The sequence below is a fragment of the Anolis sagrei genome, chromosome 2 (assembly GCF_037176765.1).
Source record: "Anolis sagrei isolate rAnoSag1 chromosome 2, rAnoSag1.mat, whole genome shotgun sequence".
Classification (NCBI taxonomy): Eukaryota; Metazoa; Chordata; class Lepidosauria; order Squamata; family Dactyloidae; genus Anolis; species Anolis sagrei.
The window spans coordinates 22445984-22518072 of record NC_090022.1 but is presented as its reverse complement, the minus strand read 5'-3'; the positions used below and the strand labels follow the sequence as shown (position 1 = coordinate 22518072).

The following is a 72089-nucleotide window of genomic DNA, read 5'->3' as shown; positions in this document are numbered from 1 at the left end:
AATACTCCATAAAATACATATTAAAAAACACAAACCAAAGATTAAAATTAGTCATTAAAATTGTCTGGGTAGACCAGCTAGAAGACATAGGTCTTCACTTGTGTCTTAAATTTAGCTGTTGGAGCGCTTCTGACAGGTCGTTTCACAGTCTTGGGGTAGCTGATAGAAAGGCCCTTTGGGTGGTGGTTGCAGTTGAGTTCTGGCAGGATAGAGCAGACGCCCCACAGAGGACCTCAGTGTTTGAGGCAGATTGTATGGGAGAAAGCAATCCTGTAGGTAACCTGGACCCAAACCATTAGAGCTTTAAAGGTCAGTTTCAACACTACTTCAACAGAGCTCTAAAACCTTTTTATTGTCCTGCATCAGGCCTTTAGCGAATAATAATTTTAATGATACCCTTTGTGAAGGCAAATGATGGCCATGTCATTTTTGCCTCAAGTGACAAGCTGGCTCAGTTTTCATGCCGGGAGGTGACATGGGACTCCCACCAGCTGACCTCATGCTAACTTTCATTCCTTTGTTTAAAAGAGTTTTGTTGCTCTCCAGGCTTCGCACGAATGGGGGGAGAAGATGTGCATACTTGACCCACGGAGTTATTGCCAGTTCTAGCTGCACAAGGGAAGAACATTGGATTTGTAGCAAGGAGATGGCTAAAGTCATTGCCCAGATTGTAGATGTCGATCCCTGATTCCTGCTCTGCATATCCCAAAGGTAATTGACTTCTGCCTTGTTTTCAGCTTCCTGCCGCATGCAGAAGAAAGTCCAGGCACTTGTTGCAGAACTTCCTTCAGAAGGGAGGACACTTGAGATTTCTACAATGATCATTTTTCTAAACTTTGGTCATACTGAGGCATAAAAGCAATGATACTACTCTGTTTCTCCTAAAATAAAACATACTCATAAAATAAGCCGTAGCAGAATTTCTAAGCATTTGCAAAATATAAGCGATACCCCGAAAATAAAACATACTGATAGGCGTAGCTCCCTCTGTCAGGTCCTGGTTGTTCTGTGCGTGCTGTAAAGTGAGGCATAAAGAGAGACATAGAAAGTGAAAGTAAAGGTCTTATTTTCAGGGAAATGTGGTAGAAGAACACAAGAGTGAGCTTTTCAGCTGGCAGGCAGCTTCCCTTTCTCTCTTGGGATTCTTAAACTAGACTTTTCTTTGTTGGTTGTAGGAGAAAGGGAAGACAGATTATTCTGCAAGAGCTGAGTTTAGAATATATGGTAGTAGAAGAGTGACCTCTTTTCCCATTGTTATTTAGGTTTTATTCTGATGAGTACAAAAGAATACCAGCAACGTCAAATAAAATAAATACTTCAGTGTGGTGGTTAAAAATTGGATGGGACGAATCAAACTGCATCTGAAATCAAACAGCAAATCAAGCAAAATAAAATATGGAAATCTTACTCAAACTTGTCCAAGGAAATCAACAGATATGAAAAGAAATCATGGAAATAAAAAGGACTGAATTTAGAATGTGAAAAAATAAATAAATCAAGGTTTTCATGGACATTTTGAGACACCAAAATCTAAACATATCAATACAGCTATGACCAAACCAAGGACATAAGTGCAGAATTATCTCCAAGACTGTGCAGAAATGAAAAAGGTTACTAAAGAGATTCTCATATCTTCAAGCTTTATTGAAATAGACAAAGTTTGTTACAGTTTGTGTATGCCTGCTGGCCAGTGAGCAGACGAGTAGAAAACATAATCCTTTTATATTCAAAAATTGAGCAACACAGAATAAATGAATGAAGAACTTAAAGTTTATTCCAAGTTCAAAAATACTAACAGCAACTTCAACATAAACAGTCACAGTCTTCTTGTAGACCAGTGGTTCTTAACCTGTTGGTCCCCAAGTGTTTTGGCCTACAACTCCCAGAAATCCCAGCCAGTTTACCAGCAGTTAGGATTTCTGGGAGTTGAAGGCCAAAAGAACCCACAGTTTGAGAACCACTGCTGTAGACACTCACGCATAGTGAATTGCATTCCATCATGCAATGCTGTCCATCACAAAAAGTACATCTTCTTCCTTGGTACAATTCTTCTTTATGTAGACAAGCAGACAAGGCAACACTTGCAGTATCAAATGAGTTGCAAGTCAAGAGCTTCCACTCAGGAGCAAACAATGAATAAGGCCAGTGTTACATTGCAAACATTCTGCAGTTATACCTCTTAGGGAGTGGCCCAAACTCGTTGGTCTTAACTAGTCCAATTACACAACCTGAGGATTGTGATTAACCAAGGTGAGTATTTTTATTTTTCAACACACACATGGTAGTGATCCCGTAGAAAGTTAGCCCGTGTACCTTAATAATGTTAAACATAACTTGTATGCAGAGCTATAGCCAGAGGGAGTAAACCTGGTTTACTCAAGAATTGTAACTGGTTAACCAAGTTATGAGTAAACCAGGTTTCAGGGCAGGGTTGAACTTTTACCCCCCCCCCCCCCCCCGGCTATGTCCCTGCTTGTATGAGATCCTATTTAGATGAAAGAAACATATTAAACTTAAAAATACCCTTTTCAATATATGAAAATGCTTGGTGAAATAAGAACACCTAGAAAGGGCTGGAATAAATTAATTACATTTTTGGAACAATAAAAGATGATGCTCTTTTATATGGTAGATTGTGAAAAAAGAGGAAGATTGAGAAATGGTTCGTCTTACTTCTGACTGGTATAAAATAATATGTTTTTATGCAGAAAAAAATGTAGCTAGAGGGAAAAGACTGAAATCTAAAGCGATATGCTATATGAGCTGACCTTGAAGGAGCTGGGGGTGGTGACAGCCGACAGGGAGCTCTGGCGCGGGCTGGTCCATGAGGTCATGAAGAGTCGGAAACAACTGAACGAATGAACAACAACATGCTATATGAGATAAAATATGGTTAATTTACTTTACAAGGGGAAAATTGGGAAATATTGAGATAATCAATAAAAGACATGATTGTCAGAATTTGACAGTCCCATCCACTGGGATGGGATTTACCTAAAATTGTTATTTTTTAATGTTAATACTACTTGTGTGATATATATTCATTCTAAATACATCTACTTTCCTTAAAATGCAATAAGCAGAAAAGAAATATAGTAAGAAAGTAGGATACTTGTTTTTCCTTGGGGAGGTGGGAACCCAGTTATGTTTTTAACTGAAGGTTTGTTTGCTTATTTTAGAAAGTATGGATGGAGATGGAAATGGGGAGGAAATGATGTAATATTATGTTTATTTTTTTCTTTCTATTGCCTTTTTCCTGTCTGCCTTTCCCTTTTTTGCTGCATTATTGAACAATTTAATCAAAATATTCTACAAAAAGAGAAACATCAATGGAAATTCAAATTCTTCTATGTGTATTAAGTTAAGTAACTGATAATAATTTGTACTTAATGTCAAAATTAAATGGTTTATTGATTAAGGTAGATAGGCATGTACACGTCAAAAATATTGTAACCTGATTATATTTGCCACGATTTGCTTTTCTGTTATGTTATGTAAATAAACAGTTTTATTATTTTAAAAAAAGAAATTCAAATTTTTGTTTGGTAATGGAATTGTTGTAGTTTGGTTTCTCCAGCTTTGCTGATTCAATTTACATGCTGCAAATTCTAAATCCAGGGAGTGGGATGAACTACCACTGTTAGCTCCAGCTTCTGCTGACCTAGCAGTTTGAAAACATGCAAATGTGAGTAGATCAATAGGTACTGTTTCAGTGGGAAGGTAATGGCACTCCATGCAGTCATGCCGGCCACATGACCTTGGATGCATCTATGGACAACGCCAGCTCTTCGTCTTAGAAAAGGAGATTAGCACTACCCCCTAGAGTCAGACACAACTAGACTCAATGTCAAGGGGAAACTTCTAAATTCTAAATTCCACTGTTTCTTCAAGGAATACTCTCTTGGCATTGACTTAAACAGGGAGCAAAGGAAGATCACCTGCTCTTTAAAAAAAAAAAGCCAAACCACAATGTCAGATTGCCTACAATGTTATATCATATATACCCCAGATTGACTTTTACAGCATGAATCAAAAACACAAAACTCCAACAGGAGAGTGGGCAACATGTGGTCCTCCAAAACACATCTTGTTGTGTTTTTTAATTATGGCCACTTCTTGGTGTGAATCAGACTTACCTTCCTGCACTCCTAATGTAAAGTCAGACATAAATGGGAAGCCTGTTCTATAGAAAATTATTTGACACCCCAGCGGTAAGGGAAATGCATTCTGTTAAATGCATTACTTAACTCACAAACAATTTTAAAGATGGCCAAAACATAAAAGATTCCCTTTTTAAGGTTAGAGAAATGTGCAGATGTTTCCAAAGGGACAAGGAAAGGCAGGAACTGTTTCTCAGACTCCAAGGCGTGCTCTCCCCTTAATCACTGTCAATTCCTCCCAAATCCCTCCCATATTTTCTGTTGGTCATGGGGATTCAGAATGCTCTTCGATTGTAGGCGAACTATAAATCTTAGTAACTTCAATTCCCAAATGACAAAACCAATCACACCCAACCAGTATTCAAATTTGAGTGTATCAGGTATTTGGGCCAAATTTGGTTCAGTGAATGAAAATACATCCCGCATATCAGACATTTACATTACAATTCATAACAGTAGCAAAATTACAGTAATGATGTAGCAATGAAAATAATTTTATGGTTGGGAGTCACCACAACATGATGAATTGTATTAAGGAGTCGTGGCATTAGGAAGGTTGAGTAACACTGTCCTAAACAATGAAACTGTCTGCAAGGCAAGTAAGGAATTCGTTGAACCTGATATTCTTGACAGATTTTTCCTAGTTCCAATAGACCTCACAACCTCCAAGGATGCTTGCCATAGATGCAGGTGAAACGTCAGAAGAGAATGCCTCTAGAACATGGCCATATAGCCCGGAAAAAACCTACAACAACCCATTCTTGAAAGAGTTTGTCAGCCAACAAGTATCAGGATATTTGAAAACTCCCGACATCCTTATAAACATCCGTGATATATATAACACTCCTCCTCATGTCTTGTTTAGTTCATTTCTCAGAAAAAAATTGTTTGCCTTTATTCCAATGATGAGCCTCCTCCCAGCAGGTTTCAATGATACCAGTTGTATCATATTTGCTTTGTTGATAGCATGTTTAAACATTTGAAAAGTTATCACATTGAGGAGAAAGCAAACTTGTTTGCTATTGCTTATGAGATAAAGACGTTGAGCAAAAGATTCAAACAATAGGAAATGAGATTCTACCTAAACATTATGAAAAACTTCCTGATGGTAAGAGCTCTTTGACTATGGAATGTGGTGCCTTGGATTGTAGTGCGATATCCTTAAACAGAGTCTTGGTGGCTGGCTATCTGTGAGGATTGCTTTGATTGTATATTTCTGCACAGCCACGGGTTGCAGTGAATGGCTCTTGGGAATCTCTTTCAACTCTGATTCTGTGACCTCTTCTTGCAAATGTGTTCAAGAGTGTGCCACATTTTGGAGCTGACAAAACCATCAAAGGAAACCAGAAGCCTGAGGATAAGCATTTCATTAAAAGTAACATCCACACATTAATAATGACTGTGCGTTCTATAATCGTGCTCTTCTATTTCTTGTGTAGGCAAGGCATCATTGCCCTTCCACACAGCTATGTAAAATCCATCTTGAACTGGATTATCTGGCAGTATGGACTCAGATAATTCAGTTCAACTAAGATATTGTGGATTATCTGCCTTGTTATTCTGAGTTATAGGGCTATGTGGAAGGGACCTCGGATGCCCTTGCAGCATGCTGTGAGCACTCTCTAAGGCTGGATCTACACTGCCCTATATCCCAGTATCTGATCCCAGATTGGTTTTGAATTGGATTATATGAGTCTACACTGCCAGATAATCTGGATAAATAGATAATTTGGGATCGGATTCTTGGATATAAGTCAGTGTTTATCAATCCTAAGGCTGGATCTACATCCCAGGATCTGATCTGAGATATTCTGTTTTGAAGTAAAATATTTGAGGCCCCTACTACACTGTCATATGAAATTTATTTATTTATTTATTTATTTATTTATTTACAGTATATTCCACCATTCTCACCCCGCAGAGGACTCAGGGCAGATTACAATGTACACATACATGGCAAACATTCAATGCCATAGACACACAACACATATAGACAGACAGTCAGAGGCTATTTAACATTCCAATTTTCTGGCCACCAGGGGAGCTGTCACTTCACTGTCCATTTGCGACACTGATGAAGTACTTTCTGCATTCCCCACATGCTTTTGCTGGAGATTTTTTTATGGCCTTGTAAATTTCGTTTTTAGGGGGTTTTTGCGTTTCGTTATTTAAAAGAATTCCGAAATTTTTCTTTAAAAAAGTTCGATATTTATGAAATTTCGGAAATTACGAAACAATTACGAAACAATTACGAATCGATTCGTTAATGGCGGACGCGATTGCGCAATACGCTAAAAAAACCTCCAAATGGGACAAGGGGAACTTCTGAAGCTTCCCTCTCCCTCTGTTGTTGACTGTTGGTGTAATAATTTATTTTTTATCACTGATAAAACAAACAGCAACTATAAAACTTGCACCAGACATACAGAAATAATAACGAAACAATAACGAAACGATTTCAAAACAATTACAAATCGATTACGAATCAATTACGAAACAATTACGAAACGAATTGAAAAATTCGTTTCGTTTTTTAGTTGCTCCTGAATGGTTCAATATCGCTTCGTTATAAAAAAAATAACGAATTTTTAACGAATTACGAAATTAACGAATGAAACCGCCCAGCCCTAGTAAATTTGTTAAATTAGCCTCCCCACACATAGGTGGTACCTAAATTTCCTACTTGACAGATGCAACTGTCTTTTGGGTTGCAAAGGTTGACAACAAACTACACTATTGGCCAGAAGCTCACTCCGACCTGGGCTGGCTTCGAACTCATTACCTTTCGGTCACTAGTGATCTTAATGCAGCTGACACCCAGCCAGCTGCGCCACAATCCCTGTGCAGATCCAGATTTTTTGCTTTGAACTGGATTATATGGCAGTGTAGACTCATATAATCCAATTCAAATCAGATTATGTGAATTATCTGCTTTGAAGACCCTAAAGGAGAGATAACCTGGTCAGAGCCACACTCCTCCCATTAATTTTTAATTTACTCAAGAAAGCAAAAGGCGAAATCACATGACATGGTGCAAAGCTTCTTAGTTAATTATTACTCTTAGTGGGTCTGCAATTAAGGGAATTTCAGTAACTGTTTGAGTATTGGACTATCCACCTAATCAGACAGCTGGTGGCAGGAGGCGGCACACTCCACTTCTCTGCAGGGCATGGGAATCCGGTGCCCCATGTCTCACATCACCTGGATCCATGGGAGGGCGATCACATGAGGGGAAGCATGAGCTCACATGGTTCACACAGCTTCCCCTATAGATTTAATGGCAACATGGGAGCTCTTGTGTTGCCCTACTGGTGGCATGTGCCAACTCCACCCTCCTTCGCCCACGGAGCCAGCACGATGTCATGTGATGTGAGCCAACCAGCTCTGTGGGTAGTCTGAGCTAAAACTGGTACATGCTGCTGATTTTAGCCTAATGTGATAAAGGTCTAGAACCCATCTCTTGCAGATACTGAAGACTAACTGACTAACAAATTATTTTGGTCCTTGGAACTGTAAATACAATAGCTACACACAACATGATGTTTAACACATTAGTTGAAGTACCGTGGCTTTAAAAAAAAGCAGCAAGAAAAGTGCTATTTCCGCTTTGGAAAAATGAGTTGTTATCAAGAATGTGGAGAAAGAAGATCACTTCTTCCCATTTTACTACAGTCCTGCTTGTGGCTTTGGGATTGCTTTTGAAGAATGTTCAGAAAATTCAATTGGTCCAAAGAACTGCAACCAGATTATTAACTCGACTGGGCTATAGGTAACACACAATCCCCTCATAACAGCTTCGCTGGGTGTTGCTCTGTTTTCAATCATAATTCCAAGCCTACAAAGCCCTTTGCAGCTCAAGTTCAGATTATTTTGAGAATCATATTTCCCTTATGAATCTACTCATGCTTGTATTCTGCTGGGGAGGCCCTTTCTCTGTCGCACCATCCTCACATATTCCCATCTGGTGGGAATATGGGACGGAGTCATCTCTTTCTCTTTCTGGTGGGAATATGAGGGTCTTCTCAGTGGTTGTCCCCAGGCTCTGGAACACCCTTCCTAGGGAGGTTAGATTGGCTTTCTCCCTACTTTATTTTCTGAGCAGGTGAAGACTTTTCTATTGTGACAGGCTTTTAATAAAAGCCACCTTAAGACCTGCCACACCTAAACAATGTACTGGATCTTACCAGTACTCTTTGATTGTAGGTGAACTGTACATCCCAATAACTACAACTCGCATATGTCAAGGTCTATTTTCCCCCAAGAGCCCCACAAGAGCGCCCCTGGGCAAAACTAACTCTACTGCAAAGGCTTACTTTGCGTAATGGCTTGAGCTGCCCCTGCCCATAATGGACGAAAATAGTGACAGTGGATCCCTTACCCTTACGGCCATCCAGCCAAGCTGAACAAGCTGAACAAGCCAGATTGTCTGAAGGGAACCAACCACTTTGCATCTGTGCACAAACCTAGTGATTACCCTTCTCCACCCAGCTTCATCCAACGAGGTCTCTGTAATATTTGCCAGGTTGGTATGTTCATCCAGGATCAATATGCCAGATTGGCAGCTGTTTGATCATTCACTGCTCTGGCATCAAGCAGCAGAAGACTTGCTGCCATGGCTATTCAGCTTATTTTGGATGAAAAACAGCTGTAAACTGTACCCTCAGGATAATACACTCATTTTCCCTTTCATTTAGCAAACTCATAAAGCACTTAGATGGAGGCAAAGCCCTATCCACGCCTTGTTTCTTTCAGCATTATCTTGGTATTATCTGGTCACAAGCTCAGAGGGTGAATGACTCCTGACAGATTGTGTAAACTTTGTGGTGGAGTGGAAGGTTGGTTGCAAAGAAGCCAATGCCTTGAAATATGCAGGTGCCATTTCCTGTACAGCACATATCTCAGCTGCACCTGCAAGGAATACGGATACTTTGGCTGGTTCAGGAGGCAACTGAAAAAATGCAGCTAAGGTGACAAGATAATGATAAGATGGTAATAACAGCACTGTGCAAATTATGCTTGTGGAAGGTTATATTCTGAGCAAAAGGTATATAAGGGCCATGTATTCTTAATAGGCTCCTTTCAGCTTCAGGCTCACTTGCCCTCAGGGTTGGAGGGCTTTGGGCCTTTTAATGAAAAGTTCTGCTGTGGAAGTGTGATGCTCTTCTGACCTGATCCAGCATTTCTTTTTGCAGCTCCATGCTTCATCGCAGAAGGAACGGTAGGACAGGAGTTTGCTAACAGGACTTTACTTCCATCCTGCTTCCATCCTGGGCAGGGACCTCAGCCCTTCTCTGCATGTTATGTTTCTCTTGTCTTAAAGTTTGAGATGCCTTGGATGTTTAGGTTTGGATGTAAATGTTCCATAGCTAGTCCTGCTGCATCCACAGGGTTTGGGCTAAAAGATTTCTGTAGCTAGTGAAGATTAAGTCCTTTCTTTTTAGAGAAAATCCTGGAAGTCAGTGCCTCCCTTGGCTCCTTCAACTAGGTTATCTCATAATATTCCCCCTTTCCTGTCTTACTGGAGTTCAAACTACTAATAAATTGGTGCTGCATCCCCTTATTTAAAGTAGGGGGTGGAGTGAGTTCTCTGCAAATGAAGTTCTGCCATCTGTCATAATAGAACAGGCGCTTCATTTGTCAGATCCAGAAATGAGATGCACTTTGCCATCAGGCATTGTGCAGAAGTCAGGGTTGCTTGGGTAGCCAGATGGCTCAATAATAATAATAATAATAATAATAATAATAATGCATGATGGCCATGTATAAATATGTGAGGGAAAGCCATAGGGAGGAGGGAGCAGGCTTGTTTTCTGCTACCCTAGAGAGTAGGATGCAGAGCAGTGGCTTCAAATTACAGGAAAGGAGATTCCACCTGAACAACAGGAAGAACTTCCTGACTATGAGAGCTGTTCAGCAGTGGAACTCTCTGTCCTGGAATGTGGTGGAGGCTCCTTCTTTGGAGGCTTTTAAAAAAAAGTCTGGATGGCCATCTGTCAGGGATGCTTTGAATGCAATTTTCCTGCTTCTTGGCAGAATGGGATTGGACTGGATGGCCCACAAGGCTGCTTCCAACTTTAGGATTCTATGATTCTATGGGGAGACTTTGACAGGTCCAGGCTTCTTTCTCTCTGTGAATTTGGTCTCTGTACCGCACACTTAAGAGCCCTGATAGAGCAGACCCAATATTCATTTACAGTGTGATCCAATTTAGGAAAACAAAGAATATTTGGATAATGGTTAAGGAACATATATTTCAAATGTTGGAAAACACTGCTGAGATGGTCCAGAATTGAGGAAATATTTGTAGTTAAGGACTTATTCTGTGCCAAATGCACACATGTGTTTAAGCAGAAAGCAGCATGTCCTGTACAGAAAGTGTTGCAATTGGGAATTTATTTTGTACAAAATTCGCAAATAATCGATTTGCATAGAATATGTTGCTTTGTGCTGCTATTCCCTGTGGCATCATATGCTTTGGGAATGGTTTGATCCAAAGAGTCACACAGTTGCATCTGTCAAGTAGGAAAATTAGGTACCACCTTAAAGTGTGGGGAGGCTAAATTAACTAATTTATGAGGCCATAAAAAAGACTCCAGCAAAAAAGCATGCGGGGAATGCGGAAGTACTTCATCAGTGTCGCAGATGGACGATGAAAGCGACAGCTCCCCTGGCGGCCAGAAAAAGTTAAATAGTCTGTATATGTTGTATGTTAAAATTGGCATTGAATGTTTGCCATATATGAGTACACTGTAATCCGCCCTGAGTCCCCTGCAGGGTGAGAAGGGCGGAATATAAATGCTGCAAATAAATACATACTTAGTAAATTTCAAACAATATTCATAACCCACCTTCATTAAGAGAATGATGGCATTTGCAGATTGGATATCTTTTATCCAAAAGGCCAAAATTAAGATAAAAACACAATTAAAATAAATTATATCAATATAAAACAGCAGCATTGGGCACAATCAAAACCATGCTCAGCAAAGCCAGTGACCAGCAGTAAAATGGGCACGACCAGGCTATAAAAGGGTCGGGTGTGGGATAGTGCAAGCAGTGTACCATAGGGCCAGGCTATATGATGAAGTGCAGAGAACAAAATATTATCAGGAAAACTAGAGACTGGGCATTTATAACTAGGGACTACGTGTTCTCAAATGCTAGCTGAATCATCCAGGTTTTCAAATCCCTATGAAAGGAGGACAATGTGGGGGCTTGCCTAATCTCCCTTGGAAGGCTGTTCCAAAGTTTGGGGGGGGGGGGGGGAGCACCACCGAGAAGGCTCTCTCCCTTGTCCCCACCAACCGTGCTTGTGACGGTGGTGGGAGCAAGAGGAGGGCCTCTCCAGCAGATCTTAGAGCCCGTGCAGGTTCATGGGGGAGATGTGGTCTCAAAGATAATCATGACCCAAACATTACACAGCACTTCACACTCTGCTTGCTGTTAGCTGAATGCCCAGCCGTAAGTATCTTGCTTGTATATTTTGGGATGCTAGTTTTGTCTGTGTTAGTTTTCCCTAACACAGAAAATCCTAATAATACCAACAATACAAATGTGCGAGAAACAAAGAATAAATAGAGAAAGCTGTTGCCTTGGCACCTTGATAGCCTGCCTTCAAGAAACAGCTGGGTGGGCATTCTTGGACAGAGAGATAAATCATAATGGAGTTAGTAATCTGTGCATCTTTCTTTCCTTTCTTTCTTGATTAAGGATTTCCTTTTTTATTACAAAAGTCCTGGCACCTTGATAGCCTGCCTTCAGGAAACAGCTGGGTGGGCATTCTTGGACAGAGAGTGTTAATGAACATTGAAAGATCAAAGAGAAGGCCAGAAGAAAGAAAAACTGACAATCCTGTATGAAGAATTTATCTTTCTTAAGCTCCTCATTCACTGATTTTTCTCTTGAATTCTTACACAGGATTGGTAGATTCGCCTTGAGTACAACGTCACCCTTGTTTGTTTGTTTTTTATTACTCTTAAGTGTCTCCCTGGATCAACTGCTGGTGCTACAAGAGCGAAAGAGGAGAGTGGGTCATACCTGTAAAATGTTTTCCAGTAATTATGCTTATTCTTGTTCTGATCTCTACCATTTGGTTCACAGGTGAGTGAAGAACTGCATTAATCCAATTATACTGTACAATCTATCAATTATATTAAACTTTTAAAGAGTGTTAACATATTTGTGAGCGAGAAAGAAGCCTTTATTATCCGGGGCTTGGCGGGGCGGAGCAAGAAAGGTCCCGCTTATTCCTTTTACCCTTACCCACCATTTAGTTTGGCTTTTCTTGTCGCTTGCTCCCTTCCCCCTTTCTGCGTTTCTTATCTCTCCGGGGCCTTGAAAACCGACCTTTCCTTTCGTTTTCACCTGAAAGGTGTGGCTTCGGTCGTGTTGGGACCTTTGGTTTCTGGAACTGGATCTACACTGCCCCCTAATCCAGATCAATGCGGTTAATCCACTTCTCAAACTGAATTATAGGGCAGTGTGGCTCCAGCCTGAAATTCCGAGAGAGAGGAAGAAGAAAGGAAGCAATGGAAGCGCGAGGCGGGGGTGGGAGAGAGGAAATCCGCCAGAAAGCAGCGTTTCAAAGTGCCGGTGGGTCGGAGCTGAAACCGCACCGATCTGTTGATCAGTTAGGGAGGCTTGGTATAATTTCTGAAAGGTTTCACTTAAATTCAATGATTGAGGAAGCTTTTTTGTTTTTCTCCAGATCGTGCTTAGGCCCTTTCCACACAGCTGAATAAAAGCCCACATTTTCTGCTTTGAACTGGGATATATGGCAGTGTGGACTCAGATAAACCAGTTCAAAGGAGATATTGTGGGATTTTTTGCCTTGATATTCTGAGTTATAGGGCTGTGTGGAAGGGCCCTTACCTATTACCTATAGTTTCCTGAAGCAGATGGTGGCAATTGTGCCATTTGTATATTCTCTCTCAGGGCTTTCTTTGGATATCAGTACCCGTAAAGCAAACTCCACCAGGATAGCCTTTGGGCCCTTCTTTATCAGGTGGTGTTCATGGTTGCTTAGATGGGATTTTTCTTTCAGCCTGTGTTTGATTCACTGCTTTAATAATAATGATAATAACAAGGCAGTAAAGGTGGTCCCAGTGGTGATCGGCACACGGAGTGCAGTGCCTAAAGACCTTGGCCTGCACTTAAACACAACTGGCGCTGACAAAATTACGAGCTGCAGAAGGCCACCCTACTGGGATCTGCATGCATTATTTGCCAATACATCACACAGTCCTAGACACTTAGAATCATAGAATCAAAGAGTTGGAAGAGACCTCATGGGCCATCCAGTCCAACCCCCTGCCAAGAAGCAGGAATATTGCATTCAAATCACCCCTGACAGATGGCCATCCAGCCTCTGCTTAAAAGCTTCCAAAGAAGGAGCCTCCACCACACTCCGGGGCAGAGAGTTCCACTGCTGAACGGCTCTCACAGTCAGGAAGTTCTTCCTAATGTTCAGATGGAATCTCCTCTCTTGTAGTTTGAAGCCATTGTTCCGCATCCTAGTCTCCAGGGAAGCAGAAAACAAGCTTACTCCCTCATCCCTGTGGCTTCCTCTCACATATTTATACATGGCTATCGTGTCTCCTCTCAGCCTTCTCTTCTTCAGGCTAAACATGCCCAGCTCCTTAAGCTGCTCCTCATAGGGCTTGTTCTCCAGACCCTTAATCATTTTAGTCGCCCTCCTCTGGACACATTCCAGCTTGTCAATATCTCTTGGGAAGTGTCCTACGTGTGATCCAATACAACAGCCAGTGGAGTGACCTTGTTTGCAGTGTACTAATCTTTTTGTGTTTATAACAACAACAACAACAACAACAACAACAACAACACTTTATTTATATTCTGCCCTTCTCACCCCGAAGGGGACTCAGGGCAGATCACAGTACATATACATGCCAAACATTCAATGCTGCTTTCTATAGACAATACACAGACAGACAGAACAGAAGGAGGTGGTTTGTTTCAGCTGTTTTTGGTGCCATGGAAGGTGGGGCTGGAGTCCAGGGGGTGTTGTTGCTCTATCCTCTATGACAAAGAGCCGTCAGGACTTCCTCCTTCCTTTTGGTCACCCAGCATTTTCTGACCTTCTTTCTTTTTGGCATTGTAAAATGCCTCCAACACTTTTAGCCATGCCTAATTTCTCAATCACAGGTAAAGCTGTTTTCGAATTGCTTAGGTAAACAATGAGCTAGGCTGACAGTTGGCAGCTCATGCCAACCTGGGGCTTTGAACTTGCAACCTTTTAAAGTTGTTCCATCTTATAATAGATCTTATAATTGCTGATGATTTACCAGCTGTGCTAAACCTCCAGTCTTTACTATGATAGGGCTTTTTTTTTAAGGTGTGCAATGGAAGGCAATAGCAAAGCACGTCTGAGTATTCTTTGTACATGATTTGAAGATTAGTTTTCATCAATGCCCTCCCTCCCATTTTCAAAGGGACTGTCAGTAGGAGAAGACTTTTTAGAAAACCAGCAAGAGTTTCTCATACAGGTTCTGCCAGACATCATGCCATTTATTTCCTTTAGTAAAATAAAGCGCCAGTGCACCACGAGATTGTTGGGAATCGGGAGCTGTTAGGCTCAAAAATAACCCTCTCTGGTGGTGATTCCATCAAAAATATAGCTGGATGCACAGTTCATAAACAGCAGAAACTTACATGCAGTGAGCAAGGATTGGCTTCCATTCAACAGGATTGCAGATCCACAACTTCATAGGATCAAAAATAATATGTTTATTAAAGACAAAAGAAATCCATTCTAGATAGAAAGATTCTTGGAGCTAACTAACTTCACTGAGCTAGGAAAAACAATAAAAGTAACTACATCTACTACATCTTGCCTTAGACCATGGCAAGGTGCTTCCTCACTCTAGAGAAGACAAAAAGAGAAGAGGTCAGAAAATGGAGACAGGCCACATGGCCAGCCCGGGGCAATAAAATATCTTTAAAAGAGGAAGTTACTTCCCTGAAGAGATCACATTCCTAGGTATTCAAAGGGGAGGAGACAGCAGCATGCAAAGATGAGTAAGACAACCCCCCCCCCTTTTTAACCCCTTCTCAAAATAAGCTTTCTAGAGGAAATTGGGGAGGAATCCCTCAGTCTATCTAGGCTAACTTCTCATTGAGGGCTGGAGACTTGTGCAGTCAGGGATGAAACCCAACAGAGATGCTGAGACAACCTTAAGAAATGGGGCCACAAAGTGGAGTCCACAACATGCGAGTGTGGAGAATAGCAATCCACAGAGCACCTATTACAGTGCAGCCTGAGTCCTGCCACATGCACCATGGAGGAGCTTCTTATAGTAGCACAGGAGGCACTCCAAGTGGCCAGCTACTAGTCAGAGGACATTTAATAGAATGTCAAGTTTTGAAAACTTTTGTGTTTTAAATACATTACAACTGTACCCTTGGTTCACTTCTGACATGTTCAATAAATAGTAGAATAAAGTGGCAGAATTAGCAAAACACACTCGTTAAAACTTAGTCTCAGAGTGGACAACTTAAAACATCCAAAATGATATTGATTTCCAAGCCCCCTCACCATTTGCTTTGATTATGTTGTGAATTGGAATATAACAACAAATAAGAGGGGAAAACTAGCAGAAAATTGGCTGCATAACTCATAGAAGCATGGCTAAAATGTCTGGCTGAAGGCACTAGATAACAAAACTTATATGCTGCATGTGTAATAAAAACACAGAAAGTTATTAATACATGTGGAAAGAATAAGCAGTTTGTTTGTGTGAGTCTTTTCTTTACAGGTGAATTGTGGAGACAGACTTCAAGGCAGAATATCTGTCTGGAGGGTAGTAGAAATTATGTCTGTCTTGAGGATAATGGAAATTATAATTCATCATCTAAGAACACAAATCAGGAAAAAGCTTTTGTATGCTCTCCATGCCACATTTGCTGCATAGCTGTAGAACACAGTCAAAATAGTCTGGCAAAAGCCATTATGGAACAAAACCTTTGCATATCAAAATAATAAAAAAGATAGAAAGAATTAACTATTTTTATTATGTGTGGTTTTTTTTTTCCTGTACAGGGGAATTAGACAATTATACTGGCCAGAAGAGCAGACAGAAGGACAATTTTATACAGGTCCACAGGAAATAGAATTCATGATGAAAAGTGTTTATGCTGCTGATATCACATGATGATGGGATACTTGTCATAGCTGAATAGATAATTTTTCTCCATCTTTGCTATTTAACTAGTGGGACATTGGCTGCATAACTGTAGAAACGTGGCCAACATTATCTGGCAAAAGGCATTAGATAACAAAAGTTATATACGGCATGTGTAAATAAAAACACAGAAAGTTATTAAGACATTTGGAAAAATAAACTATTTTGTATGTGTCTTTTCTCTACAGGTGTATCATGGAGACAGCATTTGGAATATCTAAATTGGCCAAGAAGGCAAAAGAACATTTTATGCAGGACCAAGGAAGAAAACAAATAATTTAGCTGGGGAAAGACACAAAATACAGTGTGTGATTGAATGGTAGTTGAAAGTTTTCCCCACTGATCAGTCACCATGATGAACTATCTTAACAAGTAAGATCAGTATATCCAAAAAATAAATGGCAGTGTTTACTACAGAAGAGGGCAAACAGTATTTGCCTGTGAAATCTAGTACAGAAGAGAATGAAACCATTAATGGAACAGTCGACATGAGCATCAGATCCTTAGAGTGTGCTACAGATGGTGAGTTGTGATACGACAGACAGGACTTAATATCCAGAAAAGCTGTGAATTTATCACTAGCCTAAATTGGAAGTAAAGGCTTGTTAATCTACATCTAAAAAGGAAAGTTTTTCCCTTTTGTTCATTTTATATGTACTCATCCCATTTTCATTCCTGATAAACTGATTTCCACGTTATTTATTAATTCTCATACTTGTGTGATCATAGAAGACGATAAGACTAATGTGTGTATACCATGTGTATGTTTAGCTCTCATAAAATGATGAAGAAAGGACTCACCACTTTTCTTGAAACCTTTGTACCTTTATCAAGTATATACAATATAGAATCATAGAATCATAGAATCATAGAATCAAAGAGTTGGAAGAGACCTCATGGGCCATCCAGTCCAACCCCCTGCCAAGAAGCAGGAATATTGCATTCAAATCACCCCTGACAAATGGCCATCCAGCCTCTGCTTAAAAGCTTCCAAAGAAGGAGCCTCCACCACACTCCGGGGCAGAGAGTTCCACTGCTGAACGGCTCTCACAGTCAGCAAGTTCTTCCTCGTGTTCAGATGGAATCTCCTCTCTTGTAGTTTGAAGCCATTGTTCCGCATCCTAGTCTCCAAGGAAGCAGAAAACAAGCTTGCTCCCTCCTCCCTGTGGCTTCCTCTCACATATTTATACATGGCTATCATATCTCCTCTCAGCCTTCTCTTCTTCAGGCTAAACATGCCCAGCTCCCCAAGCCGCTCCTCATAGGGCTTGTTCTCCAGACCCTTGAACATTTTAGTCGCCCTCCTCTGGACACATTCCAGCTTGTCAATATCTCTCTTGAATTGTGGTGCCCAGAATTGGACACAATATTCCAGATGTGGTCTAACCAAAGCAGAATAGAGGGGTAGCATTACTTCCTTAGATCTAGACACTATGCTCCTATTGAATCAGGCCAAAATCCCATTGGCTTTTTTTGCCGCCACATCACATTGTTGGCTCATGTTTAACTTGTTGTCCACGAGGACTCCAAGATCTTTTTCACACGTACTGCTCTCGAGCCAGGCATCCCCCAATCTGTATCTTTGCATTTCATTTTTTCTGCCAAAGTGGAGTATCTTGCATTTGTCACTGTTGAACTTCATTTTGTTAGTTTTGGCCCATCACTCTAATCTGTCAAGATCGTTTTGAATCCTGCTCCTGTCCTCTGGACTATTGGCTATCCCTCCCAATTTGGTGTCGTCTGCAAACTTGATGATCATGCCTTCTAGCCCTTCATCTAAGTCATTAATAAAGATGTTGAACAGGACCGGGCCCAGGACGGAACCCTGCGGCACTCCACTTGTCACTTCTTTCCAAGATGAAGAGGAAGCATTGGTGAGCACTCTCTGTGTTCGTCCACTTAACCAATTACAGATCCACCTCACCGTAGTTTTGCCTAGCCCACATAGGACTAGTTTCCTTGCCAGAAGGTCATGGGGGACCTTGTCGAAGGCCTTACTGAAATCCAGGTACGCTACATCCACGGCATTCCCCGCATCTACCCAGCTTGTAGCTCTATCGAAGAAAGAGATCAGATTAGTCTGACATGACTTGTTTTTGATAAATCCATGTTGACTATTAGCGATGACGGCATTTGTTTCTAAATGTTTGCAGACCGCTTCCTTAACAATCTTTTCCAGAATCTTGCCCGGTATCGACGTGAGGCTGACCGGACGGTAGTTGTTTGGGTCATCCTTTTTTCCCTTCTTGAAGATTGGGACCACATTGGCCCTCCTCCAATCTGCTGGAACTTCTCCCGTTCTCCAAGAACTCTCAAAGATGGTTGCCAATGGTTCCAAAATGACTTCCGCTAGTTCCTTCAATACTCTGGGGTGTAGTTGATCTGGCCCTGGGGACTTGAACTCATTAAGAGCGGTCAGGTATTCCTGGAAGACTTCTTTCCCAATTTGGGGTTGGATGTCCTCCAATCCCTCATCCACTCCATCTTGCTGAGGTTGAAGACTCTCTTTCTGTGAGAAGACTGAGGCAAAGAAGGCATTAAGTAGTTCTGCCTTTTCCCTATCCCCTGTCAGCATTGCCCCATCTTCTCCTCGAAGAGGTCCTATCGCCTCCTTGTTTTTCCTTTTTCTACTGACATAAGAATAGAAGCCCTTTTTATTGTTTTTAATGTCCCTGGCAAGTCTGAGCTCGTTTTTTGCTTTAGCCTTGCGGACCTTTTCCCTACAGGTGTTGGCTATTTGTTTGAATTCTTCTTTGGTGATTTCTCCCTTTTTCCACTTCTTGTGCATGTCTCTTTTGTGTCTTAGCACAGTTAGAAGTTCTTTGGACATCCATTGTGGCTTCTTTGCACTTGTCCTATTTTTTCTCTTTGTTGGCACGGTTTGCAATTGCGCCTTGAGTATTTCACTCTTGAGAAATTCCCATCCATCCGTAACTCCCTTGTCTTTTAGTATCTGTGTCCACGGAATGCTGCTCAGCGTTTCCTTCATTTTTTGGAAATCAGCTCTCCTAAAGTCCAAAATGCGGGTTTGACTTGTCTTAGTTTCGGCCTTCCTTTGTACCTCAAATTGCAGGAGCACATGGTCACTTGCCCCTAAGGATCCTACTACTTCGACCGCATCGATCAGGTCCTCCGCATTTGTTAGGATGAGATCAAGAGTAGCCAATCCCCTTGTTGCCTCTTCTACCTTTTGGACCATGAAATTGTCTGCAAGGTAAGCGAGGAATTTGTTTGACCTTGTACTCTTGGCCGAGTTTGTTTTCCAGCAAATATCGGGATAGTTGAAATCGCCCATGACTACTACATCTCTTCTCTGTGCCTGTTTGGTCAACTGTTGGCAGAAGACTTCATCAAGTTCTTCCTCCTGGCTTGGGGGTCTGTAGTAGACGCCTACATCTTTTTGAGTCCCAGTTCCCTTGATTCTTATCCAGATGATTTCAAGCTGGTTTCCCAGATTGCTGTCTTGAATCTCTTCTGTAGCATAAGAGTTTTTGACATATAAGGCTACTCCGCCTCCTCTCCCCTTTGTTCGGTTTCTGTGAAAGAGGTTATACCCCTCGATATCTACATTCCAGCGACAGGAGTCATCCCACCAGGTTTCAGTGATCCCTATGATATCATATTTGTGGTGTTGTGCTAAAAGTTGGAGTTCGTCTTGTTTATTTCCCATGCTCTGTGCATTAGTGTAAAGACATGTGAGCCCCTGAGATCTTCCCTTGAGCTGTTTAATTGGGATTATTGTGCTTTTGGTCCTTGGTCCTTGTTGTGTTTGTGCAGCCTTCCGTTTAGCCTTCTGGCGATTCCCAGACATTATGGGTAAAGTAGTGTTCGCAAGGCTGTTGTCCCCCTCCCCCGGTGGACCTAGTTTAAAGTGCGTCTAATGAGGTTTGCGAGTCTGTGAGCAAAAAGGTGTTTTCCTACTTGTGTGAGATGCACCCCATCCCTTGCCAGTAGGCCATCCTCCTGGAAAAGCAGGCCATGGTCGAGGAAGCCAAAGCATTCCTCCTGACACCATTTTCTAAGCCAGTTATTGACCTGTACTATTTTTCTGGCTCTTGTGGGTCTGTGTCTTACAACAGGGAGGAGGGATGAAAAGACATTACATTCTTTTAGCTTTGCTCCTAGAGCTCAAAAATCATTTGTGATCTTTTGAAACGTATGCCTTGCAGTATCATTGGTTCCTACATGAATCAACATGAGGGGAGGACGGTGATAGGGCTTGAGGAGCCTGGTGAGCCTCTGAGTGATATGGTGGATTTTTGCCCCCGGTAGGCAGCATATTTCTCGAGCCATCCCATCCGGTCTGGAAATGACAGCTTCCGTTCCTCTAAGGAGGGAGTCGCCTACTACCAAGACCTGTTTACTTTCGGGAATGACAGGGCCCCTTTTGTGCAATGTAGTGTGTAGGTCTCCAGAAAAGTGATCGTGTTGGTGTGAATTGTGTAGGTGAAAAGTGTTGTCCTCCTCCTCGACATCCCCGGCGCATTCGTCAAGGACAATCCATTGAGATTCGTCCAAGAGCCTATGGTTCTCCTGTAAGTGTTCCTGTTGCACCTGGTCTATGGTTGGGGATGGTACACCTGCACGATTGTGCAAGTGTGAATGTTGTGAAGTGTTGTCCCAGTCAGGGCTATCCCCTGCACACTGATCAAGGATGAGCCACTGATCAGTATCTAATCCATTCTGGTCTTCCCCAATATGTTGTGTTTCTTGGTCAGGTGATAGTTGTGTGAGAATTTGGAATCTATTGTGTAACTGCAGCTGAGCGGAAGTATTCTGAGGAGGCTTCCGGGTCCTATGTGTCCTTCTAAGGGTGACATTTCTCCAAGCCTGAGGGTTGTCCACATCTGAGGTGCTGTTCTCTTGAGCCTCCCCGTAATGTTGGTGTGATATGGGCTGCGTGTCTAGGGCAGTGTGGTGTGTGGTGTCTAAGAACAGCTCAAGTTCCTGAATGTCCTTAAGGGTCTTAATACGGTCCTCGAGTTGTCGGATCCTGTGTTCAATGCGAGTGATCTGTTTACACTTGGGGCAGATGTAATTGAGTAATTGTAGTGTGAAAAAGCTGAACATGCCACAGCTTGTGCATGAGACAGGAAGTTTTCATGTTTGTTCCATCTGGAGGTTGCTAATGACCTCCTCTTGGTGTGTGTTTTATGTTGTTGTCTGTATGCAGGGGTGAAAGTATATGTTACGCGCGCGCAACACTGGTTTATATAGGATAACCAGGAAGCCCCGCCTCTCAAACAAAGCAGTTAATTTTTAAACTCAGGAAGCCCCGCCTCTCAAACAAAGCAGTTAATTTTTAAACTCAGGAAGCCCCGCCTCTCAAACAAGCAGCACTGAAAGCAGTTAAATTTAAACAAAGCTTATCCTGAAGCAGAAGGAAACAAAATGGATTCCTGCTTCCTCAACTTCTGTGGGAGCAGCTGCCCCTTGGGTTCAGACGCTGGTTTATATAAAATAACCAGGATATAGTCTAGGTCCTTTATAGGAAAAAAGTCTAGGTCCTTTGAAACCAAAGGTCCTTTATAGCACTTCTATTATTTAAGAACATGATATAAGCCAACAGAAAATTCTATGATCTGGACTTTTAAATTGACTTCACATCCTTGAATACTACTTAGTTTTAGGACTGTGATGCTACTAACTGCCATTGCAAGACAGTATGAAATTCTGGGATTTGCAGTTTGGTGAAACACTAGAGATACCAGATTTCAAATTCTTAATGCTACAAACTACAAAACCAGGATTTCATAGGATGGTTCTGTGGTTGTTAAAGTAGAATTATAATACTAAAATGTAGAGTGAATGTTTCATTAATTAGTTTGCTCAAAATTGTATGTTTATTGTACCATTGCAGGCATCTTCCTAAATTCAGAATTTATTTATTTATTTATTTATTTATTTATTTATTTATTTCAAATTTTTTACCCCGCCCTTCTCAACCTCCCGGGGGGGGGGGGGGCACGATGACAACTCAGCGCAACTTCCAACCAGCAACAATTCAATGCTTCTATGTATACATAATAAAATTATTTTATTTATTTATTTATTTATTTCAGGTATTTTTACCCCAACCTTCTCAACCCCCTGGGGGTGACTCAGGGCAGCTTCCATATAAATACATAACAAAACCAATAATTATGTATAGTTAAAAACATTGTCAATACAATTAAAATCTACTAACAAATACCAGTCTGGTGGCCATTATCTAGCCGAATTCTGTAGTTGGAGACTCCATCAAAGTTATCCATAGTCCATTACCATAGCCATTGTCATCATTGCCATTGTCCACAGAGTCCACTTTTTTAACTTCTTTCTAAAGGAGAGAAGGAATGAAGATAACCTAATTTCACCCAGGAGTGAATTCCATAGGCTGTCACCGAGAAGGCCCTGCCCCTCGTCCCCGCCAAGTGCGTTTGAGACAGGCAGGGTCGAGAGAAGGGCCTCCCCAGAAGATCTTAAGCTCCGAGGTGGGACATAGAAGAAGAATATGCTAGGGCTGATGGTCTTTGTTGAGGGAACATGTTAGAAAATCAATTGGATGGCCTTCAGTAAGCAAAATTGCCTCCAGCACTCCTGAGATATGACTGCAGACATGGCAGTGGGTTAAAGGTTAAGATTTCAGCAAGCTCTAAATAGTCATAAGAACAATACAGATGTCCTAGGAATAGAGAATAAGCAGAGGAAGCTATTGCCTGCCTTGGCACCTGGTTGTGTTGTTTTAAGAAGCTTCTGTGTGGGCATGTTTGAAAGGGAATGTTAATGGACAGTTAAAGAGATAGGAGGAAGTCTAGAGGAGGTGCCTGAAGAAAAAAATCTTTTCCTGAAGTTCCCCATATTCACTGATGTTCTATCTTGAATTAATACATAAGAATGGTGGAGTCCCCTTAAATATAACATTACCCTTTCTTTCTTTTAAATTTAAGGACATGACTGGAAGAACATTGGGTACTACAGGAATAAAAGAGGAACATGGATCATATATGGAGCGTGGTTTTTTTTCGTGATTACCATCCTACTGCTTAGTTCTACTCTAATCTTTACTATTTTATTTGCAAGTGAGTGAAATTGGTTCATTGGCCCAATCATATTATGCAATTTATCAATTTATTTTTTAAATAATTAAGATTCTTAACACATTTCCAAGCACTGTAGAATGTTTTTTCTCAGCTCCATTGAATTTACGCTCTACTTAATTTTTTTGCCTTCCAACAGCTAAAGTTGAATGAATTCTGTTAATACTCTAATTTCTGAAATCCTTTTTATTGCCAGTGAGATTAGAAGAAAGATGTCCAGATCTCCCTGCTGTCCTTGCTGATCCCTGTCCAGATGGCTGGATCGGGTATAAGAAAAAATGCTACTATTTTTCTCTGACTGAAGGAAACTGGACTGTTGGCAGCAGACACTGTTCTTCTCATAATGCTTCCTTGGCTGTGATTGATTCTCAAGAAGAGAAGGTAGGTATAAAGAACTGGAGATACAGAGGTGGCCCTAGGTAATTTTCAATGGTAAGCAAAGCAGTATTTTGGCACCCCCCCCCCCAACCAATCACTGATATATATTTTCTATTTGTCGTGGGAGTTCTGTGTGCCATATTTAGTTCAATTCCATCATTGGTGGAGTTCAGAATGCTCTTTGATTGTAAGTGAACGATACATCCCAGTAACTACAATTCGCATATGTCCAGGCCTATTTTCCCCCAAGAGCACCTCAAGAGCACCCCTGGGCAAAATCAACTATACTGCAAATGCTTACTTTGAGTAATGGGTTGAGCCGCCCCTAGAGATATATTAATTGCAAAGCTTTCTCAGATAATTTGATGCTACTAGTATTCTAATTACATCATTTTGTAGAAATTATTGTATCAATTTATTTTATTGTGTGGTTTTTGTTGGGCCTAAACTATAATAATCAGCTCGGGGTTCTTTTCCAAGAATGGAAACCAGTATAAATATGACATGACAGCAAACAGAACAAATAAATAAAATAAAAGCAGTATATTCTAAGATGCAGTGAATACCACAACTTTATTTTCATGTGCTAAATGAAGGTATTGAAATACTTTTGCATTTTCTGAGCTGCACTGCTCAGTATTTCTTTAAAGCATGTGTATAAATTATGAGGGGTTTGGAAGTGGGGAGACCAGCGGGCCACAAGCTTCACATTTTCACACTTTGCATGTCCAGTCAGAGCTATGGTTCTTTCAGTTTCTTACCTAACAGTTTTATTTTTGCTTTGTCCAGTTCTCATATAGGAAATCAAACAATTTAGAGTTGGTAATTTGTGTTTACCTCCTTCCTTTTATTAAGGATTTTCTCTTTCGCTACAAAAGCCTTCCTGATCACTGGATTGGTCTCCAGAAAAATTTCGGTCAACCCTGGAGATGGGTCAATGACAGCATTTTCACAGGAGAGTGGTGAGTCTTTTTTCTATTCTGTATGAAGCAACTAATGTACAAATAGGGATTGGCAGGCTGAAAACCAGAGAGGCTTTAGTGCTCTCAATGCCTGTGCGAAAGAGGATTTCAGCAGGTATTGCTGAATGACAATTAACATGTGAAATTCATTCTTCTACACACCTATTCAAGGTGAAGAAGCTTTCTGCAGTTTTCAACCAGGCAATCTTGGATCAAATGCTCAGAAATCCTAAGCATAACATTGCTCAGTCCTCAATATTTGTTGTGTTTAGTGAACTCAGTCCTACCAATCAGATAAATGAAAATTAAACTATACTATAGAACTTAGTAATTAAAAAGGGAGATAATGGAGCAATGAGAAGTGGGTTACATTGAAGGATGAGATTAAACAGAAGTACATTGACAAGGCCATTCAGGCAGCAGACAATTCAAACTGAGAGCAACTCCAGAGAGAAAAGATCTGCAAGGTTCAACCAATCAAAATGGCATACAGGATAAGACTATATAGATAACAAATCTAAAAAAGCACATTTCATATGTTACTGTAACAGACAGAACTGCCTTGTTAGGCGAGAACACTCCACAAGTAGAACTGGGGATCCCACAATTCATACGGAATAATGCAACAGTCTTAAGAAATGAAATCACATTTTCTATGCTGATGCCTATTGCCTAATCACACGACAGGAGCGGGATTACTTCAACAAAAGCTTGAATAAAATGATTATTTTAGTGAATTATAATCCTTATAATTCTCCTCTGGATCATGGCAAATGATGCCTGTGTCTTTTCAACCTCAGCTGATAAGATGGCTCAATCTTCCCGCCTTGCTGTTCCAAAAGGAGTCATTGGACTTCTCCATCTGACTGCTGCTATAATTCCTTTGCTTAACACAGTTTTGTTACTCCTCAGGCTCTTCAGGCTTCGTGAGGAAAATGGAAGAAGGTGTGCATATTTGAACCACAACGCCGTTGCTAGTTCAAGCTGCACAAGAGAAGAACCCTGGATCTGTAGCAAAGAGATGGCATTGCCTGGATAGCGGAAGCAAAACCCTGATTCCTGCTTTGCTTTTCCAGAAGGCACTTGGTTGCTTTGTTTTCCATCCTCCCTCCCCCCAATGCAGAATTTCCTTCAGAGGAGAAAACCCTTCAGATTTTTTTTAAAGTAGTGATACATTTTATAAAAATTGGCCACAATGCAGAAAAAGCAAAGATACTAGAAAAATACAAGAGCAACCTCTAGAATATATGATTGAAGAGTGTTATCTCCTCCCTTTATTATTAGGCTTTTATTCTGATGAACATGAAAGAATATGAACAATGTCAAATATAAGAAAACATGTTAAGGATAAAAGTGATGGATAACAATGGAATTGTTTGAGGTTATTGAAACTTGAGACAAAAAAAACGACTTACATCTGAATTAAACACAAAATCAAACAATAAATCAAGGCTCTTGCAAGAAAACTATTTTAGTCTTAGGATTTTTTTTTATCGTGTCATCAGCAACCATTGTATGACAATTCTAACAGAGCAAAACAAACACAGAGATTAAAAAGAAAAAGAAAAAAAGAAAGAAAGAAAAAAAACCACACAGATTTTGTAAATTTGGTATTTGGTTAAATGTCCTTTGACCAGTATCTGGCCACTTGGAGTGCCTCTGGGGTTGCCACAAGGAGGTCCTCCATCGTGCATGTGGCAGGGCTCAGGGTGCATTGCAGCAGGTGGTCAGTGGTTTGTTCTTCTCCGCACTCGCATGCCGAGGATTCCACCCTGTAGCCCCATTTCTTAAGATTGGCTCTGCATCTCGTGGTGCCAGAGCACAATCTGTTCAGCGTCTTCCAAGTTGCCCAGTCTTCTGAGTGCCCAGGGGGGAGTCTCTCATCTGGTATCACCCATGAATTGAGGTGCTGGGTTTGGGCCCGCCACTTTTGGACTCTCGCTTGCTGGGGTGTTCCAGCGAGTGTCTCTGTAGATCTAAGAAAACTATGTCTTGATTTAAGTCGTTGAGGTGCTGGCTGATACCCAAACAGGGGATGAGCTGGAGATGTCTCTGCCTTGGTCCTTTCACTATTGGCTGCTACTTCCCGGCGGATGTCAGGTGGTGCAATACTGGCTAAGCAGTGTAATTTCTCCAGTGGTGTGGGGCGCAGACACCCCGTGATAATGCGGCATGTCTCATTAAGAGCCACATCCACTGTTTTAGTGTGATGAGATGTGTTCCACACTGGGCATGCATACTCAGCAGCAGAGTAGCATAGCGCAAGGGCAGATGTCTTCACTGTGACTGGTTGTGATCCTCAGGTTGTGCCAGTCAGCTTTCGTATGATGTTGTTTCTAGCGCCCACTTTTTGTTTGATGTTCAGGCAGTGCTTCTTGTAGGTCAGAGCACGGTCCAAAGTGACTCCCAGGTATTTGGGTGCGCTGCAATGCTCCAGTGGGATTCCTTCCCAGGTAATCCTCAGAGCTCGGGATGCTTGTCTGTTCTTAAGGTGAAAGGCGCATGTCTGTGTTTTAGATGGATTAGGGATCAGCTGGTTTTCCCTGTAATAGGCAGTAAGAGCACCTAGAGCTTCGGAGAGCTTCTGTTCTACCATCTCAAAGCTCCCTGCTTGAGCAGTAATGGCACGATCATCAGCATAGATGAAACTCTCTGTCCCTTCTGGCAGTGGCTGGTCATTTGTGTAGATGTTGAACATGGATGGAGCAAGCACGCTCCCCTGAGGCAGGCCGTTCTTCTGTTTCCGCCATCTGCTTCTCTGGCCCTGTAACTCAACAAAGAAACTCCTGTTTTGTAGCAGGTTTCCTATGAGGCGGGTGAGGTGGTAGTCCTTTGTGATATTATACATTTTTCTCAGGAGGAGGCGGTGGTTCACAGTATCATAGGCTGCTGACGAGTCTATGAAGACAGCTCCTGTGATCTGCTGCCTTTCAAAGCCATCTTCTATGTGCTGAGTCAGGTTCAGCACTTGCGATGTGCAGCTTTTGCCTTTTCTGAAGCCAGCTTGCTGTGGGATCAGACAGTCTTAGGAGAATTTGACCAAGGAAATCAATAAAGAGCAAAAAAAGTCAACAGCCCCTTCCTATTTTCTCTCCCTGCTCCCTTTTTCTACTTAGTTTTTTCTTTTCTTTTTCTTGATACTTTCCTTTAACTTATAGCTTTATATGTTGGGCTCAGTGGCACACATATACATATACATATATATATACATATACATAAAAAGGTAAAGGTTTTCCCCTGACATTAAGTCCAGTCATGTCCAACTCTGGGGTTGGTGCTCATCTCCATTTCTAAGCCAAAGAGCTGGCATTGTCTGTAGACACCTCCAGGGCCATGTGGCCAGCATGACTATTATCTTCCCTCTGGAGTGGAGCTATTATCTTCCCTCTGGAGTGGTATCTATCAATCTACTCACATTTGCATGTATGCTAGGTTGGCAGAAGCTGAGGCTAACAGCGGGACCTCACTCCCCGGATTCAAACCTGTGACTGCGCCACCGGGGGCTTTATACATATACACATATATAAATAAATAATACTTTGTTTCCCTTTTTAATCTGTGTTTAATAGAAATTATTTTTAAAGAATAGAGAGAAAAGAAATCAATGGAAATAACAAAAGGATTGGACTTGGAACCTGAAATGAAATAAGGATCTTCATGATACAAAACCTAATAAATACCAACAGAGATGTGAATGAACCAAGGGAAGATATACAAGCTTATCTCCAGTCTGCGGAGACATGAAAAAAAGAGGGCATTTGAGGCCTGGAGAAGCTTTCATTTAAAACAGAAAGTGAACTGGCAGTGTTTTCTAGTGCAAAATAGATTTTTTTTCCTGTGCCTACATTATCCCTGGGCCCCTCCAAACATGGTCGAATGCCCAGCTGACTTTGTTTCTTGTACAGGCAAGACATCACTGATCCCCTTACAACTTATTGTGACCACTCTTAATGGCAAAGCATTTGGTGTTCCCTGTCAGCAGGTAACATACGGCCCATCCAGACAGTACCTTTATCCCAGGAGCTCATGCAGCAATGAGGAGGGTGGCCAGACACCGTTCTTTGTAAGTAATCACGACAAAAGGCAAAAAGTACTTCTACAGTGGGTTGTTGAAGGTTTTTTCGGGCTATATGGCCATGTTCTAGAGGCATTTTCTCCTTACGTTTTGCCTGCATCTATGGCAAGCATCCTCAGAGGTAGCGAGGTCTGTTGGAAGTAGGAAAATGGGTTTATATATCTGTGGAATGACCAGGGTGGGACAAAGGACTCTTGTCTGTTGGAGCTAGGTGTGAATGTTTCAACTGACCACCTTGATTAGTATTTGATGGGCTGGCAGTGCCTGGGGGAATCTTTTGTTGAGAGGTGATTAGATGTGCCTGATTGTTTACTCTCTGTTGTTCTGCTGTTGTAATTTTTGAGTTTTTTTTAATACTGGTAGCCAGATTTTGTTTATTTTCATGGTTTCCTCCTTTCTGTTGAAATTGTCCACATGCTTGTGGATTTCAATGGCTTCTCTGTGTAGTCTGACATGGTGGTTGTGAGAGTGGTCCAGCATTTCTGTATTCTCAAATAATATGCTGTATCCAGGTTGGTTCACCAGGTGCTCTGCTTTGGCTGACTTCTCTGGTTGAAGTAGTCTGCACTGCCTTTCATGTTCCTTGGACAATGCTGCGTTTGGTGGTCCCTATGTAGACTTGTCCACAGCTGCATGGTATACGGTAGACTCCTGCAGAGGTGAGAGGATCCCTCTTGTCCTTTGCTGAATGAAGCATTTGTTGGATTTTCTTGGTGGGTCTGTAGATGATTTTCTTGGTGGGTCTGTAGATGGTCTGTGACCTCACAACCACTGAGGATACTTGCCATAGATGCAGGCAAAAGGTCAGGAGAGAATGTTTCTAGAACATGGTCATATAGACTGAAAAACCTACAGCAACCCAACTTGATTAAACATGTGGAGGACACAGTGTTTTCGGTCTGCACATAAATCAGAACTTTTGCAGAGATGCAGATATGGGGATATCCACATATTCGCAAATATGGAAAGCTGACTAAAACCCAGAAACAGGACCCTATGCCACAAGCATACAACCAAACTGTCTAGATAGATGGCCAGCCAGCCAGGCTCTAAAAGTAGTAGATAATAAGTTATGTTCCTGGCTTTAAAATGTGTGTTCCTGTTTGTGTACTGCTGATTTGGACAGTAGTGGTTCTATCCCATGAGGTTTGTAAGTGTGGGAGATACTTCATGAAATGTCTGAAGGGAACAGTCTTTCCAACCGGGACAAAGAACTGAACTTTTGTGCTTTGCCGTATATCCAAACATCTGCATATCCGCATATCCGTATCTGAAAAAAACTGCCAGTTTCCAGCAGAAGTCCTGCCTCTGGCACCCATCTTGGGAACCTCTAAATCTCAGAATAAAGCGTGACGTCTGGACAACATAGGCAGGAATCCCAAGACCAACAGGTGTGTATGTGGACCTCTCCTGAAGTCCCAGGATTTTTGCCCCTCACTAAAGCCTGTGATAAAGTGCTGTCTGGAATCACACATAGAGATAAAGGATAGTAGTTTGTTTAAGAATGTCGTAGGAAACATAAAAATTCAGTCATCTCTGCTCAAGCACTAAATGTAGCTTCTAAGACAGAAGAAGTAATGTGTATGCATGTTTTTTTTGAGTTGGCAACTGGATGAATTTCATAAGGTTACCATACATAAGGAATACTCGGAGAGGTTTTTTTTCCAGTTCCTTCCTCTGAAATACAAAGTTAAGAAACAGTGTATCGGAAGCAGTGATCACCATCGAAACTTATATTCCTTGTTCACTCCTCCCACAAATTTTTCATCATTCAAGAAAGTGAAAGGAGAAATCTCATGACATGGGGTGATAAGCTTCTTTGTTAATCAGTACCTTTAATGGCTCTGCAGTCAAGGGACATTCAGCAACTGTTTGAGTACTGGACTATTTTTCAGAGGATCAGAGTTCAACTGCATGTTTTTTATTATTTGTATTATTTATTCCATGCATTTCTACCCAATTCTTCTCCCTCTGAAGGGGGACTCAGGGCGGCCTCACACAAGCACCGTACAATGCTATCACCATATAAACAGTCAAAAACATATTAAAAACATTAAAACAATAGATTAAACACGCCAGTCAAAACCAAATCCAAGTCTGGGTTAATTCAATGTCGCAGGTATCCTAAGTCTTCTTTCCAGTTGCCACTGTCCACTAATCAAACTCCTGGTCCCAAAGCCAGGTCTTCAAATTTCTTCTAAAGGACAGGAGGGAGGTGGCCAACCTGATGTCCCTGGGGAGAGAGTTCCACAGACGGGGGGCCACTGCCAAGAAGGCCCTGTCTCTCCTCTCCACCAACCATGTTTGCGATGGTGGTGGGATCGAGAGCAGGGCCTCTCCTGAAGAGCTTAAACTTCATGATGGTATCTCCTTCATGACAGGAGATACGTTCGGATAGGTTGTCTGGCCCAGAACTCTTTAGGGCTTTAAAGGTTAAAACCAGCACTTGGAATTGTGCTCGGAAGCTGATTGGCAGCCAGTGGAGCTGGCGTAACAGAGGAGTTATTTATTTTTATTATTATTATTTACAGCTTTTATATTCCGCCCTTCTCACCCCGCAGGGAACTCAGAGCGGATTACAGTGTACACATATATGGTAAACATTCAATGCCAATTTTTGACATACAAACATATACAGACATACACAGAGGCTATTTAACTTTTCTGGCCACCGGGGAGCTGTTGCTTTCATTGTCCATCTGCGACGCTGATGAAGCACTTCTGCATTCCACGCATGCTTCCCTGCTGGAATGCTTTGCTGGAGTCTTCTTTATGGCCTCATAAATCAGTTAATTTAGCCTCCCCACACTTTTTTTTAAAAATAATCTTTATTTACATTTTCCATGTACATATTGTGAGGAGGTCGTTATTAAACTGCTGCCACCAATTGTAACGATGACCGTTTTAATGCCACCAGATACCACCAATTGTGAAGGTGCACGTGGTAAAGCACCCACTGCCACCTTATCTATGAGGGAAGCCGGGCAACGATCAATATCAGCCTAGGGACTATTTTATAAAGGGACTGTTTCTGGCTGACTTTATTATTGCAGGCTGTTCAACTTAGAAGAAACTGTATCAGGCAAGGCTTGAGGAAAAAGTAACAAGTTTATTTTAACAGGAGTATAACAATGTATAACTGTTCTTCAAAAGAGGCATAAATCTTGATGGTTACATTGGAAAGGTTTCATGAGTAAACTCAGGCAAATACTTCATAAGGTTTCACAGCTGCCACAACAGGCTTAAACCCAGCCAAACCTTGATTCTTAATTCAGAATCAACAACCCCCTGTACCGGGTCCTTCTCTGCAACCACTTTGGTCACCAGTTGATTCCCTGAATCTCCAAGAGATTCAGTTTTTCCCTATAGCACACTGGCTACAGACACATTCCCTGAATCTCCTCCAAAAGATTCAGTGTTTTCTCAGCAGCTCTCCGGCCACTGACTGACTTTTTAAAACACAGATGCCTCCTGAAGAGGCGGTTGGCTCCGCCCCTGTTGCTATGGCAACTCAGCTAACGCCAAGCCACTCCCACAAAACATAACCTCCCATACTTACCATCCCTAAACCATTGTCCAAACTACACATAACCAAAGGAATAAAATTTACACATCGTCACACATATGATTAAAAAAGAGCGATAATTTTAAAAAAAGGAATAGAGCAGTCTAGAGAATCAGAAAGAGTAAGGGGGGAGTAAAAGAGGAAAGCGGGTAGGGAAAGAGAGAGTGGTTGGGTGATAGACTTAGGGAAGTAAGGGGTGGATAAAAGTGCAGATATAGAAAGTCAGAAAGGGGAAGTGTAGAAAGTGCATTAAAAAGTAATAGAGACAAAAATCGAGGTTTCCCCCTTCCTTCGGCCTGTCTTCCGGGTGTCCTTTGCGAAGATTTTCCTTTTCTTTCCTTCTTATTTTGTTGTTTTCTTGTTTTCTTCTGTTCAGTTCCTCGTTTGGGTCTTGGAAATATCTTTTCTCCCCTCTTTAGTCTCTGAGTCATTTCTCTTTGAAATATTCATCAATTCTTGTCCAATCTGTTTCTTTTTCTATTATTCCTTTGCTTTTCTGGAATAGATAACTTAGTCTGTCCATGTTCTTTACCTCCATAAGCTTCGTTTCCCATTCGTCAATCTCCGGTATCCCTTCCTTTCTCCAGTATCTGGCGTAGCATATTCTCGCCGCTGTTGTCGCCAGGAATAGTACTTTATCTACATTCTTGTCTGTTTCCTCTTTTGTTATTCCCAGTAGGAATATTTCTGGTAAGAGTGGGATTTTGATCTTCATTATATATTGCAATTTTTCCTGGATTTCTTTCCAAAATCTTTTGGCTTTTTTGCAGTTCCATCACATGTGGTAGTACGTGCCCGTTGTTTCACCACATTTCCAGCATTTGGTGTTTAAGTTCTTATAAAATTTTCCCAACTTCTGGGGTGTTAAATGCCACCTATAGAACAGTTTGAGCCAATTTTCTTTTAGATCATACGCTTTCGTATATTTTAGGTTTTTTTTCCATATGGTTTCCCAATCTGCCAAATTTATTGGTCTCCCTATATTACTGGCCCATTTCACCATACACTCTTTTATTCTTTCTTCTTCCGTGTTCCATTCCAATAATACTTTGTATATTAATGATATTGTTTTTTTCCTGGATCTTATAATTTTGTCCCAGATATTATCCTCTTTCATAAAGCCAATTTTCTTGTCCATCGTAAAAGACTCTTTTAATTGTCTGTATTGCAGCCATGTTATGTTTGGGTATAATTTCTTTACTTCTTCTTGTGGTTTTAAGTGTATCTCCTGCTCTTTTTTTCTGTTATAACTCTATAGCAGGGCCAATTTATCCATCCCAGCTCTCTCCTTTGACATGCTTCTAAAGGTGATACCCATAACGGGGTTTTATTGTAAATTCTTTCTTTATATTTCTCCCACGTTTTAATTATCGCCGACCTGGTGAAATGATTTCCAAAGCCCTTTTCTATTTTTCTTTTCCCATACCAAATGTAAGCATGCCACCCCTTCCTAAGGTCGTGGCCTTCTAAGTTTAGTTGTTTTTCATTTTCCAGTCTAATCCAATCGAGTGTCCATGTTAGCGCACATGCTTCTGCATATATTTCTAAGTTAGGCATTGCCAATCCCCCTCTATTTTTCTCATCTGTTATATTTTTAAAACTTATTCTATTTTTCTTATTCTGCCAGATAAATTTCCTTATGTCCTTATTCCATTGGTTTAGTCCTTTCTTGTTCCTTATGATTGGTAAATTTTGAAATAAAAATAACATTTTTGGTAGTATGTTCATTTTTACACATGCTATCCTGCCTAATATTGATAATTTTAAATTTTTCCATTTTTCCAGATCTCGTTTGATTTCATTCCATTTTGTCGTATAATTATTTTGAAGTAATTGTGCATTATTTGGCGAGATAGTGATTCCCAGGTATTTTATTTTTGATGCTATTTTGATGTTCCATTTTTTCTCAATTGTGGCCAAATTCTTCTTGGGAATGTTTTTTGTTATTGCTTCTGTTTTGTCCATATTTAATTTAAATCCCGCTACCTTCCCAAATTTTTCGATTGTTTCAAACCATTTTTCTAATCTTGTGGATGGCTCCTCAACTATACAAATAACGTCATCGGCAAATGCCCTACATTTGTATGTCTGTCCTCTAATTGTGGCTCCTTTCAATTCTTTGTTTCCCCTTATTTCATTCAGTAGAATTTCAATTGTCAAAATAAAGATTAGAGGCGAGAGCGGGCAGCCCTGTCTGGTTCCTTTATTTATCTCAATTTGTTTTGTTTCCTGGCCATTTACTATAATTTTCGCTTGTTGATTTTTGTAGATAGCTTCAATTGAGTTTAGGAAGTAGTAGCCAATGTCCATCTCTTGCAATAATAATTTAAAAAAATTCCAATTAATCTGGTCGAATGCCTTTTCAGCATCCAGCGCCAGGAACATCACTTCTTTCTGGATGTTTTTGTCATAATAGTCTATCAAATTTATAATAGTTCTCACATTATCCCGTTGGTAACGATTTGGTAAAAATCCCGATTGTTCTTCTTTTATCCAATTTATTAAAAAAATTTTTAGTCTCTCTGCCAATATGCTACTAAATATTTTGTAATCCAGATTAAGTAAAGAAATTGTTCTATAATTTTTGAGTTGTTCAGGGTCTTTTTTCTCTTTTGGTATAATATAAATATTTGCTTGTTTCCAGCTTTCTGGCATTTCCTTCCTCTCTCTTATCTCATTTAGCGGTTTTTTTTAGAAATGGTACGATTTCTTCCATCATTGTTTTGTAATAGATTGCGCTCAGTCCGTCTGGGCCGGGGGCCTTATTTGTCTTTAATTTTTTTATTGCAGTTCTGATTTCCTCTTTCGAAATTTCCTTATTTAGTGCTTCTCTCTCCTCTTCCGATATTTTGCTAATTTTCTTTTCTCCTAAATATTGGGTGATATTCTCCTTTTTTATTTGGTCGTCTTGATATAGTTTCTTAAAGTAGTTTGCGAATTGGTCTCTTATTTCTGCTTCCGATGTGTATGTTTTTTCTTTTTCCTTGATTTTTACTATATATCTTGATTCTCTCTTATCTAATATTCTCCTCGCCAGCCACCTCCCCGGCTTATTCACGTTTTGGAAGTGATCCGCTTTTATAAATTTTAGTTCCTTGGTTCTTTCTTCCAACTCTATGTGTTCTCTCTTCTTTTGTAATAATATCAGTTTATGGGCTGTTTCCTTGTTTTTCGGATTTCTTTTCAATTCTTCTTCCTTTTTCTGTATTTCCTCCATAATTTCTTTTATTTTCTTTGTCTTCTCTTTGTTCCATCTGGCCTTTTGTTGGATGTAGTGTCCTCGTATGACGGCTTTACTCGCTTCCCATATTATGAATGTATCTATCTCTTGTATGTCATTATTTTTAAAGTATTCCTTTATAATTGCTTTACTTTTTTCTATGTCCTCCTTTTTTCTTAATAGGTTATCTTCTAGTCTCCATCTCCAACTTCGTTCTTCTTCCTTCATCTCTATTTCAATAGGGCAGTGGTCTGAGTCTGTCCTGGGTGCTATTTTTATTTTCTTTATTTTCTGCATTCCACGCATGCTTCCCTGCTGGAATGCTTTGCTGGAGTCTTCTTTATGGCCTCATAAATCAGTTAATTTAGCCTCCCCACACTTTTAAGGTGGTACCTTATTTTCCTACTTGACAGATGCAACTGTCCTTTGGGTTGCAAATGTCAACAACAGGCTACACACAATTGGTTGGAAACCCACTCCAACCTGGGCTGGCTTCGAACTCATGACCCTTTGGTCAGAGTGATCTTAATACAACCTGGCTGCTGACCGTTGGACTAGTTGAAGCCTCCGGGCAGTCTTCTAAAGCAGCCCCACGTAGAGTGCGTTGCAGTAGTCTATTCGGGATGTAACAAGAGCGTGGACCACCATAGTGACTTAGGGCAGGTCACACATTTCAGCCTCAAAAAACTCCATGATCGAGTTAACTTAGGGTTTTCATATGCTGGAAATGATTTGAAGGCACACAATATGTTGCTTATTTTCTTGATTGTATGAAATGTAGCACATGATGAAAATTAATATTCTGACCAAGCATTAAAAGTACAGAAATCCTCTTCAGTTTTCATTTTAGCAACCCTAGATATGAAGAACGAGAGCACGTTTCATTTCCCTTGAGGTTGTGACTGAGCCTCACGCTGACATTTTATAGGGCACATTAGTACATTGGGCCTTTGGTATCCATTGGGGCTTGGTTACAGGATCCTCTGTGGGTAACAAATCTATGGATGCCCAAGTCCTATATTATTTAATGGCCAAGTAAAATTGTGTCTTTTGTAAATAATGGCAAAATCAAGAGTTGCTTTTGTTTAAGAAGTATTTTCATGACATAAATGATTTCTGTCCTATGTGTATTTTATAGAAATGCTTTGATATGTATGTATCTTTTATGGAACTGCATTTTAATGTGTTTGTGTAGAATTTTTATAGTATCTGTGTGTGTATTTGACCATGCTGTGACCTGCCTCTAGCCATGGGGAGAGGCAGGTAAAAAATGAAATAAAAATGTCAGAAGCGAACAAAGAATACAGTTATTTATTTATTTATTTATTTAAAACTTTTATATCCCGATCTTCTCACCTCCGTAGAGGGACTCAGAAAAATCACAAACAAAGTTAAAAATTTGGCATTATACTAAGTTTCTTTTAACCAGAATCTGGCCACTTCGAGTGCCTCTGGTGTCACTGTAAGAAGGTCCTCCATTGTGCACATGGCAGGACTCAGACTGCATTGTAGTAAGTAGTAAGTGGTCTGTGGTTTGCTCTTCTCCAAACTCACAGGCTCCACTTTGTAGCCCTATTACTTAAGGTTGTAGACAGCTGATTCTCTCACACCAGAAGCAACATGAAGCATGCAACCAACCAAACAAACAAACCAACAAAACTTTTCAGGACCAACTATGACAATAATGAAATAATAATAATAATAATAATAATAATAATAATAATAATAAATTGTTGACTCCATAGATACCAAGGAGTGGCTTAGGAAACTGAACAGTTTTAGCTTAGAAAAAGGAGGCTGAGAGGAGACATGATAGCCATGTTGAAATATTTGAAAGGACATCACATTGAGGAGGGGGCAATTTTGTTTTCTGCTGCTCTCGAGACTAGGACACAGAGTAATGGATTCAAATTTTAGGAAGAAGTGCCCAACAGTAAGATCTGTTCAGCAGTGGAATAGGCTGCCTGAGAGCATGGTGAGATATCCTTCTCTGGGGATATCTTGCCATTAACTGGTCACAAGTTCAAAGAACAAATGACTTCTGAGAGATAGTCTAAGCCAGGGATTCTCATACTGTGCTCTGTGGGGCCCTTGGGGTGTTGTGGGTGATAGCAAGGGGCTCTGCGGTACCATTCTGCTTCTTGCCTCTTCTTTTCTACTCCTGAGAAATGCAGAGAAATTAACATTTTTAGCTGTTGGAAACAATTGCAGCAACATCTCCCGAGTTCTTTAATTGTGCTTTTCCTGCATGGTAAAAGGAGGTTGGACTGGATGGTCCTGGGGTATTCCACTTAAATACTGTTAAGTTTATATTGGTTAAAATTGTTCTTCATTTTGTTGTTGTTGTTCATTTGTTCAGTTGTTTCCGACTCTTCGTGACCTCATGGACCAGCCTACACCAGAGCTCCCTGTTGATGACCAGCTCCTTGAGGGCCAAGCCAGTCACTTCAAGGATACCATCCATCCATCTTGCCCTTGGTCGGCCCCTCTTCCTTTTTCCTTCCATTTTCCTCAGCATAATTGTCTTCTCTAAGCTTTCCGGTCTTCTCATGATGTGGCCAAAGTACTTCATCTTGGCCTCTACTATCCTTCCCTCCAATGAGCAGTCGGTCTTTATTTCCTGAAGTATGGACTGGTTGGATCTTCTTACGGTCCAAGGCACTCTCAGAACTTTCCTCCAGCACCACAGTTCAAAAGTATCTATCTTCCTTCACTCAGCTTTCCCTATAGTCCAGGTCTCACATCCATAGGTGACTATGGGGAATAATAATAATAATAATAATAATAATAATAATAATAAATAAATAAAACTTTATTTATACCCCACCTCCATCTCCCCGAAGGGGACTCCGGGGCAGCTTACATGAGGCCACGCCCATCAATACAGCAAACATAATATAACACAAAAGCATAGCAAAAGACCAGAAAATAAAATACATAAAATGCAAAACCAATATAATAAGCGACACAGCAATATAAAATCAAACAATAAAACACAAATGGTTACACTGGGCAGGGCCAAATTCAAAGATAAGATATCATTGCTTTAACTATGCGGATCTTCGTTGCTAGTGTGATGTCTCAACTCTTCACTATTTTATTGAGATTGGACATTGCTCTCCTCCCAAGAAGTAAGGATCTCTTGATTAATTATTTACCACCCTATCTCCCCAAGAGGACTCAGGGCAGTTTCAAACATAAGGCAAAACATTCAATTGCCAGAAGGGAATACCATACAGACAAAATAAACATCATAAAACATAAACATAAAATCCTACTAAAACAAACACAAATATTTAAAAAACAGTTTCATTATAACTCCATCAGATGGTTTCAAAATACCAATGGCCAGAATTATAAAATGGACATAGCCAACTGTGAAAGAGGTGGGCAAGGGTTAGGGCCACAGAAGTTGATAAAAGTGCAGAGCAGGGTCCTAGCTGATGCCCAAGGGAAAGGCCTAGGAACTAATCAATTATTGAAGACCTGCTGGAACATCCAGGTTTTCAGGTCCCTATGGAAAGATGACAGTGTAGGGGCTTGCTTAATCTCTCTGGGGAGGGAATTCAAAAGTCTTGGGGCCACCACTAAAAAGGCCCTCTTCCTCATCCTCACCAACTGCTTGTGACGGTGGCGGGAGCAAGAGAAGGGTCTCCCCGGCAGATCTTAGAGCCCGTGCTAGTTCATAGGGGGGAGACGCTATCACGAAGATAGGCAGGGCCCAAATCATAGGCCCATTTTACACTGTCATATAAAATCCAGATTATCTGCTTTGAATTGCTTTATATGACAATGTAGACTCATATAATTCAGTTCAAATCAGATAATGTAGTTTTTTTTTCATATCAGGAGCAACTTGAGAAACTGCAAGTTGCTTCTGGTGTGACAGAATTGGCCGTCTGCAAGGACGTTGTCCAGGGGATGCCTGGATCTTTTATCATCCTGTGTGAGGCTTCTCCCCACATGAGATGCTGGAGCTGACAGATGGGAGCTCACCCCACTCCCTGGATTCTAGCCACTGACCTTTAGGTCAACAGTCCTGCTAACACAAGGGTTTATCCCATTGTGCCACCAGAGGCTCTTAGATAATTTGGATGATCTCCTTTGATAATCTGGATTATGCAGCAGTGTAGAAGGGGCTTTACTCTTTCTGCCCACATGGGCGGCCTAAGCTCCATTAGGAATGACTCTTGTAATGCCTGGGAAATCCATAAAAGGTTCCTTTCAGCAGTTATGTACTATGAGACTTCCTTCACTGTTCCTTTTGTTCATTTACTTGACTTCTATTCCCATGTTTGGGTCCAGGCTATTTGTCCAATTTCATCTCCCTATATAGGCCATCTTCTGCACTGTGGTCAGCGGAGGAGGCCCTCCTCTCGGTCCCACCTCCATCTCAAGCACGGCTGGAGAGAACAAGAGAGAGGGCCTTCTCTGAGATTGCTCCCTGTCTCTGGAACTCCTTCCCTAAAGAAATAAAAATAGCCCCCACCGTTCTCTGTTTGAGAAGCTTTTGAAAATGCACTTGTGTGCTTTAGCGTACGGAGAGGAGGAGGGCTAAAATATTTTAATCCATCTGGAATGCTGGCTAACCTCCATGTATTGCTGGAGTCTTCCTTGCAGGATCTTGAGCATTACCTTACTGGCATGAGAAATAAGGGCCACTGTACGGAAGTTGGAGCAGTCTTTCGCATTTCCCTTTTTTGGTATGGGGATATAAGTTGATTTTTTCCAGTCTGATGGCCATTCTTGTGTTTTCCATATTTGCTGGCATATGGTATGCATCACCTTGACAGCACCATCTTTTAAGATTTTAAACAGTTCAGCTGGGATCCCATCATCTCCTGCTGCCCTGTTGTTAGCAATGCTTCTTAAGGCCCATTCAACCTCACTCCTCAGGTTAGGTAGATGGGCATTTTTTTAAAAAATTACATTATTGTAGAGCAGAAGGGTTCTTTAGGGTCACCAATCAAAAAGTCATGCTACAATTTGACATAATAGAAAAACTCTATACACTCATTATATTGCTTGTGGGCATTCAGGGTTTAATGGAATCCATGACATGCGAGTGTGGAGAAGAGCAAACCACAGACCACCTGCTGCAATGCAACCTGAGTCCTGCCACATGCAGAATGGAGGACCTTCTTGCAGCAACACCAAGTGGACAGCTACTGGTCAAAGGACATTTAATAGAATACCAAGTCTGCAAACTTTGTGTTTTGTTTGCTTGTTTGTTTGCTTTTAATGCAACACAACTGTTTGGTTCACTCCTGACATGATAAATAAAATAATTCAGGGTTTAATTGGCAAGGTTTATGTTTCCTGTGGATGGTGAACTGTGCAGACTTTTTAAGACACTACACTGAGCTGCATTTCATCTCACAAGGAAAGACCCACTGCATGTAAGGGTCTTCTTCTCACATAGAGTGAGCTTTTGCATTTAACCAGGGCCAAGCCATTTTGTATTCCCTGCAGCCATTTAATTTATGAATGCCTTGAGCTTCACAGATGCCATTTCTTGATAAAGAGAGCACAGTACATGGCACGGTTTGATTGTACTTTGGTTGGTTCAGGAAACTATAAAAAAAATGAGGTGAGGTTGTGGGAAGGCACATGATCTGGTGAGCAGAAGTCATATAAAGCCTGGTGCAGTCAGTCCCACCCATTCATTGGCTTTGACTCGCTTCCCTGGAAGGGAGCAGGTTGATTTCGTGTGGTATGTCATTCCTTTTTCATAAGATCCAGCATTTCTTTTTGCAGCTGCTCGCCTAGTTCTGTGTTGAAAGGTAAGATATTGAGAGTTTGATGGTAACAGGTCTTTCCTTCCAGCCTGCTTCTCTCCTGGGAAAGGACCTCCACTCTTCTCTGCCCTCCCAGCTTCTCGGGACTTAAGGTTTGAGGCGAGTTGGATTATTATTATTATATTTATTTATACCCTGCTTTATCTTCCCCAAAGGGGACTCCAAGAGGCTTGACATAAAAACATTCCTAAACAATTGAAAATATACAAACATTAAAACAGAATTAAACACAAACAATAAAAATTCATAGTTAAAATCCATCAAAGCTAAAATCCAACAGCACCCCCAACTAGATCATAAGGACCTTAATCTTTAAAGCCTGCCTGAATAAAAAGGTTTTAACCTGCTGCCGAAAGGACAACAGGAAGGGGCCATTCTGGCTTCCCTGGAAAGAAGGGGGTTTCAGAGTCGAGGGGCAGTCACCGAGAAAGAAGACCCACTTTCTCATTCCCACCAACTGAGCTGGAGATGGAGGTGGAACCGAGAGAATGGCCTCTCCTGAAGATCTCAGGGCCCAGGCAGATTTGTACAAGGGGATGCAGTTGGCCAAGTAGCCTGGATCACATCTAGCACAGTGTTTCTCAACCTTCTTAATGCCATGACTCCTCAATATAGTTTCTCATGTTGTGGTGACCCCCAACTGCTGCTAATTGTAATTTTGCTACTGTTATCATCATGTAAATATCTGATATGCAGGATGTATTTTCATTCACTGGACGAAATTCGGCACAAATTACCCAATACGCCCAAATTTGAATACTAGTGGGGTTGGGAGGGGATTGATTTTGTAATTTGGGAGTTGCAGTTGCTGGGATTTATAGTTAACCTACAATCAAAGAACATTCCGAACTCCACCAGCGATGGAATTGAACCAAACTTGGCACACACAACACCCATGACAAACAGAAAATACTGTTTTCTGATGATCTTTGGCAACCCCTCTGAACCCCCCCCCCACACACACACACACACAAACCCCCTTAGGGGTCCCAATCTCCCCCCCCCCCCCCCCAGTTGATCTAGTGGTTTAATGGTCATAAACAGCACTCTGAATTGTGCCCAGAACAGACTGGTAATCAGTGGAGCTGCTGCAATAGGGTCGTTGCCCTTTCCTTCTGGCTGGCCCAGGTAGCAACCTGCTTGCAGCTCTTTGGACCAGCTGAAGTTTCTGATTGTTTAGGGTTGGATGTAAATATTTAGGAGCTGCTGCTGCTGCATCCATGAAAACTGTGGCCGAAGTTGTTTGTAGCCTCTGGTTACAAAGTTGTACTCTCGGGATACAGCAGCAGCAGCAGCTCCAGAACTGTTACATCTAAAGTCTGGACTCAAGCTTTGGTGCTTTCTTTTAGCGGAAAGGGAGTGCTGTGGTTTAGCTTTGGATATGTTTTTAACAGTTTTTAAGGATTTTAACTGTTCATTTTGGTACTGTTCCATTATTCCGATGGAGACAAAAAGGGGACGTAGACAGAGAAGGATAGTTCATTTTATGGGGGATTGGGGGACCGGACTGGAGGGGGGGGGGGGCACATGATCTTCCCTCTGTTTTCCTGTTATTCCTCCAGCCATGTCGCCATAGTTGAAACAACCCACGTTTATGACATGGGAACTGCGGGGGGGGGGGGGGGGGGGGGGAATAACCAGCAAGAACGGGATAAATAGTTTTTCTCCTTCAACTCCCCCCCCCCCCAATAAAATGGACTATCCTCTCTCTACCGCCCCCTTTTGGCCTCTGCCCAGATAATGGAACAGTACCTTTTAAAAAACATAGCATTAATATTTAGTTCTACTTTAATGTTTGCATGTTTTTAGGTTTTAAATTCTATTTAATTTGGTTTAATTGTAAACTTCTTTGAGTCTCTTTTGTAGAGAGAGAAAGCGGGATATAAATAAACATAATAATAATAATAATAATAATAATAATAATAATAATAGGTTTGCCTCCACCTGGCTCTCCCAACTAGTTTTTTTTCTGGTCTCTTTTCACCCGCCCCATGGCTCGGCACCCTTCCCCCCCCCCCCCCCCCCGATCAGGTCTCCCTGTAGATTTAGCCCAACCTTCCACCTTTGAACAGGTGTCTCCTCTTATCAGGCTAGAAACCAGAAGGAAATGGAGGGACCTGCCTTCAGAGGTTATTTACTTATGATATCAGAAGCAAACCGAGGATACCGTTGTAATGTGTGTGTGTGTGTGTGTGTGTGTGTTTTAAAAAAACCCAGAGTTTTAAAACTTGGTATCATACTAAATGTACTTTGACCAGTACCTGGCCACTTGGAGTGTCTCTGGTGGTGCTATAAGAAGGTTCTCCATTGTGCATGTGGTTTGCTCTTCTCCACACTCACATGTTGTGGACTCCACTTTGTGGCCCCAGCCTTCGGCGGTAAAGTTCTTGGTTATTTCTAGATCTTTTTGGGTGCATCTACATTGTAGAATTAATCAAGTTTGATCCCACTTCAACTGCCATCCCCCAAACTTGCACTTTTCCAGGGAGCGGGGTTAGGTATAATTCTGTTGCTTGCTTATTGTATGTATGTTTCTTTCCTTGCTCTATGTTTCTTTGAGAAATTGTGGGAGGAGCTGCAGATCAGATGATCCACTCTGAGAGGAGAATTTGGGACAGTTCAGATCACAGACTTGAAAACGTTTGTTGTTGGTTGTAAGAGAGACATTCTGATCGAATGGCACAGAAACTATCTCAAAGATACCTGTAACTGAGTGATAATTTGTGTACCTGTGTGTGCTGAACACATGAAGGTTGTGAGTAAACCAACTATGTTATTTTTTAAATCAAAGTTTACTTCATTTTGTCTCTTGAGTGCATAATATAAAATAAGTTGCTTAAAGGGAGATATATATTTTGGGCACTGAAAAACACTTCTGAAGCACTGCTATTTTACGCACTGCCATATTTTCCATTTCCTAACAGATCAGAGACAACCGGTTATTCAGTCTAACAACTGAAGCCAATTGCCTTGCATAATTACATTTGATTGCATACCACTTGAGAAGATTATATTCAAATGGGTTTTTTGGCTCTCCTCCAAAAGGTTATGTTTTCTAATAACCCTCTCCCTTCCAAATCATGATGCTAGTCTGAACAGGTACATTTTTAAAATGTAATTCCAGCCAAACAAATTACTTTTCTTAGTTTTGGAAAGCCTAGGAAAGGTTTAGCACTCCTGTGATATTTGGTTTGCTGTCTGTGCCCCTGTTCAGAAGATTTCACCTCACTTTCTGTTCCTGTAATAATTAGATTTTGGGGAAAAATGGAAACAAGGATTGGTGAGAAAGCTTCAATGGATTTCTCTCACTTCCTGATGTTGCACCTTGTTCTTAATTGGGAGTCGTTTGTAAGTCAGATGTTTATAACTCAGAGACTGCCGGTACTGTGAAACGAAAGACAGAGTAAACTATTTCTATTGTGTGTATTTTCTCTCTCTCTACAGGTATATCTTGGAGACAGACCATTACAAAAGAATATGTTAAGAAAAACAGGGACTGGGTTGTTGTAGGTTTTTTCGGGCTAAAAACAGGGACTGTCAGCATCTGAAGCATTGGGGCTATTTACATCATCTGGAAGAGCAGACTATTTTATACAGGACAAGAGCAAAACACAGCAAAATTAATCTCTGTGGGCAAAGGCACGCAATCAAGGGCATGAGGAGAGTGAGCAAGAAGCGTGTTTATGCCGCTGATATCACCTGACAAAAGACTAGCCAGGTAAATATTTCTCCAACTTTTCAGTTTTGCTTTCATTATTTCAGTATTATCTGCTTTGAACTGGATTATATGGCAGTGGAGACTCGTATAACCCAGTTCAAAGAAGATAATGTGTATTATCTGCTTTGCTACTCTGAATTATATGATAGTACAGAGAGGACCTGAGGCCCCTTCTGCATGGCCCTATATCTCAGGATTTGATCCCAGATTATCTGTGTATCCCAGATTATATAGCAATGGAGACTGAGGGCCCTTCCACACAGCCATATAACCCAGAATATCAAGGCAGATAATCCACAATATCTGTTTTGAACTGGATTAACTGAGTCCACACTGCCATATAATCCAGTTTAATGTGGATTTTATTCAGCTGTGTGGAAGGGGCATGATATAATCCAGTTCAGATCCTGGGATATAAGAACAGTGTAGAAGGGGCCTTAAGCCATCCAGCCTCTGTTTAAAAGCTTCCAAAGAAGGAGCCTCCACCACACTCCGGGGCAGAGAGTTCCACTGCTGAACAGTTCTCACAGTCAGGAAGTTCTTCCTCATGTTCAGATGGAAACTCCTTTCTTGTAGTTTGAAGCCATTGTTCCTTGTCCTAATCTCCATGGAAGCAGTAAACAATCTTGCTCCCTCCTCCCTGTGGCTTCCTCTCACATATTTATACATGGCTATCATATCTCCTCTCATCCTTCTCTTCTTTAGGCTAAACATGCCCAGCTCCTTAAGCCGGTCCTCATAGGGCTTGTTCTCCAGACCCTTGATCATTTTAGTCGCCCTCCTCTGGACACATTCCAGCTTGTCAATATCTCTTTTGAATTGTGGTGCCCAGAATTGGACACAACATTCCAGGTGTGGTCTAACCAAAACAGACACTATGCTCCTATTGATGCAGGCCAAAATCCCATTGGCTTTTTTTGTCACCACATGGCATTGTTGGCTCATGTTTAACTTGTTGTCCACGAGGACTTCAAGATCTTTTTCACGCGTACTGCTCTCGAACCAGGCGTTGTGCCCCATTCTGTATCTTTGCATTTTGTTTTTTTCTGCCTAAGTGGAGTATCTTGCATTTGTCACTGTTGAATTTCATTTTGTTAGTTTTGGCCCATCTCTCTAATCTGTCAAGATCGTTTTGAATCCTGCTCCTGTCCTTTGGAGTATTGGCTATCCCTCCCAATTTTTGTCATCTGGTCTCTTTTTATTCTCTTTCAGTCAGTCAATTAAGGCCCTTTTACATATGCCCTAAAACCCAGAAGAAACTGGGATAAGTGTGGTGGCTGCTAAATGACATTTTCACAATTTACGTTGATTTGGGTTAACAGTTGAAAAACATATGTTCAAATGGTGAGCTTAAATCCGGTTGCACCCAAAATACTATTTTCATGACTGTATATCTCTGAAGTCATGGAAAATATGTGACTTCCTATAACCTGGTGTGGACAGCTCCAGTGCATGTGCACATTTTAAAATCCTGAAACAGCTGATCAGGGCTTTCACAAAATGGAGCCATGGACAAACTGATGCTACATAGAAGCACAATTGGAAAACAATTACAGTGAGAACTCTCTGCAACCATTCCTTTGTTCTGATCTTTATGATACCAAACAGAACTTGAATTTATAGTTGAGAGAATAAGAAATCTACTTGTGTGTACATTTAAATATTTGCATGAGTGCATATAAGGTCCAATGGATCTTGGATACATTTTTTTTAAAAAAACTTCAGCTGGATGCCCCCTGTCCATTTTGTGGATTTGTAAAATCTGCTATAAAGGAAGGTGTCAGGATGGTGGGGGACTATTTACCGTGACTGACAGGTCTGCGTTTAGACGTGCTGTCAGGTCCCACAGTTTTTTGCTCCACTTATTTTAATCCTCATTTTGACACTGTCTGGATGTGTCTGGACAATCATAATATGTTACTGGGTTACAACTTCTGTTGCCTCTAATTACTTATCTATCAGACTGTGGATAATGGGAGTTATAATACAGCATCTAGGTACACTTCTTTGGGAAGAGTTGTAAATTCATGGTGCCACCTTTGCTGAATAGCTGTAGAAGCACAGCCAAAATAATCTGAAACAAATGTTCTAGACAGCCTGTGGAAATAAAAAGAAGAATAAACTATTTATATTGTGTGTGTTTTCACTCTGCAGGTGAATTTTGGAGACAAACCTCAAGGGAAGAATATTTTCAGAAAACGGGGACTATTCAGCCAGCCCAGTTTTTATGGCCATAAAATAATTTTTGTGACTAATGAGTACTTGAAGCATGATATGAATAAAATATCCTGAAATAGTCAGCTTATTGTAGGCTAACAAGACTGACAGAATCCAGTGTGATATAGAACATTGGACTACTTGTCTGAAAATCAGGGTTTGTAACCTTGGATACTCTCTCAGACTCAGGGGGAGGGCAATGGCAAACCTGTTCTGAAAATATAGTGCCAAGAAAACTCTTCATTGGATCAACACAGGTTGGGTCAAGACATTTTGGAAAGGACTCACAAATACACAGCAACTATAAGATCTATATGTGTTTGAAATGGTTGAAATTTACGTTAGAGAAGAGGGCAAGGACAATTCTTTACTGAATGCAAATGGAGAAGAGAATGGAGCTATGAATGGAGAAGTCAAAGTACCTTTGAGCAGAAGATCCTCTGAGTATTTGAAAAATGGTGAGTTGTGATAAGACAGGCAGGACTTTATCTCCAGATATAAATTAAGTAATAAGACAAGCCCATTACATCTAAAACAGAAATGTTCCTTTCTTTTGAGAAGAGGTCAATTTCTCTTCTTATTGTATATATATCTGTCCCATTTACATCCCTGGGAAAGGGATCTGCAGGATATTTATTGCTCCCCAAACCTGTTTGATCACAGATAATAGTAAAGCAAAAGGTAGATAGATACTAGATAGATACGGAGAGAGAATATGCATATTTTAGCTCTCCTAAAATCATGAAGAAAGCTTTCACAGCTTCTCATGTAACCTTTGCACATTGAGGAGAGACGTTGGGAAAGAATGTACTGTATAGTCGTTGGCCCTAAAGATTTCAAGCTCATCTCTTAAGTAGGTAGGTACATGACATAAGTGAACAGAAAACTCTGTGATCTAGGTTTTAAAATTGACTTCATGTCATTTAATACTACACAGTTTTCACACTGAACTATCATGGCAAGACAATAAGAAATCCTGGAATGTGTAGTTTGATAAGGCACTAGAACAGGCATGGGCAAACTTTGGCCCTCCAGGTGTTTTGGATTGTGAAGTCCTATTCTTGGCCTGCTTGTTCTTGCATAGTTAGGACATCAGTTTCAAGGTGGAAGGCGGTCCCAGTCAGGTTTGGCTTGATGTGCCTTCCTCTTGGCACATTTCTCCCTTTCACCCTTCATTCATGCCTCTTCAAATTCCACAGTACTGCTGGACACAGCTGACCTCCAGCTAGAGTGCTCAAGGGCCAGGGCTTCCTATTTCTCAGTATCTATGCCACAATTTTTAAGGTTAGCTTTAAGCCCATCTTTAAATCTCTTTTCCTGTCCACCAACATTCTGTTTCCCATTCTTGAGTTGAGAGTATAGTAATTGCTTTGAGAAACAGTGATCAGGCAGATGTTTGAGTTTGAGTTGACGGCTTTCAGGGAGCAGAATTCTTTTGATGCAAAACATGACTGCAGACACTGTAACAGGATAAAAGTTAATATTTCAGTAAGCTCTGAATGGTTTTTCTCAAACATACAGATGTGCTAGGAACAGAAAAGAAGTGGAGGGAATTGCCTTGGCACATTGGTTGCCTGCTTTCAAAGGTGGTCATTGTTTGAAAGGGGGTATTAATTAATAGTTAAAAAACAGGAGGAAGGCGAGGACAAATAAAGAAAAAAGGCTGACAATCATACCTGAAGAATAATGTATCCTTTTAAATCTCCTCTTGTTCACTGATGTTTTGTTTTGTGTTCCTACTAGTGATTCAACCTTGCTTTTAATTACTTTTAAGGGTCTGCCTGGAAGAACGCTTGCCTTTGCAAGAGTGAAAAAGGAAAGTGGGAGAGACAAGAAAGATATCTTTGTTTTGGGATTGTGATGCTTAATTTTCTTCTCCTTGTTCTGATTACTACTATTGTTTTATTAGGAGGTGAGTGAAGAACTGCATTAGTCAAATGACACTGTACAGTTGGACTGTTCATTTTAAAAAATATTTTGCAGATTCTTAACATATATCTGAGCACTCAATAATATCATCATTAGATTCATTGCATATGATTTGCTTAATCTGCTAGTTACTAGTGGTCTAATAGCTAAGGCTTGGCTAATCTGAATCCTTTTTATCATCAGGGGGGAAATTTGAAAAATGTACAGTTCTTCGCCCTTCTGTTTTTGCTGATCCCTGCCCAAATGGCTGGATCGGGTATCAAAGGAAAGGCTACTACTTTTCAGAGACGGAAGGAAACTGGACCTCTAGCAGCACACACTGTTCTTCCTACAATGCCTCCTTGGCTCTGATTGACTTGCAAGAAGAGATGGTAGGCATAAAAATTTGGTGATATGATTAACCCTAGAGGTGTTTGACAGAATTATACAGGACTTGCATTATTACTATATCATTTTTTTCTTCTTGGTTTATCCTGTTGTAATCTGATTTGAGTTTTTCCCAAGAGAGAAAAACAATATAAAAATGTCTAACAGAATAAATAAAATAGAATCATAGAAGTTACAATTTTTAAGGAAAGGTGAATGTCACAGCTTTATTTCCAAGCTCTAAACTGAGGGATTGGAATACAATTTCTTGAAAGAACTGTATGCATAAAAATTGTGAAAGGGGTGGAGATCTGAAAAGACTAGTATATCCCAGACTCCACATCTTCACATGTAAACAGTTTTATTTTTGCTTTATTTATTTATTTATATTTATTTATTTCCGGCATGTCTATCCCATTCTCAACTCCCGGAGGGGGACTCAGGGTGGCTTTGTTTAGTTCTCATATAAGAAGTTAAACCAATTGAAGTTGGGAATGTATGTTTCCTTCCTTTATTAAGGATTTTCTCTTACGCTACAAAACCTCTTCTGAACATTGGATTGGTCTCCAGAGGGATTCGGGTCAATCCTGGAGATGGGTCAATGGCAGCATTTACAAAGGATGGTGAGAATCTTTTCTGTTTGAAGTAACAAATACCCTAATTAAAGTTGGCAGGTCAATGCCTGTGCAAAATGCTTTTATGTATATTTTTTATCTTTGCTTAATTATGTTTGTTATTCAGTCTGCTTATATTGTTTGATGTAATTTGTTTATACGTCTTCTCCTCGTTGTCATTAAATGTTTGCCATATTTGTTGGATTGTTTTTAAGTGCAGGTCAAGTTCTTTAGGCACTGTACCTGATCACCACTGGGACCATCTTTACTGGTTTGTGCCAGAGTCTTTGCAGTATTATTATTATTATTATTATTATTATTATTATTATTATTTGTAACAAATAACCCTTTATATGCCCACTTCTACACAAACACTGAAGATAAAGGATCCTTCTCCAGTTTTCTACCATGTCACCCTGGTCTAATTGCTCACAAATCATAAGTGAAACAACCCCTGGCTTCAGTATTGAATCTGTTTAGTCTGGTCAATGAACTAATGATATAAATTAAACTTTATTGTGGAACTTAATAAGGGAGATGAGTGGTGGCATGAGTGGAAGAATGAGATTGAAAAGAGATGCATGAACAAGACATGTCAAACAGAAGAAAACTAAAATATGAGAGCAAGTCCAGAGAGAGAAGATCTATTAGCAGTCAAACAGACAAATAGGACAGGTGTACAGATAACAGATCTGTAAAGAACATATGTTACCATAATAGACTATAACAAAACTCCCTGTTAGGGTAGAACACTCCTCGCTTGGAACTGATAGACTCCACAACAGTCTTAACTAATAGAATGACATTTTCTATGCTGATAATTCATCACAGGATTGGAGCAGGACAACAACAACAACAACAACAACAACAACTCTTACCTGCCTCTCCTCATGGCTTGAGGTGGGTTACAACATTGCTAAAACACATTGTAATTTAAAAACACTTCATAGAATACTCCATAAAATACATATTAAAAAACAAACCAAAGATTAAAATTAGTCATTAAAATTGTCTGGGTAGACCAGCTAGAAGAGATAGGTCTTCACTTGTGTCTTCAATTGTGACAGCTGATTTAGCTGTCAGAGTGCTTCCGACAGGTCATTCCACAGTCTTGGGCCAGCTGATAGAAAGGCCCTTTGGGTGATGGTTGCAGTTGGGTTCTGGATAGAGCAGACACCCCACAGAGGACCTCAGTGTTTCAGGCAGACCCAAACCATTAGGGTCGGTTTCAACACTACTTCAACAAGAGCTCTAATATTTATTTATTTATTTATTTATTTATTTATTTATTTAAAACATTTATATTCCACCCTTCTCACTCCAAAGGGGACTCAGAGGGAAGCACAGCATATGCACAGTAAACATTGCATATGCTGGGACACAGATTCACATCCAATACATAAACATTAAAAAAAATCAAATATTAAAATACACCATTTCAAACCGTCCTAGTCATCTGCGTCAAATCTACTTGGCTTGGTCATCTTTCCTATTGCCACTTTATTGCCCTGCATCAGGCCTTTAGCGAATAATAATTTTAATGATACTTTTTGTGAAGGCAAATGATGGCCATGTCATTTCAGCCTCAAGTGACAAGCTGGCTCAGTCTTCATGCCGGGAGGTGGCATGGGACTCCCACCAGCTGACCTCATGCTAACTTTAATTCCTTTGTTTAAAAGAGTTTTGTTGCTCTCCAGGCTTCGCACGGATGGGGGGAGAAGATGTGCATACTTGACCCACGGAATTATTGCCAGTTCTAGCTGCACAAGGGAAGAACGTTGGATTTGTAGCAAGGAGATGGCTAATGTCATTGCCCAGATTGTAGATGCCAATCCCTGATTCCTGCTCTGCATATCCCAAAGGTAATTGACTTCTGCCTTGTTTTCAACTTCCTGCCGCATGCAGGAAAAAGTCCAGGCAGTTGTTGCAGAACTTCCTTCAGAAGGGAGGACACTTGAGATTTCTAACAATGATCATTTTTCTAAACTTTGGTCATACTGAGGCATAAAAACAATGATACTACCCTGTTTCTCCTAAAATAAAACATACCTGTAAAATAAGCCGTAGCAGAATTTCTAAGCATTTGCAAAATATAAGTGATACCCAAAAATAAGACATTCTGATAGGCATAGCTCCCTCTGTCAGGTCCTGGTTGTTCTGTGCATGCTGTAAAAGGAGGCATAAAGAGAGACATAGAAAGTGAAAGTAAAGGTCTCAGTGAAGTGAGGAGCTTTAGGTATTGTTCTCAGGGGGGAGAAGTAAAGGTGCGGCTGCCGTTTTATTCAGCACTGTGGGTATCTCTCCCCCAGCACCAGCCAGCAATAGTCTGTGGGTCTATCTCACAAATACCAGTAAGCTGCTGCTCCCCAGCACTGATCAGCATTGACCAGAAATAGTCTGTGGGTCTCTCTCACCCCACACATACACCAAAGGATAGAGGAAAAGCTTCAGTAAGCAGTTCTGCTACTGAGTCCAGAGAGATCATCCCATAAATGCAGATTGTTGTATACTTAATAAAAATAAGACACCTTCTGAAAACAAGTCATAGAGTATCTTCTTGATGAAAAATAAATATAAGACAGTGTCTTATTTTCAGGGAAACATGGTAGAAGAACCCAAGAGTGAGCTTTTCAGCTGGCAGGCACCTTCCCTTTCTCTCTTGGGATTCTTAAACTAGACTTTTCTTTGTTGGTTGTAGGAGGAAGGGAAGACGGATTATTCTGCAAGAATTGAGTTTAGAATATATGGTAGTATAAGAGTGATCTCTTTTCCCATTGTTATTTAGGTTTCATTCTGATGAGTACGAAAGAATACCAGCCATGTCAAATAAAAGAAAATATGTGAAGGATTCATACTTCAGTGTGGTGGTTAAAAATTGGATGGGACGAATCAAACTGCATCTGAAATCAAACAGCAAATCAAGCCAAATAAAAAATGCAAATCTTACTCAAACTTGTCCAAGGAAATCAACAGATATGAAAAGAAATCATGGAAATAAAAAAAGACTGAATTTAGAATGTGAAAAAAAAATCAAGGTTTTCATGGACACTTTGAGACACCAAAATCTAAACATATCAATACAGCTATGACCAAACCAAGGACATAAGTGCAGAATTATCTCCAAGACTGTGCAGAAATGAAAAAGGCTACTAAAGAGATTCTCATATCTTCAAGCTTTATTGAAATAGACAAAATTTGTTGCGGTTTGTGAATGCGTGGTGGCCAGTGAGCAGACGAGTAGAAAACGTAATCCTTTTATATTCAAAAATTGAGCAGCACAGAATAAATGAATGAAGAACTTAAAGTTTACTCAGAGTTCAAAAATACTAACAGCAACTTCAATATAAACAGTCACAGTCTTCCTGTAGACCAGTGGTTCTTAACCTGTTGGTCCCCAAGTGTTTTGGCCCACAACTCCCAGAAATCCCAGCCAGTTTACCAGCAGTTAGGATTTCTGGGAGTTGAAGGCCAAAAGGACCCACAGTTTGTAGACACTCATGCATAGTGATTTGCATTCCATCATGCAATGCTGTCCATCACAAAAAGTACATCTTCTTCCTTGGTACATTCCTTTTTCATGTAGACAAGCAGAGAAGGCAACACTTGCAGTATCAAATGAGTTGCAAGTCAAGAGCTTCTGCTCACGAGCAAACAATCAGTAAGGCCAGTGTTACATTGCAAACATTCTGCAGTTGTACCTCTTTGTACAACTCAGAATTTGTCAATCCCATCCACCTGGGATGGGATTTACCTAAAATGGTTAATTTTTTAATGTTAATACTACTTGTGTGATATATATTCATTCTAAATACATCTACTTTCCTTAAAATGCAATAAGCAGTAAAATACAGTAAGACAGTAGGATTCTTGCTTTTCCTTGGGGAGGTGGGAACCCAGTTATGTTTTTAACTGAAGGTTTGTCTGCTTATTTTAGAAAGTATGGATGGAGATGGAAATGGGGAGGAAATGATGTAATTTTTATGTTTAATTTTTCTTTTTATTGCCTTTTTCCTGTCTGCTTTCCCCTTTTTTGCTGCATTATTGAACAGTTTAATAAAAAATATTCTACAAAAAGAGAAACAACAATGGAAATTCAAATTCTTGTTTGGTAATGGAATTGTTGCAGTTCGGTTTCTCCAGCTTTGCTGATTCCATTTACATGCTGCTAATTCTAAATCCAGGGAGTGGGATGAGCTACCATGAAAACATGCAAATGTGAATAGATCAATAGGTACCGTTTCAATGGGAAGGTAATGGCACTCCATGCAGTCATGCTGGCCACATGACCTTGGAGGCATCTATGGACAACGCCAGCTCTTCATCTTAGAAAGGGAGATTAGCACTACCCCCTAGAGCAATGGTTCTCAACCTGGGGTCCCCAGATGTTTTTGGCCCACAACTCCCAGAAATCCCAGCCAGTTTACTAGCTGTGAGGATTTCTGGGAGTAGATGGCCAAAAACATCTGGGGACCCCAGGTTGAGAACCACTGTCCTAGAGTCAGACACAACTAGACTTAATGACAAGGGGAAACTTCTAAATTCCACTGTTTCTTCAAGGAGCACTCTACTGACATCGACTTAAACAGGGAGCAGAGGAAGATCACCTGCCCTTTTTGTATTTTTTATTTTAAAAAGCCAAACCACAATGTCAAATTGCTTACAGTGTTAAATCATATATACCTTAGATTGACTTTTACAGCATGAATCAAAAACACAAACCTAAAACATCCAACAGGAGAGTGGGCAACATGTGGGAGATAGTATGATGGTCCTCCAAAAGACACCTTGTTGTGTTTTATAATTATGGCCACTTCTTGGTGTGAATCAGGCTTACCTTCCTGGACTCCTAATGTAAAGTCAGACATAAATGGGAAGCCTGTTCTATAGAAAATTATTTGACACCCCAGCGGTGAGGGGAATGCATTCTGTTAAATGCATTACTTAACTCACAAACAATTTTAAAGATGGCCAAAACATAAAAGATTCCCTTTTTAAGGTTAGAGAAATGTGCAGATGTTTCCAAAGGGACAAGGAAAGGCAGGAACTGTTTCTGAGACTCCAAGGCGTGCTTTCCCCTTAATCACTGTCAATTCCTCCCAAATCCCTCCTGTATTGTCTGTTGGTCATGGGGGTTCAGAATGCTCTTTGATTGTAGGTGAACTATAAATCTTAGTAACTACAACTCCCAAATGACAAAACTAATCCTACCCAACCAGTATTCAAATTTGAGTGTATCAAGTATTTGGGCCAAATTTGGTTCAGTGAATGAAAATACATCCTGCATATCAGACATTTACATTACAATTCATAACAGTACCATAATTAGTAATGATGTAGCAAAGAAAATAATTTTATGGTTGGGAGTCACCACAACATGATGAATTCTATTAAGGGGTCGTGGCATTAGGAAGGTTGAGTAACACTGTCCTAAACAATGAAACTGTCTGCAAGGCAAGTAAGGAATTTGTTGAACCTGATATTCTTGACAAAATTTTCCTAGTTCCAACAGACCTCACAACCTCCAAGGATGCTTGCCATAGATGCAGGCGAAACCTCAGAAGAGAATGCCTCTAGAACATGGCCATATAGCCCGGAAAAACCCTACAACAACCCATTCTTGAAAGAGTTTGTCTGCCAACAAGTATCAGGATATTTGAAAACTCCTGACACCCTTATAAACATCCATGATATATATGACACTCCTCCTCCTCATGTCTTGTTTGGTTCATTTCTCAGAAATAGATTGTTTGCCTTTATTACTGTATTCCAATGATGAGCCTCCTCCCAGCAGGTTTCAATGATACCAGTTGTATCATATTTGCTTTGTTGATAGCATGTTTAAACATTTGAAAAGTTATCACATTGAGGAGAAAGCAAACTTGTTTGCTATTGCTTATGAGATAAAGACATTGAGCAAAAGATTCAAACAATAGGAAATGAGATTCTACCTAAACATTATGAAAAACTTCCTGATGGTAAGAGCTCTTTGACTATGGAATGTGGTGCCTTGGATTGTAGTGCGATATCCTTAAACAGAGTCTTGGTGGCTATCTGTGAGGATTGCTTTGATTGTATATTTCTGCACAGCCATGGGTTGCAGTGGATGGCTCTTGGGAATCTCTTTCAACTCTGATTCTGTGACCTCTTCTTGCAAATGTGTTCAAGAGTGTGCCACATTTTGGAGCTGACAAAACCATCAAAGGAAACCAGAAGCCTGAGGATAAGCATTTCATTAAAAGTAACATCCACACATTAATAATGACTGTGCGTTCTATAATCGTGCTCTTCTGTTTCTTGTGTAGGCAAGGCATCATTGCCCTTCCACACAGCTATATAAAATCCATCTTGAACTGGATTATCTGGCAGTATGGACTCAGATAATTCAGTTCAACTAAGATATTGTGGATTATCTGCCTTGATATTCTGGGTTATATGGCTATGTGAAAGGGCCCTCTTATGCCCTTGCAGTATGTTGTGAGAACTCTCTAAGGCTGGATCTACACTGCCCTATATTCCAGTATCTGATCCCAGATTGGTTTTGAATTGGATGAATCTACACTGCCAGATAATCTTGATAAATAGATAATCTGGGATCAGATTATTGGATATAAGTAAGTGTAGATCGATCCTAAGGCTGGATCTACATCCCAGGATCTGATCTGAGATATTCTGTTTTGCAATAAATTATTTGAGGCCCCTATACACTGTCCTATGAAACTTATTTATTTATTTACAGTATTTATATTCCACCATTCTCACCCTGCAGGGGACTCAGGGCGGATTACAATATACACATACATTGCAAACATTCAATGTCATAGACACACAACACATGGTGACAGACAGTCAGAGGTTATTTAACATTCCAATTTTCTGGCCACCAGGGGAGCTGTCGCTTCACCGTCCATCTGTGACACTGATAAAGTACTTTCTGCATTCCCCCCATGCTTTTGTGGGAGATTTTTTTAATGGCCTCATAAATTTGTTAAATTAGCCTCCCCACACATAGGTGGTACCTAAATTTCCTACTTGACACATACAACTGTCTTTCAGGTTGCAAAGGTCGACAGCAAGCTACACAATTGGCTGGAAGCTCACTCCGATCCGGGCTGGCTTCGAACTCATGACCTTTCGGTCAGTAGTGATCTTAAAGCAGCTGACACTCAGCTAGCTGCGCCACAATCCCGGTGCAGATCCAGAATTTTTGCTTTGAACTGGATTATACGGCAGTGTAGACTCATATAATCCAATTCAAATCAGATTATGTGAATTATCTGCTTTGAAGACCCTAAAGGAGAGATAACCTGGTCAGAGCCACACTCCTCCCATTAATTTTTAATTTATTCAAGAAAGCAAAAGGGGAAATCACATGACATGGTGCGAAGCTTCTTAGTTAATTACTAGCTGTGCCCTGCCACACGTTGCTGTGGCCTATAGTAAAACTTATCAAAGTTGAGGTAGATATCTGGACTATTATGAAAGAAAGGTCCCTACCTATTCCTTCCCCCTTTTCCTCCACCTTTCTGTCCTTTCTTCCTTCTCTACCTCTTTCTTTCTTTCCTTCTTTCACTACTTGGTTTCATCCTTCTCTCTTTCCTTCATTCCCTCCCCCTTTCTTCCTTTGCCTTTCTTCCCTCCCTGTTTGCTTCCTTCTTTCACTTTTTATTCCCTTTTATTTCACCACCATCATAACAATAACAATAATGCAATGCATTGCCTCTGGGACCTGACACCTCTCCCATTCCCCCTAAAAGGGTCTCATAGGAATAATAGCATAATAATAATAGAAATAACAACCTTTACCTGCCGTGTTGCTGTGGCCAACCTTTCCTCTTTCTCTCCTTCTTTCCCTCCTTCCTTCCTTCCTTCCCATCTTTCCTTCTTCTCTTCCTTCTCTATCTCTTTCCTTCCTTCCCCCTTTTTCTTTCTCTTCTGGTCTCTTTTTTTCCTTCTCTCTTTCCTTCCCTCCCTCTTTCTCTACATCTTCCCCTTTCCTTCACTCCCTCTTTCCTTCCTTCATTCCCTTTTTTCTTTCCTTCTCTCCTTCCTTCCTTCCCCATTTTTCTTTCTCTTCTGGTCTCTTTTCTTCCTTCTCTCTTTCCTTCTTTCCTTCCCTCCCTCTTTCTCTACATCTTCGCACTTCCTTCACTCCCTCTTTCCTTCCTTCATTCCCTTTTTTCTTTCCTTCTCTCCTTCCTTCCTTCCCCCTTTTTCTTTCCCTCCCTCTGTCTCTCATTTCTTCCTTCCTTCCCCCTTTTTCTTTCTCTTCTGCTGTCTCCCTTTTCTTTCCTTCCATCTTTCCTTTTCTTTCCTTTTCTTCTTCCTTCTTTCTCTAACTTTCTTTCCTTCCCCCTTTTTCTTTACCTCCCTTTCTCTTTCTTCCTTCTTTCCTTCCTTCCTGTCTTTCCTGGATTTTGACAGGGCGGGAAGGGGTGGGGTGGGGTTTGGAGGTGGCGAGAAGTAAAAGGAAGTAAGATTGGGGCAGGGGAGTGATGGAGCGTGGGGTTGTGTGTGTGTGTGCGGCGGCGGGGAGAGTGATGGAGCATGGGGTTGCGTGTGTGTGTGTGCGGCGGTGGGGGGAGTGATGGAGCGTGGGGTTGTGTATGTGTGTGTGGCGGCGGGGGGGGGGGAGTGATGGAGTGTGGGGTTGTGTGTGTGTGTGCGGCGGCGGGGGGAGTGATGGAGCGTGGGGTTGCATCTGATGGGAATATGGGACAGGATCCTCTCTTTGTCTAGTGAGAATATGAGGGTCTTCTGAGTGGTTGTCCCCAGGCTCTGGAACACGCTTTCTAGGGAGGTTTGATTGGCTTTCTCCCTATTTTCTGAGCAGGTGAAGGCTTTTCTATTGTGACAGGCTTTTAATAAAAGCCAGCATAAGGCCTGTCTCACCGAAACAATGTACTGGATCTTGCCAGTTATATATTCATGGGGCCATATACCACTTGGTTGTCATAGTAGACATGAAGTACAGGGTAGCCTCGGTAGGGACGTTGAAGCCCCCCCCCCCTCTCCCCAGTATCCTAAGCCATGTAGACTTCAACACCACCCCCAGGGCCACAATGGTTATTTCAGGATGGGCTACTATTGATGATCATACACCAACAGAATCTCTAACCTGTCTTGGCTTTTCAGCTTTAAATAAATAACTCAAACCCAGGAGACTGAGGAATGTGACACATAATCAAGTCCACCTCTCACTGACCCCACGGTCTCACCGGCTGCTGCACAGGGCATCATGGTGTCCAAAGCAGGGAGCGATTACTAGGCTTGTGCATTTTGGCTGAATCAACACCCGTTTCTGCTTGCTGGATTCTGGTAGACCCCATATCTGTTTTAACACACCTCCTGAAAATGGGTAGGTAACTGGATAGCCGTTTTCGAGCCGCAGCTGGAAAATATGGCGAGATCTGGCCCACTGGCTGCAATTGGGGAGCTCCACGGGCTCCCCTTCACAACATTTTAGGGATATCTGGATGAAAATGACCAAACTTGGAGGATATATCTACCACTGTCAGCTCACCAAATTTCATGACGTTTGGGCCATCCCCTGATTTTTAGAAATTTCTGTTCCCTTTAGAAATAAACTCTCCTTTAAAAGTTTCCCCAAAAGGTATCTCCTCTGCTGGCTTCAACATATAACTTCTCCAGGAGCAGCAGCAGGGCTTAAGATAACACCCTCTCTGGGATCCTTTCCCTTCGATTTTTCAAGAAAACCTGGATTTGTGACATGGGATTAAGGAAGCATCCTTCCTGGGACTCTTGCATAAGCCATGTCACTGTATTCTTCTATTCTGATTGGCCCAACAGGCAGGGCTCACAGGAAAACTCAGTGTGAGCAGCATGTGGCAGCCTCTCTGAGTGGTACCGAATAGGGGAAGAGGAGCTGTGATTGGCTGCCATGTGGTCCCATAATGGACAAAAATAGTGACAGTGGATCCCTTACCCTTACGGCCATCCAGCCAAGCTAAACAAGCCTGATTGTCTGAAGGGAACCAACTACTTTGCATCTGTGCACAAACCTAGTGATTACCCTCCTTCGTCCAGCTTCATCCAATGAGGTCTCTATAATATTTGCCAGGTTGATATGTTCTTCCAGGATCAGTATGCCAGATTGGAAGCTGTTTGATCATTCACTGCTCTGGCATTAAGCAGCAGAAGACTTGCTGCCATCGCTATTCAGTTTATTTTGGATGAAAAACAGCTGTAAACCATGCCCTCAGGATAATGCACTAGTTTTCCCTTTCATTTAGCAAACTCATAAAGCACTTAGATGAGGGGCAAAGCCCTTTCCACTCCTTATTTCTTGCAGCATTATCTTGGTATTATCTGGTCACAAGCTCAGAGGGTGAATGACTCCTGACAGATTGTGTAAACTTTGGGGTGGAGTAGAAGGTTGGTTGCAAAGAAGCCAATGCCTTGAAATGTGCAGGTGCCATTTCCTGTACAGGACATATGTCAGCTGCACCTGCAAGGAATGCGGAAACTTTGGCTGGTTCAGGAGGCAACTGAAAAAATGCAGCTAAGGTGACAAGATGATGATAAGATGGTAATAACAGCACTGTGCAAATTATGCTTGTGGAAGGTTATCTTCTGAGCAAAAGGTATATAAGTGCCATGTATTCTTAATAGGCTTCTTTCAGCTTCAGGCTCACTTTCCCTCAGGGTTGGCAGGCTTTGGGCCTTTTAATGAAAAGCTCTGCTGTGGAAATGTGATGCTCTTCTGACCTGATCCAGCATTTCTTTTTGCAGCTCCATGCTTCATCACAGAAGGAATGGTAGGACAGGAGTTTGCGGTTTGAAAAGTGAAAGTAACTATTTTTAGCTTTTTAGCTCTCACTTTTTATCATTCATAATGCACACTTGTTCTGCTTTTCTTAGTCCATCTGAAGAAGTTGATTACTCACTGTGACCCTGTTGAATTTTGGAGTTTTAGCTTATTATATTTTCCTCCTTCAGGAGCTCGGGATTCTAGCTGCCGTTCATCAAGACATGGCTTTCTTTTTGCAGCTCCATGCCTCATCGCAGAAGGAATGGTAGGACAGGAGTTTGCTAACAGGACTTTACTTCCATCCTGGTTCCATCCTGGGCAGGGACCTCAGCCCTTCTCTGCATGTTATGTTTCTCTTGTCGTAAAGTTTGAGATGCCTTGGATGTTTAGGTTTGGATGTAAATGTTCCATAGCTACTCCTGCTGCATCCACAGGGTTTGGGCTAAAAGATTTATGTAGCTAGTTAAGGTTAAGTTCTCTGCAGATGAAGTCCTGGCTTCTGTCATCATAGAACAGGCGCTTCATTTGTCAGATCCAGAAACGAGATGCACTTTGCCATGAGGCATTGTGTAGAAGTCAGGGTTGCTTGGGTAGCCAGGAGATGGCTGAATATTTATTATTATTATTATTATTATTATTATTATTATTATTATTATTATGCATGGTGGTCATGTATAAATATGTGAGGGAAAGCCATAGGGAGGAGGGAGCAGGCTTGTTTTCTGCTGCCCTAGAGAGTAGGATGCGGAGCAGTGGCTTCACATTACAGGAAAGGAGATTCCACCTGAACATTAGGAAGAACTTCCTGACTGTGAGAGCTGTTCAGCAATGGAACTCTCTGCCCTGGAATGTGGTAGGGGCTCCTGCTTTGGAGGCTTTTAAAAAGAGGCTGGATGGCCATCTGTCAGGGATGCTTTGAATACAATTTTCCTGCTTTTTGGCAGAATGGGCTTGGACTGGATGGCCCACAAGGTTGCTTCCAACTTTAGAATTCTATGATTCTATGGGGAGACTTTGACAGGTCCAGGCTTATTTCTCTCTGTGAATTTGGTCTCTGTACTGCACACTTAAGGGCCCTGATAGAGCAGACCCAATATTCATTTACAGTGTGATCCAATTTAGGAAAACAAAGAATATTTGGATAATGGTTAAGGAACATATATTTCAAATGTTGGAAAATACTGCTGAGATGGTCCAGAATTGAGGAAATATTTGTAGTTAAGGACTTATTCTGTGCCAAATGCACACATGTGTTTAAGCAGAAAGCAGCATGTCCTGTACAGAATGTGTTGCAATTCGAAATTTATTTTGTACAAAATTCACAAATAATTTGCATAGAATATGTTGGTTTATGCTGCTATTCCCTGTGGCATCATATGCTTTGGGAATGGTTTGATCCAAAGAGTCACACAGTTGCATCTGTCAAGTAGGAAAATTAGGTACCACCTTAAAGTGTGGGGAGGCTAAATTAACTAATTTATGAGGCCATAAAAAAAGACTCCAGCAGAAAAGCATGCGGGGAATGCAGAAGTACTTCATCAGTGTTGCAGATGGACGATGAAAGCGACAGCTCCCCTGGCGGCCAGAAAAAGTTAAATAGCCTCTGTTATGTCTGTATATGTTGTGTGTTAAAATTGGCGTTGAATGTTTGCCATATATGTGTACACTGTAATCCGCCCTGAGTCTCCTGAGGGGTGAGAAGGGCAGAATATAAATGCTGCAAATAAATAAATAAATAAATAAATACTTAATAAATTCCAAACAATATTCATAACCCACATTCATTAAGAGAATGATGGCATTTGCAGATTGGATATCTTTTATCCAAAAGGCCAAAATTCAGATAAAAACACAATTAAAATAAATCATATCAATATAAAACAGCAGCATTGGGCACAATCAAAACCATGCTCAACAAAGCCAGTGACCAGTAGTAAAATGGGCATGACCAGACTATAAAAGGGTCGGGTGTGGGATAGTGCAAGCAGTGTACCATAGGGCCGGGCTATATGATGAAGTGCAGAGAACAAAATATTATCAGGAAAACTAGAGACTGGGCATTTATAACTAGGGACTACGTGTTCTCAAATGCTAGCTGAATCATCCAGGTTTTCAAATCCCTATGAAAGGAGGACAATGTGGGGGCTTGCCTAATCTCCCTTGGAAGGCTGTTCCAAAGTTTGGGGGGGAGCACCACCGAGAAGGCTCTCTCCCTTATCCCCACCAACCGTGCTTGTGACGGTGGTGGGAGCAAGAGGAGGGCCTCTCCAGCAGATCTTAAGGCCCGTGCAGGTTCATGGGGGAGATGTGGTCTCAAAGACAGGCAGGACCCAAACATTACACAGCACTTCACACTCTGCTTGCTGTTAGCTGAATCCCCAGCCGTAAGTATCTTGCTTGTATATTTTTGGATGCTAGTTTTGTCTGTGTTAGTCTTCCCTAACACAGAAAATCCTAACAATACCAATAATACAAATGTGCGAGAAACAAAGAATAAATAGAGAAAGCTGTTGCCTTGGCACCTTGATAGCCTGCCTTCAAGAAACAGCTGGGTGGGCATTCTTGGACAGAGAGTGTTGATGAACATTGAAAAATCAAAGAGAAGGCCAGAAGAAAGAAAAACTGACAATCCTGTATGAAGATTTTATCTTTCTTAAGCTCCCCATTCACTGATTTTTCTCTTGAATTCCTACACAGGATTGGTAGATTCACCTTGAGTCCAAAATCACCTTTGGTTTTCTTTCTTACTTTTAAGAGTTTGCCTGGACCAACCGTTGGTACTACAGGAGTCAAAGAGGAGAGTATGTCATACCTGCAACATGTTTATTAGTAATTTTGACAGTGATACTTATTGTTCCGACTTCTATCATTTCGTTCGCAGGTGAGTGAAGAACTGCAATAGTACAATTGTACTGTGCAAGATCTGTTCTATTAAACTTAGAAAGAGTCTTAACATGTTTGTAAGCAGTCTATAATGATTGTTAATAGATCCATTTTATTTATACTCATTTTAATCTGTTTAGTGCTGATATTCTGACAGTTCTGACAGGTACATCCAAGTTTATGAAATCTTTTGTATCACCAGGGCTAATAAATGAAAGATGTCCAGGCCTTCTCCCTGCTGATCTCTGTCCAAAAGGCTGGCTGTTGCATCAAAGGAAATGCTACTATTTTTCAATAAAGGAAGGAAACTGGATTTCTGGGAGTAGGCACTGTTCCTCCCACAATGCCTTCTTAGCTATTATTGACTCCCAAGAAGAGCTGGTAGGTATGAAAATTTAGAGGCATAGTTAATTTAAGGCTGGATCTACACTACCCTATATCCCAGGATCTGATCCCAGATTATCTGCTTTGAACTGGATTATATGAGTCTACACTTCCAGATAATCTGGGATAAGAGGACAACCTGGGATCAGATCCTGGGAAACGGGGTAGTGTAGATCTGGCCTAAAAGGTCTTTCATTGAATTCTACAACACCTGCATTATTGTTCTATTTTTTAATGTTTCATTTGGTTTTACTGTCATTCTAATTTCTTAGTTTATCTTGTGTTTTCTTTGTTTATAATATAGTAATCTGATTTGGCTTCTTTCCCAAGCATGAAAAATATCAAAATGTCTTCAATAAGAAATTATACCAAACTTTATCTCAAAGAGCTAAATGAAGGGTTTTGGAATGCAGTTGCAATTTACTTCAGTAGTTTTTAATGTATGTTTAGACAATGATGAGAGGTTTGTGAGTGGAGATGGACTAGTATACTAGAAACTTTACATGTTCTCTTATGTATCTGTATAGTGCCGTGGTTCTTTCAGTGTCTCATCCAAGTTTTATTTTTGTTTCATCTAGTTCTCAAATAAGAGATAAATCATAATGGAAGTTAGTAATCTGTGCTTCTTTCTTTCCTTTCTTTCTTGATTAAGGATTTCCTTTTTTATTACAAAGGCCCTCCTGATCACTGGATTGGTCTCCAGAAAGACCCAGGTCAACCTTGGCAATGGGTCAATGGCAGCATTTTCACAGAACAGTAGGTCTCTCGTCTATTTGAAGCACAAAAGAAATTGCCTGGATTAGAGTTGGCAGGTTGAAAACTGGAGAGGTCCCTGAAAAAGAGGGGATTTGAGCAGGAATGTTTTGATGAATCTAAGGTCTGAAATTCCTTCTTTTAGAAAATCATTATAGAAGTTCTCCAGTTTTCCACCTGGCAACCCTGATAAAAATGCTCAGGAACTCTAAATCAATGGTTCTCAACCTGTGGGTCCCCAAGTGTTTTGGCCTACAACTCCCAGAAATCCCAGGCAGTTTACCAGCTGTTAGGATTTCTGGGAGTTGAAGGCCAAAACATCTGGGGACCCACAGGTTGAAAACCACTGCTCTAAATGAAGCAACATGTGATCTGGGTCCAGCACTGGTAATGCTAAGTTAAATATTTATTTGGTCAGTGAACTGACATCCAACCAATGATTTAAATAAAAATTTAATTTTATTGTGAGACTTAATAACAGTGATCAAAATGGGAGATTAAAAAATGGAAGAATAAATGATTGGGTAAATGGGCGGGTGAGATTAAAAGAAATCCACAGACAGCACAAAATGAAAAACCGAGAGTGGATCTGTAAGGGACAACTAATCAGACACACAAGACAGGTATACAGAGAGAAGACATAAATATAGAATGCACATTACACATTATCATAATAGAATGTTACAAAACTGCTCTGTTGGGGAAGAACACAATCTAAATGGAACTAGTAGACTCTACTATTCATATAGTATGACAGTCTTAACTAATGGGATTGCATTTTCTCTGCTAATGCCTCATTACAGGACAGGAACAGAACTAGAATAATAGAGTTAGAAGAGACCACATGGACCCTCTAGTACAACCCCATTCTGCCATGCAGTAAAAGCACAATCAAGCCACCCCCAACAGATGGCCATCCAGCCTTTATTTAAAAGCCTCCAAGGAACTACTTCAACAAGCTATGTTTTTATTTGTGAAATACTCAAAACTTTAGAGCACTGGTTCTCCATAAAGCCTACCAAGGGGCTCCATGAATCCTTGGTCCTCCTCCCTCCACCTCCAAGCTTTCCCTCCTCTTTCCTGCTCCTCTCCCTCACCAAAAGTCTTTTTTCCTCACCTTCCTTGCTGCCCAGATCCTTTCCCCCTCTCATCATTGCTTTCAAAAGCCTATTTCCCTCCCACTGCTCAGGAGGTTCTTTAATTGTGCCACATGGCAGAAGGAGGTTGGACTGGATGGCTCCTAGGGTTTCTGCTATTCTTCTTCTTCTTCTTCTTCTTCTTATTATTATTATTATTATTATTATTATTATTATTATTAGAAATATAAAAAGATTAGTACAGAGCAAACAAGTTCACTATGCTGGCTGTTGTACTGGATAACATGTTGGACACTTCCCAAGTGTCTAGGACTGTGTGATGCATCAGCAAATAATGTGTGCAGATCCCAGTAGAGTGGCCTTTTGCAGCTGACAGATGGTAATTTTGTCAGTGCCAATTGTGTTTAAGTGCAGGCTAAGGTCTTTAGGCACTGCACCCAGTGTGCCGAACACCACTGGCTTGTGCTAGAGTCTTTGCCATTCGATCTTTAAATCCTTGTATTGTGTCAGCTTTTCCAGTTGTTTCTCTTCAATCCTGCTGTCACCTGGGATTGCAACATTGACAATCCATACTTGGTTTTTTAACACGATTGTGAAGTCGGGAGTATTGCACTCCAAAACTCTGTCAGTCTTAATTCAGAACTCCCAGAGTGGTTTGACGTGTTCATTTTCAGGCTTCTTCCGCCGCTGCTGCTGCTTCTTCTTCCAAAGATGGGATGGCCATCTGTTGGGGGTGCTTTGATTGTGCTTTTCCTGTCTGGCAGAATGGGGTTGGATTGGATGCCCCCTGAAGTATTCCACTGAAATACTATTATTATTATTATTATTATTATTATTATTATTATCATTTAGGCAGTGGTTCTCAACCTGGGGTCCCCAGATGTTTTTGGCCTTCAAATCCCAGAAATCCTAACAGCTGGTAAACTGGCTGGGATTTCTGGGAGTTGTAGGCCAAAAACATCTGGGGACCCCTGGTTGAGAACCACTGATTTAGAGTGATAGCAAATTATGGCTGTGTCTTTTTATTATTAGCAGACTGCGTCCTTTTTTTTCTTTTTCAAAAGGTGGCATTGGATTTCCATCACCTGGTTTCATGTTGCCTAACAGACTTTTGTTTCTCCACAGGCTCTTCAGGCTTCCCTTTGAAGAGGGAAGGAGATGTGCATATTTGAACCATAAAGCTGTTGCCAGCTCCAGCTGCACAAGAGAAGAACGCTGGATCTGTAGCAAAGACATGTTTAAAGGCAGTGCCTGAATTGCAGAAACCAAACCTTGATTTATTCTCTGCGCATGCAGCAAGGCACTTGAAAATGTAATACAATAAAATAATAACAAAATTTTATTTATATCCCATCTTATCTCCCCAGGGAACTCAGGGTGGTTGTACTTCTTTTTTGCCTTGCTTTCAGCCTCCCCATGTAGGAGAAAATCCTTTAGGTTTTTGCAGAACTTCTTCCAGAGAGGTGGGCAATTGATTTTTTTTAAAAAAAAATACTTTATTTAAAAAGTTTTAGAAGCTAATCAAATTATTCTTCAAAATTCAATATTTATTTATTTATTTACTTTGCTTATATACCACTGTAACTCAAGCCCGAGGGCGACTCACAGCGGTTCACAAACAGGAAAGACAATAAAAACAGCAATAGTTCCATACAACAATGACAATTGATTTAACACAATAAGCAATCCCAATACACAATTGGCAAGTCCTTCTCTACCTTGTGCAAAATGTGAACAAAATGTTTTCAATCTTTTTTTAAAAAAAACAAATTCAAATGTCCATTCTTTTAGTAAACAGTTAATTTGTCCATCTTCTGCGCATAGAGCAATCTGGCTGCTGTGATCATATATTGCCACAGTCTATAATAGTCATTTGTATCAGTCAGACCAAGCAGAGAAGTCTCAGGTTTTAACTGGATATTTTCCCTCAGATCTCTCTGGATCACCTTATGTATTTAAATGCAGTATTTTCTTGGCATTTCCACCACATATGGTAGAAAGAACCCGCTTGCTGTTTACATTTCCAGCAAGTGTTGGAAACCCCTTTAGACATCTTAGAAAGCTTTTCAGGAGTTGTATACCATCCATACATCATTTTATAACAAAATCTATTTCAAATTATAACACAACATACATTTTAACTCCATATTCCACATTTTCTCTCATTGGTCCAACATTGTTTTGTGACCAACATTTTGTGCCTGCTTTTCCATGCATCCTTTAATTTGCTCATCTGCCATTTCCCATTTCAATAACATTTTATACATTTTAGCATTTAAATGCTAATCATTAGCACATAAAAAGTTCAGCCAGTGCAGAATCATAGTCCAAGGCCAGTCCATTGCCGGTCACATAAAATCATTCTCTTTCTAGTTGCTACATCTACTGCTCAAATGCTTGATCCCACAGCCAAGTTTTAAGTTTTTTAGGAAAGGCCAGGAGGGAGGGGACAGGCCTGATTTCATTGGGGAGGGAGTTCCACAGCCAAGGAGACACCACTGAGAAGGCCCACCAGATGCACTTGCGAGGGCCAAACTTCAAACACAGTTACGACTTTAAAAATTGTCGTAACTGTCGGGGGGGGGGGAGTCTTGAGGGGGTGTCAGCGGGGTTTCCAAAGACCATCAGAAAACCCATGCTTCTGGAATATGGTCATACAGCCCAGAAAACTCACAGTGATTCTAGCCATGAACACCTTCAACAACACATTCTTCATATACTTTCCCAGTATTACTTCCTAGAAATGTTGCTTGTTCGCTTACGCACTCACTATCTTAATTTTCTGACAAATCATTGCTGCTCTTGTGTGTCCCCCCCCCCCTTTAACTTTTCACATGCATCTTTGCTATGAACCAGTAAGCTACAATGAATGTATATACTTTACCATTGGTTTTATTGTAGAGTCTGTTTCTTAGGTGAGATGTGAAGAGGTACTGCATTTTGTCACATTGCCAAATCTGCTCCTAGCTGTTCCATTTTTCTCTTTCCCAGTCTGTCCCTGCAAAACTTTCAAAACTCAGACAGCTTTACTTTTATATCATTCCTTAAAGCATTTGTTTAAGATTTTATAGGTATCACAATCCAGCTGATAGCTATCCATAGATTTCCTCAAAAACTAACTAACCAGTTTTAGATCCAGTTTTAAAATCACACAACATGTGCCAGATGTCAATGGTGAATTTAAGAGCCAAAGGCCACATACAATAGTGAAACTTTCATGGGAAACTGTGTACAAGATCTGAACATCCGTATAAGGAACAATCAGTATTGAATTATAAATGGTTGATTGATTTTACATATGGAAGGGGTCAAAACCTTATAATAGGATGGAGTCAGTGGAAATTGTCCATTTGTTGACAAACCACATTCACTGATTCTGTGGATCTACTCTAATTTTGGTCAACAATAGGATAGCTACTGCTATCAGTTTAAGCAAGTGAAAATGCATGGACGATCCTAATATGGTAATGGATATATAAAAAAGAAGCAGGCTATCCAAAACATTGAGCAATTAGCCAAATAGTAAGTACAAGAACAGTATCAACTAAGTAATGGACTTGCAGCTGGAATCTCTAGAGATAAAGCTGGAAGATATCCCAGGAGCCATCAGTCCAATCCCATTCTGCTATGCAGGGACACATAATCAAAGCACTCCTAATATATGCTTTCTCAGTGCTGCCCTGATCTTCAGCCATCCATTTTACTGTTTTTACATCAGAGGGTGAGAAAATCTTTTTTTACATCAGAGGGTGAGAAAATCCATGTGTATCTTCGTCTTTAGAGTCCTAAGCATAGCTGCATTCTCCTAGACTTCTTAGATAGGTCAACGGTAGGATTTTTTTGCACCTGTGTGCCATCTCCCCCACCACCACCACTTTCCTTTGTACAACAGCTTGTATTGAACACAGACTATTCTGTGGGTTTCTACTGTTATAGTTTTCTGTCATCTTAATAAAGACACAGGTGCCCCCCCCCCCCATCAACTTGTCCTCAACACAAGTTTCCTTTGTGAAATATAGCAAAACAAAAAACAATAGACCAAATAAACAAAACAAAACCAAAACAAACAAAAAAAAACACCTCATCCCTAGAATTTGGGTGAATTTGGAGGTGTTGAGGACTAGAAAATGTTGGAAGGGCATACTTGGAGAGCCACTTGACTTCTGTGCACTTAGCTTGCCCATCCATATAGAAAATCGTATGATACTATACTCTGTGTGTATAGAAATATTTATATTTCTAATACTCACGTAAAGCTATGACAGCTTCTAGCAGGAGGACAATCACAAAGGATGCTGCCCATAGGATGATCTGGTAGCAACGGGGAGACCAGGGAACATCTGTGAAGAATGGCAGTTGATTTATGGTGGTTATGGTTATGTGAGTCAGGATGCTATTGTTAGGGCATGTAAAAAAATCAGTTGGTGACTGTGTTAACTGAAAATGCAAAGCACAAAGCTAATTGACTGGGCTATGCCCAGGAGACTAATTGAGCCTGAGAGTTTTGGCAACAGTTACATTTATAGGCTTGAGCTGTCCAGGAGCTAGCACAGAGAGACAGTTTGAGTTCTTGCTTCATGAGCTGCTAGAATGAGATCTTCCACATGGACACCTAAAGATCATTTGAATTCTCTCAAAGGACATTGTGTGAGTCAATGCAACTGTGCACGTGATTGTATATATGTTGCTCTGTATTACAAGGAGTAAACTTCTTGTTCTTTACTGATAATCTGCGTAGCATGTTTCTTTCTCTGATAAGACAGTGTGTGGACTGGTAAAAACATGAACTACATGTGATTTTCATTCCGCCACAGCTGTCAGAGTCTGTAAAGGTTCTATTATTCTATCTCAGCTTTTATCAGAGTTAGTCAACTATACAAATTTTAATATTGCTTTTAACTCTCCCTACATAAAACTGTAACAAATAAAAGTGAATGAGGAGGAAAGAGAAAGTGAAAAGTACATAACCAACAAAATACAGAGAGAACAGAACCTGGATAAAATATTAGACTAGAATCTGGGCTTTGCAGTATAAACAAAAGTATGTTTTCAAGCTCTTATAGAAAGCTTTTTTGCAAGAGTTTAGATGACTGGCAAATCTGAAAGGTGGGAATCTTATGGCCCTTGGGATGTCATTGGTCATTTGGCTCTTAAAGTGAAGAGCCCTGGCCTATCGAATTCCCTGTCATGAACATTCACTGATTTTATCTAGGAGTCTTCCTTCTCAGTGCTTCTAAAAAAGATCACGCATCCTCTGGATGCAGGGGCAGCTAGAACTTCCCATCTCAACCTATTCCAGGTTCAATCGGAACATTCGAGAAGCTATTCATGGGACTGAACCTAATTTGGAGATATTTTTCAGCACCTTGGAAAGCTTTTCAAAAAGATCAGAAAAAAATGTAGAATCCACCAGATGGCACTAGTGATACTCTACTAGCTAATGCCCTATTCTTCAACAACAGTCTTTCAACCATATCATTTTTGGAAATATAGTTAGCACTCTGCATTTCCTGACTGCAGAGAACCCTATGAGAGTAATAAACCATGATCTAAAATATTGCAATATTGCTGGAGAGCACAGCTCTCTATGAAGCAGCATGACTCTATATTCAACCTCTGCTCAAAGCTGATCATATAGTCACATTGGAGGACCTGGAAATCCTAGAGAGAACATTTTAATCAAATACACAAATAATCAAATCCACAAAAGGCAAGCTTCCAAATATGGAGGGCTGAATGTATATGCGTATTTCAAAGGAGTGTGACTGCTACTAACACACTGACAGAAATGGCCTTCACTGCAGAGAGGAAAAGGATGTGGTGTAGACTGAAGGTGAAGAGGCCTTGGCTTTTGAAGCTTTTAGACTTGGTTCAACAAGGACATCCTGTATGTATTGTGCCACATTGCTACGTGTGGGGAAGT

At 40.8% G+C, this 72089-nt stretch overlaps 3 protein-coding genes and 1 long non-coding RNA gene across 4 annotated transcripts in view; all 4 read left to right on the top strand.

Annotated features, from left to right (window-relative positions):
* LOC137096017 (C-type lectin domain family 2 member B-like) overlaps positions 1-1776 on the top strand; it is a 12599-nt gene extending 10823 nt beyond the window's left edge. Inside the window, exons 7-8 of the mRNA XM_067463350.1 lie at positions 547-711; positions 1263-1776. Of these exons, the coding sequence (XP_067319451.1) occupies positions 547-688 (142 nt within the window). The 3' untranslated portion in view covers positions 689-711; positions 1263-1776. The remainder of the gene's footprint in view (positions 1-546; positions 712-1262) is intronic.
* Positions 1777-23519: 21743 nt separating this feature from the next.
* Positions 23520-26000, top strand: LOC137096169 (C-type lectin domain family 2 member D-like). The gene is made up of 4 exons (XM_067464763.1): positions 23520-23532; positions 23636-23820; positions 24673-24779; positions 25692-26000. The coding sequence occupies exons 1-4, from the start codon at positions 23520-23522 to the stop codon at positions 25816-25818; spliced, it is 432 nt and encodes a 143-aa protein (XP_067320864.1). The 3' UTR covers positions 25819-26000.
* Positions 26001-41324: 15324 nt separating this feature from the next.
* Positions 41325-49294, top strand: LOC132765175 (uncharacterized). The gene is made up of 4 exons (XR_009630406.2): positions 41325-41422; positions 44882-45155; positions 47310-47830; positions 49147-49294. It is a non-coding gene; the product is annotated as an uncharacterized lncRNA (long non-coding RNA).
* A 10338-nt stretch (positions 49295-59632) lies between these two features.
* LOC137096454 (C-type lectin domain family 2 member D-like) lies at positions 59633-67519 on the top strand. The gene is made up of 5 exons (XM_067465603.1): positions 59633-59636; positions 63805-63930; positions 64135-64313; positions 64969-65072; positions 67292-67519. The coding sequence occupies exons 1-5, from the start codon at positions 59633-59635 to the stop codon at positions 67419-67421; spliced, it is 543 nt and encodes a 180-aa protein (XP_067321704.1). The 3' UTR covers positions 67422-67519.
* The last annotated feature ends 4570 nt before the right edge of the window (positions 67520-72089 follow it).

Excerpts from the sequence above, each read along its gene's own strand:
- LOC137096169 (XM_067464763.1), top strand. Across the intron at positions 23,821-24,672 it reads TTGATTCTCAAGAAGAGAAG|GATTTTCTCTTTCGCTACAA; the intron begins GTAGGTATAAAG and ends CCTTTTATTAAG. Across the intron at positions 24,780-25,691 it reads AGCATTTTCACAGGAGAGTG|GCTCTTCAGGCTTCGTGAGG; the intron begins GTGAGTCTTTTT and ends GTTACTCCTCAG.
- LOC137096454 (XM_067465603.1), top strand. Across the intron at positions 63,931-64,134 it reads TTCTATCATTTCGTTCGCAG|GGCTAATAAATGAAAGATGT; the intron begins GTGAGTGAAGAA and ends TTGTATCACCAG. Across the intron at positions 64,314-64,968 it reads TTGACTCCCAAGAAGAGCTG|GATTTCCTTTTTTATTACAA; the intron begins GTAGGTATGAAA and ends TTCTTGATTAAG.